Source organism: Triticum aestivum, chromosome 4B, assembly GCF_018294505.1.
Source record: "Triticum aestivum cultivar Chinese Spring chromosome 4B, IWGSC CS RefSeq v2.1, whole genome shotgun sequence".
In the NCBI taxonomy this organism is placed as follows: domain Eukaryota; kingdom Viridiplantae; phylum Streptophyta; class Magnoliopsida; order Poales; family Poaceae; genus Triticum; species Triticum aestivum.
In genome coordinates this window covers 429,897,300-429,969,388 of record NC_057804.1, presented here as the reverse complement: position 1 = coordinate 429,969,388, position 72,089 = coordinate 429,897,300, and positions in this window count along the sequence as shown.

The following is a 72,089-nucleotide window of genomic DNA, read 5'->3' as shown; positions in this document are numbered from 1 at the left end:
TGTTCCAAGAGCTCAGAACGACATTGCCGATGGCCTGTCAAAGTGCGCCGCACTTAAGTTACCTGTGGAACCAGGGATCTTTGTGCTCAAACTGACTCAACCGTCTATAACGCCATCAACTGGACAGAGCAAGAAGAGGAAGTTGATTTCTAGTGACTATTTTCCGGCAGAGCTCCCCGAAGCCGCCGCCAAGAAGGTCCCCAAGATCAACACCAAGGGTGCTGAGGAGCAGTCTGCTACGGCAAGCCCTAGGGTTTGTTCCGTTGAAGCAGACGCTCCCGACAAGTTTTGCTCCGGCAAGCTTGCCGGGGAACGTCAAGCTCCGGCTGAGCCGCAGGTTCTCGCCGTAGAAGCGAATGTTCCCACAGTAGCAGATGTGCCTTTAGTCCTTGTTGTCGAGCCGCAAGCTCCAGCATGGGCACAGCAGATTGTCCGTTTCCTTCAGACAGGAGAACTTTTCGAAGAGCAAGAAGAAGCGGAAAGAGTAGCCCGGCAGTCAAGTATGTACCAGTTTGTCGACAACACACTGTACATAAGAAGACTCAATGGTGTGAAATTGAAGTGTATTCATCGGGAAGATGGACAAAAGCTGTTGGCAGAGATACATGGAGGCATATGTGGTCACCACATTGGGGCAAGAGCGCTTGCCGGCAAAGCATTCCGGCAAGGTTTGTTTTGGCCGACAACCCTCCAGGATGCAACTGCACAAGTAACCAAGTGTGAAGCGTGCCAGTTCCATTCCGAGCAGATACACCGGCCAGCTCAAGCTCTCCAGACGATCCCTTTATCCTGGCCATTTTCGGTCTGGGGGCTCGACATCCTCAGCCCCTTTCCCCGAGCTGTCGGGGGCTTTGAGTACTTGTACGTTGCAATTGACAAGTTCACAAAGTGGCCGGAAGTGGAAGCAGTGAGGAAGGTGACAGCACAGTCAACAGTCAAGTTCTTCGGGTCGATTGTTTGCCGCTTCGGGATCCCTAAAAGGATCATCACCGACAATGGCACGCAATTCACGAGCCGCACCTTCATGCAGTACGTCCAAGATCTTGGCGCCAAGGTCTCCTTCGCTTCTGTTGCTCATCCGAGAAGCAACGGTCAAGCGGAGAGGACAAATGCTGAAGTGCTGCGCGGGCTCAAGACCAGGACTTTCGACAGGCTGCGCAAGTGCGGAAAGAACTAGATTGAGGAGCTGCCGGTAGTTCTTTGGTCGATCAGGACAACGCCAAATCGAGCCACTGGCCAGAGACCTTTCGCTCTAGTCTATTGAGCAGAGGCAGTTCTCCCCACGGAACTCGTATACGGGTCACCTCGAGTGCTCGCTTATGATGAGCTTGAGCAAGAGCAGTTGCGACAAGATGACGCGCTGCTGCTTGAGGAAGACCGTCTTCAGGCTACTGTACGAGCTGCTCGCTACCAGCAAGCTTTGCGCCGCTACCATAGCCACAAAGCTAATGCCAGAAGTCTCGAGGAAGGCGACCTTGTTCTTCGGCGCGTTCAGTCCGCCAAGAATTCCAACAAGTTGACGCCAAAGTGGGAAGGCCCTTACCGGGTGAAGCGAGTCACTAGGCCTGGCGCTGTCCACCTTGAGACCGAAGATGGCATTCCGGTGAGCAACTCCTTGAACATTGAGCATCTTCGTAAGTTTTACCCGTAAGGCGCGGTTGCCAGAACCTGTTCCGGCAACCACCTTTTGTACAAGTCTTGCCGCTGTTGCATGTAATCCTTTGTACAAAGCCGGGCGCAGACCCCGTGCATAAGTAAAGCTCATGTGCTCCGCATATCTTGTCAATTTCATGCTTTCTATTTTTTGCATGTGTTATCTGACACTTTGTGCAGCGCCTACCCCCGGTAAGCAATAACGAGCCGTGAGGCTCCATATCTTTATTTTCTCTTCTTTCTCTTTCTCAAAGAAAGGAAGGTTCCCACGCCCACAAATTTGCCGGGGAAAGGAGAAGATAATGGTGAGGAGAAGATAATGGTGTGGACCAGGCATCGTTCAAGAAAGTTTCGCCTTACCAGGACGCAAACGACAGAAAAGCTAAGTTGCCAAAGTTTGAGCAATCAGTTTTAAATTTTTTTAAGTTATCTTCCTCAAACGACCGTGCTTTGTATGGAAAACCTGTGTGCGGAGGAACCAACTCGTAACTAGTTGCGCCCTTACTTTGTTTCGAGTCCGCTCAACAACTTAAGTGAGCTGCGACTAGTTGCGAAAAGGTTTCTTGTCGGTAGCGGCACCGCCAGCAGGCTGCTGACGTCCCACACTCAGCGCTCGCAGCTAAGGCGCCTGCACCGGCAAGTTCCCTAAAAGCGTAGGGCAAAAACATACAAAGGAAGGAATCAACGACAAGAAAAGGAGGAAACGGGCGGCCTAATCTACGCGATCGCCCTCAACCCTCTTGATCCCGCTCACCTTGTCCACAATGGGTGCAACAAGGGTCTTGAGCGCTTCAAGATCAGCATCTGGCGGCAAGGTCCTAAGGACGTTGGTGAGGTTGAGGCCTGGGTTGCGGAAGGCCACCTTTACCAACACCTTTTGAAGAGCTCCCGCGCAGATCTTGCGCGACTCGTCGGCCAGCTGCTTTGGGATCCTCTCCCGGAGTCGCTGGAGGGCCGTCGCCACGCCTGTGAAGAACAAGCTGAGCTTGGCGCTGGGTTGGAGGTTCTCATCGGAGGAATACCCGAGATCCTCCATCCCCAGCTGTCGATGGATGCGGCAACATCCACGAGACCCTCCGTCCAGTGCTCCACATTCTCCCTAAAAGTGTTCTGGGCGGCAGCAGCCCTCGCCAGCAGCGCCTCGTCGGCCTTGATCTTCTCCTTCAAGGCCACCTACTGCTCCCTGGCGCCGTCCAGCGTCTTGGTCAAAGTAGTCAGCTTCAACTCAAGATCTGCGTTGGAGTCCTTGGCGGCGCTAAGCTCCTTGCCCTTCTTGACGAGACGACCTTGCAGCTCGCCAAGGGTGTAGGCGTCCTTCTCGCGCTCACGCTTGAGCGCGGCAAGCTCTTCACCGCTTGCCTTGAGGTCGGCCTCCAGCTGTGCCACCTTCGTCTCCAGCTCCTTCTTGGCGGCCTCGGCAGCTGCGGCAGCATCCTCTGCTTCCTTGAGAGCCCCGCCGAATGTTTGCTCGCGCGCAGCAAGCTCCTCCTCGTGGCTGTCAAGGTTAACCTTCCGCTGCGCCAACTCGCCCTCCCGCGCAGACAGCTTCTCGGCGGCAAGCCGCTGTTGCTCTTCAACTTCGGCCTTCTCGAGGAGGAAGGCTTTCCGCTCCTCGGCGAGTTGCTCCCGCTCCTCTGCCAGGGACCGGAGAGCTTCCTGGTTAAGACCACGGAGCTCCTCCGCGCGCTTCTCGATGTCCACTCCCGCCTTCCCGACAAGCGCTTCTCGGGATTCCAGCTAGGCCTGTCGAGCACGGTAAAGCGACACCAGCTTCCGCAGCATCCGCTCCTCCTCAGACTCGCCGCTACTGCTGCTCGGCGCATCAACCAGCGTCAGCCCAGCGGAGGCGAGCACCTCTCCATCCAAGATTTCTCCTTCGACCGGCGCCCTGGAGCTTGACGCCAAGGGGAGCTTGATGAAGACGCCATCGCCGGCCTTCAAATAGGCGCCGGGCTGGGGCTCTTCGGAGCCTGACACTGCGGCAGCGGCGGAGGGATCGGCGGTCGGCGTAGCGCATGGCGCTCATGCGGCCTTGGGGCCGTCAGTACGATCGCCAGACCCCTCGCCAGCTTTTGCGGTGGCAGCTTTGGCGGCCTCTTCGCCGGCGGGATCATCAGCGTCAACTGCTTCTTCGGTGGCAGCGGCGCCATCGGTATTGCCGCGCGCGTTCTCTTCGCCGGAGACCTCGATCTCCATCGGCTCCGTGGTAGAGGGATCTGATGGCCGGAAAATTGAGAAATGTCAAGCAAATATCCAAAAAGAAAATCAGAAGAAGAAGAACCCAAGGGTAGTTTTCAAGCAAGAGGATTACCTGTACTGGGTTCTACAGTCGTGGTCTCCGCCACCGGGGGTTCGCTGGTGCTGTCCCTTGCCGGAGAACTCTCCCTTGCCGGAGACTTCTCCCTTACCGGAAAATTCTGCCTTACCGGAGAACGCTCCCTTGACAGGGAACCCTCCCTTGGCGGTGTAGTCGAAGCAGATGGCATGCCGGGGGCGGCTTCCGAGCGCTCCTGGTGAGGCAGATCTGCTCCTACGCAAACCAATAGTCAGATGTCAGCAAAGAAAGAGCACCCATGCGCGCCTAACAGCGGGAAGTAAACCATATACTTACGCTGGGGGCTGCGCTGGGGGCTGCTTTGGGGAATAGTTGCCGGGTCCGGCAAGGCAGTCTCGGACACACCCCCGCTGTCGCGGTGGGTTCGTCCTTGATGACAATCACCGGGACCTTGGCTCTCTTCGCCGCTCTCTGGGCCAGAGTTCTGAAAAGGAATGGGTTCGGAGTAAAGCAAGTCAGATACAAGACAAAACAACAAGAATTGAAGAACTACAAGTACAGCAAAGAATCTTACTCTTCTTCTTCCTCGTCGGAGCTGAGCGCGGAGAGGTCGAAGTCTGGCTCACCTCCGGCACGACGAGGCGGAGGAGTAGTTTCCCTTAGCCGCTTGGCGGGGGCAGTGGCGGTGGTCTAAGACGGCCCAGCTCCGGCCATCGCCACGGCATGAGGAGTGGCAGGAGCAGTGGCGGTGGTCCGGGAGGACCCCGCTCCAGTTGCCGCAGCGGCGTGAGGTGCTCCCGCGGCAACAGTGCTTGCCACGGTAGAGCGTGTCGCGCGGCGCGGCGGCTGTTGACTCGTCTGCCGCCCCGCTACGTCCCCGGCCTTGCGGAGACGCCTTCTTGGTGGAGCTGGGGGCTCTGCTTGCGGCGAGCTGTCTGAAGATGAGGAGGAAGAGGAGTTGGTCTTCAACGAGCCGCTCGCACCCTCAGCAGGCTCGCTCGACTCGACTTCAGGCCCGGCAAGCTCTCCCTCGCCGGCAAGCCCCTCTCGCTCGGCAAGGCTTGCCGCCTCTGCTACCTCTGCCTCCTCCACGGTGAATCCAAACTCGCCCGCGGCAGCGGCTACCGCCGCCTCTTCCAGCCTAGTGGCGATGCGCTGCATCTCCGCATCGGTGGTGTCGCGAGTAAGGCTTTTCTGTTCATCAGAGCGGACCGGTACTTCTACCAAGCCGTCAAAGAACTCCTGCACGACGTCGCCTGTAGGCTCTTGCCAAGTTGGGACAATTCCATGTGAATCGCACAGCGGCATCATTGCACGGATGCGGTCGAGCGAGGAGTTGTTGCACAACGGAACAACACCCCTCGGCAACCTGAACACTTCGGGATGTTGAGGGTCGTGCTTGAACAGTTCCTGGAGCATCGCATCCAGTTCCAAGACAGTGAAGTTGAAGTTGAGGCCCGGGCGCAGCCTCATGATGTCCGCCGCATTCTGGAACTCCCAGGCGGGTCTCCTCCTCTCTTGCAGGGGGGCGATGCGGCGACGAACAAAATCTGCGCCAACAGCGCCTACAGTGAGCCCGGCAAGCCTGAGGCGTTGGATCCGGGTGACGGCAATCTTCAGCCTATCGTCTTCCGGGGCCACGTTGCTCCAATCGTTGCCGTGCGCTACTGGGGTTTGGCGCTGGGCGGTAAATGGCTGCGGGTTCTCCTCGACAATCCAGCACCAGTCTGCTCTCCATTCCTCCCACTTGCCGCGGAGCTCTCCCTCCAGATAAGCTTCCTTCTTGCCAGCTCTCGAGATCCAGGCGATTCCGCCGGATAAAGGCTCCCCTCTCTCAACTCGGGGCATAAAGAAGTGGCGAAAAAGAGCTACATTTGGATAGACTCGGACAAAGTTTTCGCAGAGATGTGCGAAAACTGCCATGGTCAGAACGGCATTGGGGGTGAAGTCAAGGAGGCGGAACCCGTAGGTGTTCATAATGTCGCAGAAAAACTCAGAGAAAGGCGGGCAGAGCCCGAAGTAGAAGAACAACGCGAAGAAGGGATACCCATTCAGAGCCAGCTCCAAAGTGGCGGCTGAGAGTACTTTCGTGCGCGGATGCGCTCGCGTCTCCGTCGACAAGAAGAGGTAGTAATACTCCCTCAGCTCCTTCGCGGCGAGCTTGGGGGGAAAGGTTGCCTGCTCCATTCGCAGCGCCGCGAGCCGCTGCGCCTCGGTCGACTTCACGACCTTCCCCTTGTCGGCTTTCGGAGCCATGGCGGAGGTGGTGGGGGAGATCGACGGCGTTGGTGGTGCTGGTGGCGATGGGGGGCGGATCGTTGCTCTCTTTCAGCTTTGGGAAGAAGGGGGGAGCGGCGGAGGTTTTTTGAGATTGGAATAGCAACCGGCAAGATGGGCGAACTGCGCCTGTTTCCCCTGCTTATAAAGAGGGAGGGGGCGGACGTTCCGTCTTTCTGAATAAAGAAACCACCCACGATCTCTCCCACGACGCCGCATTCGACGCATGTCGTTCGGGGAGGGCGCGGTGGATACGGAGTAAGATACGGCATAACCCAGGCCGCGCATGCCCGTGCCCTGTTTTGGGCCTGGCCCAACAGCGCTCGGCACCGTGTGTGGCCCAGGCCCTGGGGCTCCTGTCGGTGTACTAGAGTAGGGGTACCCTAGTATCCCGAACTTGTGCACGGGCCGTCGCAGCACCCCGCGGTAAGGCTTGTCGGGTGACCGCCAAGGTCCTCCGTGGTTCCTTTGGAGCCATTCAAGAACAAAGTATTCAAGCCAAGGAGACAAGGCCCCGGCAAGAGGAGCTTGCCGGGAAGGCCAACCAAGGCATCTCAAGGAACTTGCGGCGACGCGCCACGCGTCCCGGCAAGGCCCGGTGAGCGACAAGCTTCCGGACGCGACAAGACAACGACCGCGGCAAGGCGCTTGCCGCGGCAAGCTACCACTCTGTACCCGCGCTCCAGCACATCCACCAACATGTCGCCCTGGGACCTTTCCAGGCGCGCGTGGCAAGAGGCTGTGCAGCCAGTGGTCCACGGTGGCTAGCGGCGCTGACAAGATTGCCATCGTGGGAAGCGATGGCGTCCCTGACGGTCCCTTTTTGCACTATTTGGGCGACGCAGACGGGCATTTAATGCCTTTGTCCCCTGTACAAGTATGTGTACCAACCGCAACGCCTTTCCATTTTTACCCTTGTCTACGTTGCCACCTGTCGGTGACCCCTTGAGCATATAAAAGGAGGCCCATGTGCAACGTAGGGAGGGGTTCGAAGGCAGAAAAACACTCACGCTCGGTCTCGTTAGCAGCTAGTGGGTACTGTAGCACTCAGCGCTCCCGAGCAAGAACTCAATACACTCAGACATGGAGCAGTAGGAGTATTATCTCTCCGATGAGCTCCGAAGCTAGGTAAACTGCTCGTGTGCTTCGCCTCGATCTGCTCTTCGCATGATCTCCGCCCCCCGCCGAACCGAAAGGGGCTTGGTCTGCCGGTCCCATAGGTGTTCGTGGATCAGTTTCCCCGACACATGTATTGCGTGACGGTTGAAAACGTTTGAGATTATTTGAGTATGAAACAATTGCTGACTTGTCATCGGGGGTATAGAAGTTGGGAACATCTTTGTGTGAAGAAAATGAAGCATAGCCTAACTATATGATTTTGTAGGGATGAACTTTCTTTTGCCATGCTATTTTGAGAAGACATGATTGCTTTGATTAGTATGCTTGAAGTATTATTATTTTTGTGTCAATATGAACTTTTGTCTTGAATCTTTCAGATATGAATATTCATATCACAATTAAGAAGATTTATATTGAAATTATGCCAAAGTATCACTCCGCGTCAAAAATTCTTTTTTTATCATTTACCTACTCGAGGACGAGCAGGAATTAAGCTTGGGGATGCCTGATACGTCTCCAACGTATTTATAATTTTTGATTGCTCCATGCTACTTTATCTACCATTTTGGACTATATTGGGCTTTATTTTCCACTTTTATATTATTTTTGGGACTAACCTATTAACCGGAGGCCCAGCCAAGAATTGTTGTTTTTTGCGTATTTCAGTGTTTCAAAAAAACGGAATATCAAATGGAGTCCAAACGAAATGAAACCTTCGGGAACGTGATTTTCTCACCGAACATGATCCAGGAGACTTGGACCCTACTCCAAGAAGTGCCAGAGGCGGTCACGAGGGTGGAGGGAACGCCACCTACCTCATGGGCCCCCTGGTGCTCCACCGACGAACTCCTTCCTCCTATATATACCTACGTATCCCCCAAACGATCAGAACAGGAGCCAAAAACCTAATTCCACCGTCGCAACCTTCTGTATCCACGAGATCCCATCTTGGGGCCTGTTCCGGAGCTCCGCCGGAGGGGGTATCCACCACGGAGGGCTTCTACATCAACACCATAGCCCCTCCGATGAAGTGTGAGTAGTTTACTTCAGACCTTCGGGTCCATAGCTAGTAGCTAGATGGCTTCTTCTCTCTTTTTCGATCTCAATACAAAGTTCTCCCCCTCTCTTGTGGAGATCTATTCGATGTAATCTTCTTTTTGCGGTGTGTTTGTTGAGACCGATGAATTGTGGGTTTATGATCCAGTATTATCTATGGAAAATTTTTGATTCTTCCCTGAATTCGTTTATGTATGATTGAGTTATCTTTGCAAGTCTCTTCGAATTATCCTTTTTGGTTTGGCCAACTAGATTGGTAGTTCTTGCAATGGGAGAAGTGCTTAGCTTTGGGTTCAATCTTGCGGTGCTCTGACCTAGTGACAGAAAGGGTTGCAAGACACGTATTGTATTGTTGCCATCGAGGATAACAAGATGGGGTTTTTATCATATTGCATGAATTTATCCCTCTACATCATGTCATCTTGCTTAAGGCGTTACTCTGTTTTTACTTAATACTCTAGATGCATGCTGGATAGCGGTCGATGAGTGGAGTAATAGTAGTAGATGCAGAATCGTTTCGATCTACTTGTTTTGGACGTGATGCCTATATGCATGATCATTGCCTAGATATGCTCATAACTATGCTCAGTTCTGTCAATTGCTCAACAGTAATTTGTTCACCCACCGTAGAATACTTAAGCTCTTGAGAGAAGCCACTAGTGAAACCTATGGCCCCCAGGTCTATTCTCATCATATCAATCTCTAGGCTTTATTATTTGCTTTGATTTTACTTTGCCTTTTACTTTTCACTTTGCATCTATCTATAAAAAATACCAAAAATATTATTTATCATCTCTATCAGATCTCACCCACGTAAGTGACCGTGAAGGGATTGACAACCCCTAATCGCGTTGGTTGCGAGTAGGTACGAGGGACTTGTGCGTGGTCTCCTACTGGATTGATACCTTTGTTCTAAAAAACTGAGGGAAATACTTACGCTACTTTGCTGCATCATCCTCTCCTCTTCGGGGAAATCCAACGCAGTGCTCAAGAGGTAGCAATGGAAAAATGGGATTTTATTTAATTTGTGTGAAGGAAGGTTTTCTGAAAAAATGTGCATGTTGCACCAACAGGTGGAGCATGATTTATGGAGTCACTAGAAATTTGAATCATCAAATTTGGAGTTAATTTGAGTAGTTTATGGATTTTTGAAGTTCACTGGAAAAGAAAAAGAAAAATATTTGTGTTATACCTAAACTGTGCGCAGGGTGCAGTTTAGCACCGTAGCGCACTGGGTCGGCCCAGCTACACGGCCACGTGGCTAAGAAGGGCCACGCCGAAGGCGTACTAGCCAAGTACACGTCCCTGCGGGGCAAGTGGCTTCCCTGGTCCCGCCTCCACTTAACCCGACCTGCAGGGCCAGCTCGGTTGCCGCTGCCGCCGATAGGAGGGGCCGGCGTGCTGACGCAGCGTCGTCCTTAACCTCCCGCCCGACGCAGGGGAGGCGAGGCAGAGGGACATCAACGGCAACAGCCGGCGCTACCGGCCACCGTTTCCGGTGATCCGGCCACCGGCTTGCTCGGGGAGATGAGCCGCATCCGTTACCCTTGTCAGCACGTCCATGGGAGGATGGATATGAACGGGGTCATGGCCATGGCGGACGGCGGTGCCGGCGAGTCCAGGGAACACAGCACGACCACGGGGAGGAGAAGGATAAGCGTGGGAGGGGCCCGCGGTGATGGTGGAGGTGCTCTGGTGCGGTCTAGAGGGGAGGAGGAGGAGTGGTGGGCGCGAATTTAGGCGGAGTCCGGCGGCTCGGCTCCGGTCATGGGGAACGATGGAGGGCTCGGCGAGAGGGTTGGCTGGGTCGAGGATGCTTCTAGGAGGGAGAGGGGACAAATGGAGTGGAGAGGAGAGCTCGTAATGGCCTCATATGGGCGCAGCTAGGAGCACCATGGGCGGAGCTCACGGCCACAGCCCAGGGCGTCGCCAGGGGCCAAACAAGCGCTTTGGGGCGTGTCTGAGGTGCTCGTGGGCGTGATCCATGTCAAGGGAGAGAAAAGAGGGAGCGGGGACGGGTCAGAGCCATCGCGCGTGTGAGGCTGCCCATTGGAGCCCTCGGGCGGCCGGTGCGCGTGCGAGTGGAGGTAGCAGGAGGAAGAAGGAGGGGGAGAGGGGTTTAGCGTGTCTCAGACGCCGAGGCACCTCGGCGGGCGTGCTGGGGAGGCCCGAGGTGGCCGGAGGTGCTTGGCAGGGGGCGGCTACAGTGCGGGAGCGCACTGTAGCGCGCTCCGGAGCGTGCCTTTGGCTGCCATGGCATTGTTTAAGGGGCAGGGGCGTGCCCCATCATGTCTGGTAACGCTAGGGAGAAGTAAACTAGTGGGGACGGGCATTCGATGCCCTGGAGATCCACTGGAGGGGAGAGGGAGTTGAGAGAGAGTGGAAATGGTGCTGTCCAGAGAGGGAAAAAGAGCTTTTTCACCCCATCATCATGGCTCCTCGGGCAGGTAAAGATACAGGGGTTAGGGGGGACCAGATGAGGCTGTGGGAGAAAGTTTAGCTCATGGAGATTAGTGGAAATGGCAAAAACATGCATTTTTAATTTCTGCCAGAAGGTGTTTGATGAAGGTTTGGCAAGCAAATGGACTTCCCTTGTCATGAGGTTTGACAGGGTCAAATGACATGATACAATAAGAGGTTCCACCAATATTGAGTTCATTTGGGCAAAGTTGCCAATGCAACTTTTGTAAACCCTAGAGATCAAAAGAAATGGACTTTCCAAGATCTAGCCATGCAAATCTATTCTCCTTGGTGCACCACTTGGTGTAGTGTCATTATTTGAGGTTCTGAACATGTCCACAAAAGTTGAGATCAAAAGGAGAAATTTGCCAATGTAGAGTTGTTCAAATTTGGTTCTGGACAGGAAGGGTTTTCGGGCACTTTGATCAAGATAACATTCTCGCCATTTGGTCTAGATGAATAAAATAGACCATTTGAGCATGTTCACAAGGTTTTAGAATATTTGGACATGTTTGGCAATGTAAAGTTGCTCAAACTTCAAAATGGACAGAAATGGTTTTGAGGGGATTTGACGACGTTATATTGTTCTCCAAGACATGAGACTTGGCAAGATCACCAAATAGGGCATTTATGAAATGATGGAATTTTCTTGGATTTTTATGAAAAAATTTCCTGTAGAAATATTTCAAATCCTTGAAATGGGCAGAAATGGTTTTGGGAGGTTTTGTCCAATATTTTGAACATGACCATGTGATGAAACTCTTATATATGGAAAATATATGTCCACTGAGTTTCCCTAAATTTTGTGAAAATATTTTTGAAAGAGTTAAATAATTTTAACCTATTAAATACCATTTTTGTCCTTAAGAAAAAGCCTTTAAATAAAATAGGAAAATAACTTTTAAATTATATTTTTGTGGTTTATGGTAGTCTTATATGTAATAGGAGTCAAATATGTTTTTGGAAAGATTTTTTTTGACTGGGATTTTTCATAGCCCAAATCAAGTACTTGTAGTGCAAACCTCAATTCAGGGGTTTTTGGAAAACTAAATTTTGAAAATAATTTTTGGCCAAATTATTTTTGTAAGAAAATTCTATAATGTACTATACACATGGCATGATCATTGGTTCAAGAGTTTGGAGCAAGGATATGAAGTATAGGAGTTGGAGGATTTATTTGATTTTTAGAGCACTTGCAAACAACACACAAAATCCAATCAAGGCAAAGTCCAGGACACTCATAAGTTTTTGTCAAGCCACATTTTATCATGATTTATCATCTTAAGTGTTGTGCCATGAAAATCAGGGTGTGACAGACCTACCCCCCTTACAAGAATCTCGTCCCCGAGATTCCCAAACTAGGCGCGGAAAGGAGTATGGAAACTTGGATTTGGGGTAGTCTTCACGTCCTCATACTGCTTCTGCTTCCGAGTGGTGCTCCCTTGAACCGCGAGGTACTTGATGGTGTGGCTTCGTGTATGACGTTGGGCTTGATCCAAGTTTCTAAGGGGTTTCTCACGTAGGTCAGGTTGGGCTGGGGGTCGATGGCTTGGTGATCGATGTCTTTGTGGAGACCGGGCTAGTTAGGAAGTTGGAAACGTTTCCGGAGTGGTGTCGTGTGGAAAAACGTTGTGCACAGTGGGTGAGTCAGGTGGTAACTCTAGCTGGTAGCCGTCTATTCTTCATCTTGCAGTGATCTTGAAGAGGGCCGATGAATCTTGGTGTGGGTTCCCTTGTCATGAAAATGCTTGGTTCCTTAGAGAGGAGTGGTTTGTAGATACGCACGGTCTTCAACGAGGAAGTTCACTTCTTGGCGATGGTGGTTGATATAGTTCTTCCTCCTTGACATGGCGGTCCTCATATCTTTCTTAACCAGCTGAACGATTCTTCTTCCGTCTTTGGGTAGACAAGTATGTCATCAAATAACAATGACAACCAGCTTGTTTGAGTACTCCGTGAAGAGTTGCCCACGGGGTACATAGGGTATAGGTTGGGGTATCGGTGGTGGTCACGGTTGAGTATTGGTCAGGGTCTTTTTGACCTAGAGCCAAAGCCCAAGGTCAGGATCCGACCACGTTGTGGCTTGGTAGGGCGTAAGGCTTTCAAGGATTCTAGTGTGCGAGTGAATGTTTATCATCCCGTTTAGGGAGTCCTGGACTAGGGGGTGTCCGGATAGCCGAACTATCATCTTTGGTCGGACTCCAAGACTATGAAGATACAAGATTGAAGACTCCGTCCCGTGTCCGGATGGGACTTTCCTTGGCATGGAAGGCAAGCTTGGTGATACGGATATGTAGATCTCCTACCATTGTAACCGACTCTGTGTAACCCTAGCCCTCTCCGATGTCTATATAAACCGGAGGGTTTTTGTCCGTAGGACGAATAACAATCATACCATAGGATAGCTTCTAGGGTTTAGCCTCCTTGATCTTGTGGTAGATCTACTCTTGTACTACCCATATCATCAATATTAATCAAGCAAGAGTAGGGTTTTACCTCAACCGAGAGGGCCCGAACCTGGGTAAAAACATCGTGTCCCTTGTCTCCTGTTACCATCCGCCTAGACGCACAGTTCGGGACCCCCTACCTGAGATCCGCCGGTTTTGACACCGACATTGGTGCTTTCATTGAGAGTTCCTCTGTGTCCTCACCTATAGGCCCGATGGCTCTTCCGATCATCAACAACGACGCGGTCCAGGGTGAGACTTTTCTCCCCGGACAGATCTTCGTATTCGGCGGCTTTGCACTGCGGGCCAATTTACTTGGCCATCTAGAGAAGATCGAAAGCTACGCCCCTGGCCATCAGGTCATATTTGGAACTTTGAACTATACCGCTGACATCCGCGGAGACTTGATCTTCGACGGATTCGAGCCACAGCCGAGTGCGCCGCACCGTCACGATGGGCATGATTTAGCTCTGCTGCCGGACAGTGCACTGGAGGCCGCACAAGAGTCCGCTCCGACCCTTAGCTCGGAGCCGACAGCGCCAATCGAGGATGGGTGGCTGGACACCGCCTCGGGGGCTGCTACCTCTACGGCGATAGAGCCGAATACCGACCTTGTCCCTTGTGAAGCTCGTGACTCCAAGGCGCCGGACTCCTCTCCATATCCCGCACCTTCCACGCCCCTGCTAATCGAATCCAATTGGGCGCCGATCATGGAGTTCACTGCCGTGGACGTCTTTCAGCACTCGCCTTTTGGCAACATCCTGAATTCACTAAAGTCTCTCTCTTTATCAGGAGAGCCCTGGCCGGACTATGGTCAGGTAAGTTGGGATGCGGACGGCGAAGAAATTCAACGCCCACCCACCAGCCACTTTGTAGCCACTGTCGATGACTAAACCGATATGCTAGACTTCGACTTCGAAGACATCGACGGTATGGACGACGCTGCCGGAGACGACCAAGAACCAGCGCCTACACGGCACTGGAGGGCCACCTCAACTCACAATGTATATATGGTGGATACACCTAAAGGAAGCGATAACGAGGAACAACGGGACGCTGCGAAGGATAATTCCCTCGAAAAACAGTCAAAATGGCGACATAAGCGCCGCTCAAAGTCCCGCCTCGACAATGACAGCACCCATACAGACCCAGCCATAGAGTAGGATGAACCGGTGGACGATGAACATGCCCTCAAACAACCACCCGAACAGGATAACTTGGATAAATAATCCGTCCCCGGCGAAAACAACAGTCCGGACGATCTCACGCCGGACACATCGTTTGAGCAGAAGAACCTCCACAAAAGGCTCGTCGCCACTGCATGAAGTCTGAAGAAGCAGAAGCGGAAGCTCAAAACAGTGGAAGACACACTCAGAATGAGATGGAGCAAAGTACTCAACACCGCAGACAAATACGGCGATAGTCGCCAAACAAAGAGCTACCCGAAGCGCAAACTACTGATCGAATTTGACGAGGAGGCCATAGAGCCCCCACGATCGAAGAACAAAGAGGCCGCCCAGTCGGATAGATGACCACATGATAAACAAAGAGCAGCAAGCGTCACCACACACAAGCCAGCACGCGATCCGCATAAGGATCCTCACCAAAAGGATGGCCCGGTCAGGTCCATCTATGGGCCAAAAAAGCAAGCTCTAGAAAGCAATACAACACGTCGAGTATTTGAACATCACGGCACACCCAAATACAGGGGCGCCGCACAGCCCCTATGTTTCACCGACGAGGTGCTGGATCATGAATTTCCAGCGGGATTCAAGCCCGTAAACATAGAGGCATACGACGGAACAACAGACCCTGGAGTCTGGATTGAGGATTACATCCTACACGTACATATGGCTAGAGGAGATGACCTCCACGCCATAAAATACTTACCCCTCAAGCTCAAAGGGTCAGACCGGCATTGGCTCAAAGGCCTCCCAGAAAATACCATTGGAAGTTGGGAAGAGCTCGAGGATGCGTTTTGGGCAAATTTTCAGGGGACTTATGTCCGCCCTCCGGATGCAGACGATTTAAGTCACATAACTCAACAACCCGGAGAGTCAGCCCGCAAATTCTGGAACAGGTTCCTCACCAAAAAGAACCAAATAGTCGACTGTCCGGACGCCGAAGCCTTAGCAGCCTTCAAGCATAACGTTTGAGACGAATGTCTCGCCAGACACCTCGGCCAGGAAAAGCCAAGAACAATGGGCGCACTAACAAGCCTAATGACCCGCTTTTGCGCGGGAGAGGATAGCTGGCTGGCAAGATGCAGCACTAGCGACCCAAGTACATCCGAGGTCAGGGATGGAAACGGGAAACCACGACACAGCAAGGACCAGCGCCGGACTAAGGGAAACAGTCCAAAGAGCACGGCAGTCAACACCAGATTCAAAAGCTCTCGGCAGAACAACAAAAAACTGTCTCTTAAGGACAACAGCGAAGAGTTGTCCAACCTAAACAAAATCTTGGACAAGATATGCCAAATCCACAGTACCTCCGGGAAGCCTGCAAACCACACCCACAGAGATTGTTGGGTCTTCAAACAGTCCGGCCGACTTAATGCCGAACACAAGGGGCTCGACACACCAAGTGAGGACGATGGCGAACCCCACAAGCAGAGCACCGGAAAACAAAGGAATTTCCCACAAGAGGTCAAAATAGTAAACTCATTTCAAGTGACAACAAGACAAAATAGAGCGGCGCCCATTAAAGTACGCGCCGCACGGTCCACCCCAGTGGAGTCCCGACACTGGATGTCAAAAAACTTTCGACCATCAGGATTACTCCGGAAGTAGCCGGAAGGCAGTATGGACTGCTTTGATATTAGATCCTATAATCGACGGACTACAATTTACACAAGTCCTAATGGACAGCAGCAGTGATCTAAACCTGCTATATCAGGATACAATCCGCAGAATGGGATCATTTAAAGGAGTGATGCCAGACCCATATGCCCGTTGTACGGGCTCTCTACCACTAGAAGTTGTGTTCGGCTCATCCGACAACTTCCGTCGCGAAAAGTTAGTCTTCCACATCGCCCCATTATAAAGTAGCTATCAAGCACTATTGGGACGCGAAGCTTTCGCCAGCTTTAACGCAATACCGCATTATGCGTCTCTTACACTTAAAATTCCCGGTCCACGCGACATTATCTCATTAAAGGGAAACTTTGAGTGTTCCTTGAACATAGAAGAATGTGAGACTGCCTTGACAGCCACACACTAATCCGGCTTTGCTGATCAAAGCACCTAAACAGATCATTCAGATCCCGTACACGGTTAGGCGAGTCCGGCAAAAATAAACAAGGGGCTTACTAGTCGCGTACCCCCTTACAAGGGGCTGCACGCATGTACAATAAGAGACAATAAAGCTCAATTTTATTCGTTTTTTGAATTATACTCTATTTATACATTTTTCGCACGATCCTTTTTTCCCAACTAAGTTCTTCTCTTTTACAGATGAACACCATGCTACACCCGTCTAGGCTACGGCACAACAGAGACACAGGCGCAGACGTGCAGTAGGGACCCGTTGCAAGGATTCTTTTCAGATTAAGACCCTGCGTAAACCTTTCTTACTGTCTCTTGTTGATGCACATCCCCCGGTTTCTTACTATAACCGAGGAGGAGACTGGCGTTTTGGCATCGGCAGCGTCAGAAATTTTTGCGCGTACCTAGACATTAGGGGCTTAGGGCATTGTTCTGCCAGTTTTCATAAAGACGGAATACCTTAGGGAGTGTTCGGCGTCTCGAGTTAGGCCTTATATGCATCAGCTCCGAATCATGTCTTTGGTCAAATGTTGGGTTTGCCCGGCTCCTGTGTTTTGCTTCCTTATGTTCCATACTATCGACTTACGCGGCACGAGGAGAACTACTGCGATTGTGCCCCGGTTCGTCCAGGTGAGCACCTCAGTAGAGAAAGCCAAAAACTGACTGTCATGATATAGCAAGAGACTGGTCAACCACTCGATCGACCACCGGAATGTTTAGAATTCCTCTGCTTTAACGTAGGGCCGTTTCCCGGTCAGGCACACACGCGCCCCGAATTCGGAGAGCGCGGTGCCCCTAGGTGCTATATAGTAGCCCCACCATCGAACTCCTATGGCTAAGTGAAAGTGATAAAGCATTATAGTCTGGTTGCCTAGTTTTCTACGCTATCACCTCCTTCACAAGACCAAGACGTTGGATTAAGTGTGAAAATGCACCTTTCTTGCAAACACCCCCGCACTATGTGCGTGGGGGCTGAAGCCGAAGACTGCCATCTTTCAGGTTATATACACATATACATTAATGGCCGCATAGGAGGTATTTCAATACTTGAACGCACAAGTATAAAAAAGCCATTATATTATATTTGAAACATGGTTTCACAAATCATACATGTCATTTGAACATAACATTTTTCGAGCACTGCGTGTTTATTAAACGAGCGCCCTGCAGGACTTCCTCAAAATATTGCTCGGCAGGTACTCGGCTTCTGCCCGGATCCTGGGACGCAACGTCGGTGGCCTTCATCTCTGCCAAGTATGTTTTGACACGGGCAAGAGCCATCCGTGCACCCTCTATGCATGCCGACCATTTCATTGCATCGATATGCGGCACCGCATCAAGGAACTACTGCACCAAGCCAAAATAACTCTTCGGCTCAGGCCTTTTCGGCCACAAATGAGTCACCACATCCTTCATGGCAAGTCCGGACAACCTATTCAGCTCAGCCCATTCGGCAAACCGATCGGTCAATGGAAGTGGATGCTCTGGACTGTGGAACTGCAACCAAAAAAGCTCTTCCATTCCATGATCCTTTTGGCCTCGGAAGTGTGCGACCGCGTCTGCGGCACTCGCCGCCAAATCCAGATGAGCATCCTCCGCACCCCACAGCTGGCCCAACTGAGCATACTTCGGATCTGTAAACTTCCTCCGCAGCAGAAAGGGCTTTCCAGGCGCGATATCCCTGGCTTGACGTAGCTCCTCCTTTATAGCTCTCATCGCGGAGCGGGCATCCTTGGCTTCGGCAGTGGCCTTCTTCGGGTCCTCTTGCTCCGCTCGGCGTTCTTTTTCAAGAAACTCGCAGCGGTTGGTAGCATTCTTCAGCTTCACGGCCATCTCGGCCATTTCCTCCCTGCTTCGGCAGTGAGCAAGCTGTTCGGCTTTTAGCTCTTCGGCCGCCTTCAAGGCAGCCGCATTACTTTTTCTGGCTTGCTCCTTGGCTCGGGCGAGCTCCGCCCGAAGGTCCTCCATAGCAGCGGCACCATCTGCATTAAGCATACATGTTGTAAGGCACGGGCGTCAAGCTCCCTTACCAGGTGTCCACGGAGAAGCCACATACCTTGTCACTCGTCAAGTCGCTTATTGACTAGCGTGATGTCCGCATCCGCAACGTCAAGTTGCCGCTTCAGTTCGGCAAATCCATCAGTCCGTCTGGCCACCGAATGCTCCGCCACCTATATAGGAAGGGCGACATCTTACCACTGAGATTATGATCCTCGGCACGCTGTCGCCTTTGACAACGTACCGAGTCTCAGGGGCTACTATCTATATAGGGCGCATTCTATATGCAAAACTGTCAGAAGGTATATCATTTTTGCGTACCTCAAACCCCGTCAGTAAACTTCTGACGGCCTCATGCAATCCGCTCTCAGCGGATGAAATCCTTTCAATCACCGTACCCATTAACATACGATGGTCTTCTGAGATAGACGCTCGCCCGAGCAGATCCTTCAGCTCCGCCGACCGTACACTAGTTGGTGTCGAACCTTCCGGCCCCGCCGGACTCGGGGAAACCCTCCGCGACGACACCTCAGGGTCATCCGCCCCGCCTGACGGTGCAGCAGATGGAGGCATTTCGCTCTCCATCATCTCCGGACGAAGATCCCCCGAAGATGAGCTCTGCTGAGAAGGGCTAAGATCCAAACTACAAGGTAAAACTTCGTTTATCTTCAGAAATAAAAACAGGGATGTCCCTTATTACAAAACTCCCCTTTCTACTTACGGCTCGCTAGAGAGCTGATTTCCTTGGGGAAATAGTGCGGCCGGGGCTCCTCCCGGCGCAGGACCCTCTGGTGAAAATTTCTTCCCCCGCTTTGAGGCCTTGGCCTCCGGATCTTCAGAAGCGGTCCTCTTCTCCCCCTGGAGGGAGGGATTCTCGATCCCCTCTTTCTTGAGAGCCTCCTTAGCGGAGGCAGTAGCTTACCTGTTCCCCTCTTCACCCTCTTCCAAAGGCGTAGCCTCCAGCATCTTGGTTAACACAGGATCCGGCGTTGTCTCAGGGAGGGGGCTGGACACCTTATTAGCTTTGCTTTTGCTATCCATTCCTGTTCAAGGTACAACTCTTTAAAGGTCAAGTTTATGATAAATGTACGGACAGCGTGTCCGGGCACATGACTACTTACTTGAGTATCCGGGCGATTGCAGCTCAGACCTGCGTCCTCGGTCAAGTCCGGACACATCTCTTGTGATCCAAAGAACAGTTTATACATCTCCACGGGCGTCGCACCCATGAAGTGTTGGAGAGCTCGTGGTCCCTCCGGCTTGAATTCCCACAGGCGGAGGGGGCGACGTTTGCAGGGTAGAAGGCGCCGAATCAGCATGACCTGCGCCACTACAACCAGATTGATCTCCCTCTCTTGGAGGTCTCAAATACGGCCCTGCAACAGTGGTACGTCCTTGGATGGCCCCCTGTCAAGCCCTTTATTGACCCATGACGCCAGCCGTTGTGGAGGGCCCGAGCGAAAGGCAGGCAGCGCCACCCATCTGGCGCCCCTGGGAGCGGTGATGTAGAACCACTCCTGTTGCCACAAACCAAGCTCCTCTTGAAAAGAGCCCTCGGGCCAGGGAGCATCAATACTCTTGCTTATAACAACCCCTCCGCACTCTGCCTGCTACCCCTCGACCATCTTCGGCTCCACATTGAAGGTCTTGAGCCACAATCCGAAGTGAGGGGTAGTGCGGAGGGAAGCTTCGCATACAACAATGAACGATGAGATGTGGAGGATGGACTCCGGATCCAAGTCGTGGAATTCCAGCCCATAATAAAACATGAGCCCCCTCACGAAGGGGTCCGTCGGGAAGCCTAAACCCCGACGGAAGTGAGACACGAACACCATGCTCTCACCAGGCTCGGGAGTAGGAATAACTTGCCCTTGGGCAGGCAGCCTATGTGAAATTTTGCCGGTTAGATACTTGGCGTCTCTCAGCTTTAGCACGTCTTCTTCCGTGACGGAGGAAGGCATCCACCGGCCTCGCAGGTCGGAGCCGGACATTGTCGAAGTTCCGAAGCGCCTGAATTTGGAGCCTTGGGTGTTGGAGCTCGAGGCGAGGGGCGGATTCGATTGAGATTGAAAGAAAGGAGCAGAGCTTGGTCTCGTTATAAAGAGGTTGAATACCAAGAGCCCTCCCCGTGACCGTTTGGGACATGCCTTCGGTAGAGGGGGCGTGCCAACGGGCGCGGTTGGGTTACCCACGCCCGTATTAATGAGAATCCTGGAATAAGGGGACACGATCTCTGCTTTGACAACACGTGCCAAGGAAACCGCTTTGCTAAATGCGCTGAGGTGGAACAATAAAAACAAAACGAATAAAGGCTTGGCCGTGGTGTGACGGCATACCACGACATACGTCAGCAGATTGAACTTGTGTAGATATTACTCTCTCTACGGTGGTATGTGGAATTTATTTTGCAGAGCCGGACACTATCCTGGTGTTCGAAATATTCTATGAATTATTCGGAGGAGGAACCCGCCTTGCAATGCCGAAGACAATATGCGCGCCGGACTCGTCGTCATTGAAGCCTGGTTCAGGGGCTACTGAGGGAGTCCTGGACTAGGGGGTGTCCGGATAGTCGAACTATCATCTTTGGCCGGACTCCAAGACTATGAAGATACAAGATTGAAGACTCCGTCCCGTGTTCGGATGGGACTTTCCTTGGCATGGAAGGCAAGCTTGGCGATACGGATATGTAGATCTCCTACCATTGTAACCGACTCTGTGTAACCCTAGCCCTCTCCGTTGTCTATATAAAACGAAGGGTTTTAGTCCGTAGGACGAATAACAATCATACCATAGGCTAGCTTCTAGGGTTTAGCCTCCTTGATCTCGTGGTAGATCTACTCTTGTACTACCCATATCATCAATATTAATCAAGCAGGAGTAGGGTTTTACCTCCACCGAGAGGGCCCAAACCTGGGTAAAAACATCGTGTCCCTTGTCTCCTGTTACCATCCGCCTAGACGCACAGTTCGGGACCCCCTACCCGAGATCCGCTGGTTTTGACACTGACACCCGTCCTTAAGCATAGTTTCTGAGATGCCAATTGTTCTATGTGGCTTCCGCGAGGAGGTCTAACAGAATCATACATGTCAACCATCCCCAAAGTCATATCTATGTAAAACTCCATGGGAAGAATATACACGCTTCCAAGCTTGAATCAATCATGACCATCCAAGTGCTCAGCCTATCCTTCCAAGGTCTAAGATAGTGCATCTCTATCCTAAGGAAACACGTCGTATGCCACTCCAAGATCTTGTTTCCTTCCTATGAGTCAACCCCAACAACCCATTAAGTTCCATCAATCACTACACAATCCATTAATTCTACAAATCCAATGTCTATGGTGTTCCACCCGATCTTCTAATGTCCCTATAATAGCCAAATACTTGAAAGGGCTATCTCTACTATAGTAAGTCCACCAATTTCCATTTATCACTGTCAAGTAAACTCCAAGGTCAGGCTTATATAGATCCCTAAATATACTCCGACAATTGATCCAATCCCCTAGTTTATTGTCCACCGAGAAACATGGTATCATGTTCGAGATCATCAGTCGAAATCCAATTTACTACGGGGTGATGAAATATATGCTACTATATCCACATGATCCCACCAAGTTCATCTACCAATATGGAAACCTCATACTCCACCAAAGAGTGTCGGATACTTCCTTAAGGTTACTAGTATAGCTCCATCAAGGCATTTGTCCTCTATTCCCATATCTTCAAACTGGTCTTTCCTATGGCGTCGTCAATTCTTGTGCTATATTAGGATGACAATGTGCTTGCTCATTACGTCCACTAGTTCCATATTGAACCCAGTGTTGTGCAAGGTTACGGAGCCTTAACGGGTTCTCTTGCAATTCTGTGGGTTAAGCACATGGTTAAGGATTCGAGCTGGGGTATCTTGTGGAGTCTCGAAGGGTCTAGGGATGGGTTTCTAGTCTGGAGGACTAAACATAACTCAATGGGGTTGCACTTGGTCAAGGAGACTGTAGCAAAAGTCTTCAGCGCTAGTTGGTTGTCGAACTAGCATGCTTGGTGTACCTTGTCTTCTCGGTCTTCAGCTGAGGAGAGAGAGATGAGAGGGAAAAGTAGCATAGAGGAGGGGGATGCCTAAAGGGGGTTCTATAGTGCAAGTGCAAACAACAAGTGCCGAAAGGGCCAAACACAAGCATTAAGATAAGGAAGGTGATATAGTCACGTACTTGTTGCCTATGGCAAAAAGGGCGACTGATATCAAAACACAAACAAATAAAAACAAACAACACACAATCATGGTTCTATTCAAACCGTCATACGGACTCGACTGCGCATAGGGGTACACGACTCATCCTACCCTAGGGGTTCTCGGACTCAGTAGTCGTGCCTTGTGCCTCGTGCAGTCTACTGAGTTTTCCTCAAGTATTGTTACGTCTCTTGTTTGACGAAACGATCTGGGTTGAGCCTGAAGAATCTTCAGCAACTTCTCCCCTGATGAGGTGATGGGGTGAAGGTGGCTCCTCGTGGCTGGCATTGACTTGGTCTTCTCTTGTCTTCTTAATCATGACGATCACTTTTGCCTTTTTAAGCTGTTGGCGGCTCCAGGTGGCAATCCTTTATGCAATGACATTAACAAGGCATAATAGAGGTCCAATCTGTCAGACACATTGTTGACAATATCGTCACCAAGAGCGGGGGATGAAGAGAACCATTTTCCTGCTCACTATAGCGAGGCGGACCAAATGGCTAGGTTCTCATCCACCGGTGGTTGCCGACACAACAATGATAAGGACAGGGTTGCTCTACTAGCGATGTATATCATGATCTTGCATATCCCATGCCCTGATCATCATAGGCCAATATTGCATCATCCTGGGGAAAATTCAAAGGTGTAACCATCCTCTGGGTCTTCATGTCCTCATTCCTCGAGGGCGTATTTTCTGTTGGCATCGTCTTGTTGTGGTGTTGCCAAGCTTGTGTTCTGAAGATGTGGGCAATCGTCTGACAAGGTGCATTCCTTCCAGGCTATCCACAATGATTTCAAAGAATCCAGTGTCCAGGGGCATAAGGATTCTAGCGACCACTTAAAATTTGAAGGGGAAGATATTAATAAGGAAAGTATTTCTTAGCTTTTGAAAAACTGAGAATGGGAAGAGGAGTATAGATAGTTTTTGAAAATTAGTGATAGTTTTTGGAAATAGTTTTACCCTAACTAACGACCATGCTAACTAAAGCTTCCTACAGTCAGGATGGCTCTGATACCAGCTTTGTGGGGACCCCGACTCATAAGTCGTGATCATCGAATGCACGTGTACAGTGATCCTAGAGATCAATGCTCACTGAACACACAGAAGCTGAATAACAAGAGTCTTACATCCATACATACCGTCTTACAAAAATTATGACCATTATGGTCGAGTCTTGAGAATAACATCACAGCGGAATCTTCGTCGATAACTTGGACCTATGCCATCTGCCTTAACCCTACAGGCATTCTGACTGGGAAGAGTCCTAGCTCGCACGATCATCACCAAAGAACCCTTCTTCATATACCTGCTCTTTCAAGCCTGGCCAAGTAAATAGCCAGGGACAAGCCAGTGAGTACGTTTGAATGTACTCGCAAGCAACCCAAGAGTGATAACAAAATAATTATGCAAAGCTCTATTGCTTAATTGGCATTGTTGCGGAAATCTAGTTTTTCTCATGCAAGTATGATCAACATTTACCAAGGACATGAATGCGTCTGCAACAAGTATCAGGAGGTTACAAACTTCAACATCGAGAAAGAGCTATGAACAACTCATACTCAATTCATCATGACTTCCTCACGAATCATATCAACAATATTTCCAATCTGTGTTGTTTGTCAGAAACATATGGACATAGTCTAAGAAGCACCACCCAACTGTCCTTGACCGCGGACACGGCTATTCGAATAGTTTGACACTCTGCAGAGGTTGCACACTTTACCCACAAGATCCGGGGAATTTCCGCGTGATCCATGACCCGCGGTACCTTAAGTACCCGGGGTAAGCACCTGATCACAACCTTTCCCTAGATGACACTAACATGGAGTCCACTCGATTGGTAGTAACCCCCGTGCCCAACATTATCACATAAAAATTTTCGTGGAGCCACACTCCATAATCATCTCACATCACAAGCACGGGGTACCAACGGTGTGTCCGGTGCCCCATGAAAATGTTCTTGGCCACCCTACCTGGCACGATCCCGTCCCGAGAGAGAGCACCAACTCTCCCCCGTCACTAGTAATGCGGGCTCCAAGCTAGTATCGGCCTAGGTAATCAATAATGCCTTTTCCCATATAAGGGTAGAGTGGTTGCGCATGTAAGGTTGGGACAGTCAACAAATCTTAAATCTAATCCGTCTCTCGTAAACCACACTTTCATCAGGCCTCGGAACACTACCTCTCCACGAAGTAGTGATCTTGACCATCATCATCTCCCAAGGGCATTAGTGGCACCCACTGGGGCTATTTGCAAGTATGTCAAACCACATGTTCCTTACCATGCATAACTCTGACCCATTTTGCTTAGCCAACAACTATAGCATATTTCTACAATCCACCAGCACAACTCTAAACAAGGATAGAGTCATGAACAATGCAAGTATCAACGGGGTGTGCAATGAAGGCAAACCTAGTAAGGTTGCCATTCAAGATATCATGCATTCAACAATCACGGGAAGAAATTTTACTATGATAAAAAAGGGTTCATCATGGTCATAGGCTGCTTGCCTGGTTCACTAGAGTCTTGAAATCTTCTGGTCCATCTCCGAGTATTTCATCTACTTCGTCAACTAACGTCGGAAACAATCATAGTAAGCAACACAACACGACAGAAAATAAAAGTGCTCTAAAAATATTAATTTGACTTTTCTAGGACATCTCTGGTTATATGAAAAATAACCAGACTGGTTTCATTAGAATTGGGCCAGTGGATATTTCTAAACATTTTGATATGATGGGATCAAGGGGTTTATGGATTTGCAAGAAGTGTACAGAAATATATTTTGGAAAAATGAGCAAAGGCACCCATTTAACAAATCATGATTTTAGAACCATCTAGGAGTTGGTTTCACTGGATTTAGAGTTCAAATGAATTCCCTATGAATTGGCAAAGTTGACAAATATGAGGAAATGCCTCATTATTTTGTGTGGCACAGAAAGTATTAAGAAAAATGTTCATAAACTAAGTTATGAGCTTAGAAGCATCTAGGAATTTGAATCATGGCATTTGGATCAAATATGAGCTCTCTATGATTTTCTAAAGTTCATCACACAAATGGAAAAATGGGATTTTATTTAATTTGTGTGAAGGAAGGTTTTCTGGAAAAATGAGCATGTTGCACGAACAGGTAGAGCATGATTTATGGAGTCACTTGAAATTTGAATCATGAAATTTGGAGTTAATTTGAGTAGTTTATGGATTTTTGAAGTTCACTGGAAAAGAAAAAGAAAAATATTTGTGTTATACCTAAATTGTGCGCAGGGCGCAGTTTAGCACCGCAGCGCACTGGGCTGGCCCAGCTGCACGCCCACGCGGCTAAGAAGGGCCACGCCGAAGTTGTACTAGCCAAGTACGCGTCCCTACGGGGCAAGCGGCTTCCCTGGTCCCGCCTCCACTTAACCCGACCTGCGGGGCCTGCTCGGTTGCCGCTGCCGCCGACAGGCGGGGCCGGCGTGCTGACGCGGCGTCGTCCTTAGCCTCCCGCCTGAAGCAGGGGAGGCGAGGCAGAGGGACGTCGACGGCAACTATTGTCGCTACCGGCCACCATTTCCAGTGATCCTTCCACTGGTGTGCTCTGGGAGATGAGCCGCATCCGTTACCCTTGTCAGCGCGTCCATGGGAGGACGGTTATGAGCGGGGCCATGACCACGGCAGACGGCGGTGCCGGCGAGTCCAGGGAACATGACACGGCCACGGGGAGGAGAAGGATAAGCGCGGGAGGGGCCCGCGGTGATGGTGGAGGTGCTCTGGTGCGGTCTAGAGGGGAGGAGGAGGAGTGGTGGGCGCGAATTTAGGCAGAGTCCGGCGGCTCGGCTCCGGCCATGGGGAGCGACAGAGGGCTCGGTGAGAGGATTGGTTGGGTCGAGGATGCTTCTAGGAAGGAGAGGGGACAAATGGAGTGGAGAGGAGAGCTCGTAACGGCCTCATATGGGCGCGGCTAGGAGCACCGTGGGAGGAGCTCACGGCCACAGCCCAGGGCATCGCCAGGGGCTAAACGAGTGCTTTGGGGCGTGTGTGAGGTGCTCGTGGGCGTGGTCCATGTCAAGGGAGTGAAAAGAGGGAGCGGGGACGGGTCAGACCCATCGCGCGTGTGAGGCTGCCCATTGGAGCTCTCGGGCGGCCGGTGCGCGTGCGAGTGTAGGTAGCAGGAGGAATAAGGAGGAGGGGGACAGGGGTTTAGCGTGTCTCAGACGCGGAGGCACCTCGTTGGGCGCGCTGGGGAGGCCCGAGGTGGCCCGAGGTGCTTGGCAGGGGGCGGCTACAGTGCGGGAGTGCACTGTAGTGCGCTCCATAGCGCGCCTTTGGCTGCCATGGCATTGTTTAAGGGGTAGGGGCGTGCCCCCTCATGTCTAGTAACTCTAGGGAGAAGTAAACAAGTGGGGAGGGGCATTGGATGCCCTGGAGATCCACTGGAGGGGAGAGGGAGTTGAGAGAGAGTGGAAATGGTGTTGTCCAGAGAGGGAAAAGAGCTTTTGCACCCCCATCATCATGGCTCCTCGGGCAGGTAAAGATACAGGGGTTAGGGGAGGACCAGATGAGGCTGTGGGAGAAAGTTTAGCTCATGGAGATTAGTGGAAATGGCCAAAACATGCATTTTAAATTTCTGCCAGAAGGTGTTTGATGAAGGTTTGGGCAAGCAAATGGACTTCCCTTGTCATGAGGCTTGATAGGGTCAAATAGCATGATACAATAAGAGGTTCCACCAATATTGAGTTCATTTGGGCAAAGTTGCCAATGCAACTTTTGTAAACCCTAGAGATCAAAAGAAATGGACTTTCCAAGATCTAGCCATGCAAGTCGATTCTCCTTGGTGCACCACTTGGTGTAGTGTCATTATTTGAGGTTCTGAACATGTCCACAAAAGTTGAGATCAAAAGGAGAAAGTTGCCAATGTAGAGTTGTTCAAATTTGGTTCTGGACAGGAAGGGTTTTCGGGCACTTTGATCAAGATAACATTCTCTCCAACTTGTGCCATTTGGTCTAGATGAATAAATAGACCATTTGAGCATGTTCACAAGGTTTTAGAACATTTGGACATGTTTGGGAATATAAAGTTGCTCAAACTTCAAAATGGACAGAAATGGTTTTCAGGGGATTTGACGACGTTATATTGTTCTTCAAGACATGAGACTTGGCAAGATCACCTAATAGGGCATTTGTGAAATGATGGAATTTTCTTGGATTTTTATGAAAATATTACCTGTAGAAATATTTCAAATCCTTGAAATGGGCAGAAATGGTTTTGGGAGGTTTTGTCCAATATTTTGAACATGACCATGTGCTGAAACTCTTATATATGGAAAATATATGTCCACTGAGTTTCCCTAAATTTTGTGAAAATATTTTTGAAAGAGTTAAATAATTTTAACCTATTAAATACCATTTCTGGCCTTAAGAAAAAGCCAAATATGAAAATAGGAAAATAACTTTTAAAATTATATTTTTGTGGTTTATGGTAGTCTTATATATAATAGGAGTCAAATATGTTTTTGGAAATATTTTCATAGCCCAAATCAAGTACTTGTAGTGCAAACCTCAATTCAGGGGTTTTTGGAAAACTAAATTTAGAAAATACTTTTTGGCCAAATTATTTTTGTAAGAAAATTCTATAATGTACTATACACATGGCATGATCATTGGTTCAAGAGTTTGGAGCAAGGAGATGAAGTATAGGAGTTGGAGGATTTATTTGGTTTTTAGAACACTTGCAAACAACACACAAAATCCAATCAAGGCAAAGTCCAGAACACTCAAAAGTTTTTGTCAAACCACATTTTATCAGGATTTATCATCTTAAGTGTTGTGCCATGAAAATCAGGGTGTGACAAAATCCGAGATAGTAGGTTCAACATTATTAGAAGTTGAAGATTCTCCAATCTCACTTTTACCAAATTTAGCATCAAGATCTAAAGACTCCGAATTTTTGGGACGCCTTCTAGGCAAAGTTGATTCATCATCACTCCCATAATCATCAAAATTCATATTGCAAAACATAGATCTAATCGGAGACGCATCAATAACTTTAAGGTCCTCATCATTATTCTCACGGAAACTAGAAGAACACACTTTTATAAAGCTTTCTTTTTTAGCACGCAATCTAGCGGTTCTTTCCTTGCACTCGTCAATGGAAATTCTCATCACTTTGAGAGACTCATCGATATCACGCTTGAGAGAAGAAGATCCAAGTTTAAGAGAATTAACATCAAGCAAAAGTCTATCAACGTTCCTAGCCAAATCATCAACTTTGAGCAATTTTTCTTCAAGCAAAGCATTAAAATTCTTTTAAGAAATCATAAATTCTTTCACACCATTCTCAAAATCATCCATAAATTCAAACCATGAGTAGGGCAATTGCGAAGCATCAATTTAATTCTTTCCCAAGATTGGGCAACATACTCATGATCAAGTTGTTTAAAATTCATAATATCGTTCCTAAGAGTGATGATCTTAGCAGGAGGAAAATACTTAGAGATAAAATCATCTATGCACTTGTTCCAGGAATCAATACTATTTTTAGGCAAAGACGAAAACCAAACTTTAGCACGATCTCTAAGTGAAAGCGGAAATAACTTCAATTTGACAATATTGTTATCCGTATCTTTCTTCTTTTCCATATCGCACAAATCAACAAAATTGTTTAGATGAGTAGCGGCATCTTCACTAGGAAGGCCGGCAAATTGATCTTTCATAACAAGATTCAGCAAAGCAGTATTGATTTCACAAGACTCAACATCATTAAGAGGAGCAATCGGAGTACTAAGGAAATCATTATTATTGGTATTCGAGAAGTCACAGAATTTGGTATTATCTTGCGCCATGGCAACAAGTAATCCAACACACAAGCAAACAGAAAAATGGCAAGCAAAAAAGAGAGGAGGAGATTGGGAAAGACAGGGCGAATAAAACGGCAAGGAAATGAGAGGAGTACTAAGGAAATGAGAGGAATAAAACGGCAAGGAAATGAGGGCGAATAAAACAACAAAGCAGTATTGATTTCACAAGACTCAACATCATTAAGAGGAGCAATCGGAGTACTAAGGAAATCATTATTATTGGTATTCTAGAAGTCACAGAATTTGGTATTATCTTGCGCCATGGCAACAAGTAATCCAACACACAAGCAAACAGAAAAATGGCAAGCAAAAAAGAGAGGAGGAGATTGGGAAAGAGAGGGCGAATAAAACGGCAAGGGTGAAGTGGGGGAGAGGAAAATGAGAGGCAAATGGCAAATAATGTAAATGCGAGGGAGATGGGTTTGTGATGGGTACTTGGTATGTCTTGACTTGAGCGAAGACCTCCCCGGCAATGGCGCCAGAAATCCTTCTTGCTACGTCTTGAGCTTGCGTTGGTTTTCCTCGAAGAGGAGAGGGTGATGCAACAAAGTGTAGCGTAAGTATTTCCCTCAGTTTTGAGAACCAATGTATCAATCCAGTAGGAGGCTCCTCAAAAGTCCCACGCACCTACACAAACAAACTGAGGACTCACAACCAACACAATAAAGGGGTTGTCAACCCCTTCACGGCCACTTGCGAAAGTGAGGTCTAATAAAGATAGTATGATAAGATAAATATATTTTTGGTATTTTATAATATAGACACAAAAAGTAAAGATACAAATGAAGGTAGATTGAAAGCAAATATGATAAGAGATAGACCTGGGGGCCATAGGTTTCACTAGAGGCTTCTCTCGAGATAGCATAAGTATTACGGTGGGTGAACAAATTACTGTTGAGCAATTGATAGAAAAGCGCATAGTTATGAGATTATCTAGGCATGATCATGTATATAGGCATCATGTCCATAACAAGTAGACCGACTCCTGCCTGCATCTACTACTATTACTCCACACATCAACCGACTCCTGCCTGCATCTAAAGTATTAAGTTCATAAGAACAGAGTAACGCATTAAGCAAGATAACATGATGTGGAGGGATAAACACATGCAATATGATATAAACCCCATCTTATTATCCTCGATGGCAAAAATACAATACGTGCCTTGCAACCCTTTCTGTCACAGGGTAAGGACACCGCAAGATTGAACCCAAAGCTAAGCACTTCTCCCATGGCAAGAAAGACCAATCTAGTAGGCCAAACCAAACTGATAATTCGAAGAGACTTGCAAAGACAACTCAATCATACATGTCATGGAATACTCATGTCAGATGTCCTCGTGAAAGGACTTAGTTGTGGAGCCATCGAAACTAGGAAGCTTGAAGGGGTTAAATTGGGACATGGGACACGAGAGGGTTTATACTAGTTCGGCCCCTTACGGTGAAGGTAAGGCCTACGTCTAGTTGGGTTGGTATTGATGTTTAGATAACCAGGGAGCGAGATACGCTCTGCCCGGTTCTCGATGAGTTGTTTCTTGCCCTAAGTCGCCAGCAGGTCGTCCCCTTATATACACGGGTTGACGCCCTGTGGCTTACAGAGTCCCGGCCGACTTATAAACAGAGTCCGGCTCAGTGACCAGTTAAATCTACCTTACGTTACAAGTCATGCCATCATGGCGGTTTACTACAATGGGCTTAAGCCGCCCGTGGGCCTTAAGCTCTTTATTGAACCGCCATCTTCATGCCTGGTCTTGGGCTTCCTCTGATGAGTACTCTTTGCGTAACCCGGCCCCTCCTGGGCGGCTTACACAAATAGTCATATCCACAACATTAGGCCCCAGATTGATTTGAACCTGTTCATGTCAATCTAAAAAATATTTTTAAGGAATTAAATCTTCAGTCTACTGACTATATAGAGGGTTTTTGTTAACCCGCCATGATGTCATCTTTTGGATCCGTCTTAACTCGGCGTGACGTCATTTTTCCTTTAACTCATTTTTTATTCCAACGAATCCTTCAACGGATCTCTTCTTTACTGACTACTCCGAAAATCGAGGCGTAAGGGCCGCTGGATAATAATTGTTATCTCCTCATTTCCCGCGTCGTCTCAGTTATCTTTTCCCTATAAATATCCTTGACTTGGGTCCTTTCCTTTTTACCCTTTCAGTCGTCTTCTTCCTCTCCTCTCTGCCTCTCAAGCTCCGTCGCCGTCACCATCGACCCCCTCGTCTTCATCGACTCAGGCCGCTGCATCGACCTGATTGTAACCAGAGATCGACGGCGAGCCTCCGTAGTTCATCCTCATCCGTGAGTTCCTTTCTTCCCCTTCCTTAGATCTATCTTGAAGCTCTGCCAAGTTCATCGGGTTCATCAGTGCCCGATGCGAATCCTTGCTACTTTGCACTTCCACAGCCTGTTTAGATTGTAAAAACTGTGCAGAACTGCTGCGGTAGTTGTTTGTGTTAATCTTGCATAGAAATAGATCTCATTTCTCTTATTTGGAAACCTCCTTTGAATGCATGAACTTCTCTGCCCTATTTTTAGGTCTAGAAAAATTTCTCCTTTAGAGCAATAGTTTGATCCATAATAATAGCTGCTATCCATGAAACTTGTTTCTATCACCCGGAAAGCTTCTTCTGGAAAACTTACTTTTATCACCACTGTCTAGGCGTCCGGTTTAAATAAGTGACACTGAACTGTAAGCCTTGCCTTCCTCTTATGACCTTAAAAATCTTTGAATGACTATTGATCCTGATAGCGGCTTAAACTTTACTGCACAATCACCCTTATATCATTAGGCCCCTTGCTTAAGCCGCTACATTAAATAATTTTGAATATTTCTCCCGGGTTAAACTTGAACCAGAGCTTTCTTACTTTGTTGTAGGCCACTGCTGTTATGGCTCCTAAGGCGGCCAAGGCCCCTGTGACTTGCAATTGGGTTCCATCCACAGTAACCAAAAGCAAACTTGTCGAGTTTGTAAAGTCTGGCCATCTACCAAAAAAGGAGGCCATGTCCTATCGTGCTCCTCATCCGTCTGAGGAGATAACTCAACCCAAAGATGGGGAGGTAGTAGTTTTCACAGACCAGATGAACCGGGGATTTGCCCCTCCCGGCTCAAAATTCTTCAGGGAAGTTTTGGATTTCTTTGACCTGAAGCCTCAAGACATTGGACCCAATTCCGTGTCAAATCTGTGTAACTTCCAAGTCTTCTACGAGGTATACTTAGGAGAATGAACGCGCCAACGGGCCTAGTCTTGAGCTTGGCGGCATCTCAATCCAGCGGCGAAGAGATTGCCTTTTTCCTTACGCTGAGCTACCGAGTCACCCAAAAGACTGGAACCAGACGTGGTTCTATTGCCAAGACACCTCTCCGGCTAATGAGAAGCCTCTGCCCGGCTTTCATGCCCTGCGTCTTGAGTCCAACCATCACCTGGCGGACAAGTTAACTGGTGTTGAGCGCCTGCCTCTTAATCCCACCATCCGGAAGATCAAAGCCCTTTTAGGCAACGGGTTAAGTGGCATCGATTTGGTCCGGGTCTGGGTCACCTGGCGGATACTACCATTAAGCCGCCGTTCAGGCTTAATGTGTACTTACACAGGCAAAAAGGAAGACCCAATCGTCATAGCCCTGAGGACTTACCAGATGATGTGGTAGATGCTACGGTCCAATCACTATTGAAGGAGGGCACTGTAACCAGCAACACCTTTGGTTTACTTCCGTTCTGCAAGAAGAACCCGGCTCCTGCGGTACGTTACTAATCCTCACAAATACTCTTTAATATGTTACCTTCTGGTACTTATGATTCCTTATCTTTTTCCACGGGCCGATGATAATTTCTGGAAGGTCAAATATGACCATGAGGCTGCCAAATAGGCCAGGGCGGCCAAGAAGACTGAAAGAAAAGCCGCCAGGTCGGGCACGTCTAAGAAGAAGAAACCCAGCGCCTCTGACATGCTTAAATTGGACGACTCTTCTTCGGATGAGGAAGAGGTAATCTTTTTTGATTTTCGTTATCCCCTTTGCCGTTACTTTACTGATATTTGATCCTTTCAGGAGGATACTGGGAACAGTCAAGCAGCTGGCGAAGAGGTAACTATAATTTCCTCCGACTCAAAGCCTTTGCCAACACAAAGAATCCAAAGGGTGACCCGGAAAGTAAGGTTTTCACACCCTCTCGCTTACCAAGATCCTCAATTTCTTTTGAAGCAACAGAAGCTTGAGAACCGGCAACAGACTCGGGCCAACCAGGACGCAGAGCTTTCCTCCGGCTTACCCGACGTAAGCACGAAGCGTCGGACCGAGGTTATCTCCGACTTATGTTTTGTTTTACCCTTGATGGGTTTGATTCGCCAATCTCTCAATTCATTTGACTCCAACTATCAGGATACCTCCCCTTCTTCTGATGAGTCGATGCAATCGAACATGCCGGCTTTCAAAACAGCTCCCGGGTAATACAACCTTTCTTACTTTAAGTTTATCCATACTTATACTTTGATACTTATCCTTCCACTTTGATTGACAGCTTGCAAGTAAAGCACAACAAGAGGGCAAAGAAGAATAAGCCTTCCCAAGACCCGGTGGTTACTGAACCGGTGCTTGACTCATCCGTTGCTGACAGCTCCACTCCTCAGCCACCGCCTGAACCGGCTTCTGATATTCCGGTGCCAACTTCTGATCCGCCTGCAGAAGACGTTATTCACAACTCGGATGACCTAGAAACTCCTAGCCCGGCCAAGACGACTGACCTGGAGGTTGAAATTGTGAAGAGCCAATATGTTGAGCCGGGTCGGCCTACTGTCACCTGAGTATTGGTGATATAGTCTCGGGCTATCTGAACCAAGTACACAGTAGTCGTGACCTGGAAATTGACATGGTGAAGCAAATACAGCATAAATCTGAGGTAAAATTTAAGCTTTTACTCTGAATCTTTCTTACTGCACCAGCCCCCAAGTCTATTGCTTATGGATGAATATGCTGTAGACTTAACAATCTTCTTGCTATTAGTTTTATCTGGTTTAAATTGAATATGTTTAACCCGGAGATAGCATGAAACTTTGAATTTGGGTTACACATTAGCCCCCAAGTGTCAAGTACCTTTACCTGTAAAGTGCTTGAGACTTAATATGTGTGACTTGGTAAAATAGATTAAAAATTCTGTAAACATACATTAGCCCCCAAGTTCCAAGTATCTTTACTTGTAAAATGCTTGGGACTTGAATGTTATCTTACCAAGATTCTTACCATAGCCTGATGTCAATGCAGGCCACCATAAGTCAATTTGAGGCGGTGATTGTCGATCTGAAGAGCCAGTTGAAAACCCAAGAGCTCGAAGCTCAGAAAGCCAATTCCAAGTTTGAATTCAGTGTCTCTGAACAAGAGAAGCTGAAGAAAAATTTTGAATCAAAAAAGAAGACTTGGGCTGATGAGAGGGTTTCACTGGTGACTCGGGCTGAAACAGCGGAGGCATCTCTTGCCGAGGCAACAAATGAGCTGTCCGACTTAAAGCGGCAGATATCCCAAATGGTCTCAGCTATCTTTGGTAAGGCGCCCGTAAATATTGTAATCCTTCAAGAGTTATCGTAATAATTGCCTCTGGCTTACTGTTATACATGTCAATATGCAGGCCCTAGGAGTACCAATCTGATGGAAAATATGCTGGTCAAGCTTAAGGCAGTGTATACCTTGGTAGAGCAGCTGTACTCCAGGTCACAGCGTGCGTTGGCCGCTGTGGCCTTATCAAATACCTCTCCCCGGCTCCTGCAAGACGTGTTGAGACATCTTTCGGTGCTACCTCAACGCATTCAAGACTTAAGGCGGGCATCCGCGAGAGCCGGAGCCGTGGCTGCGTTGAGTCGGGCAAGAGCATGGGTGCCAGAACTTGACCTTGCAGACCTCTCTCTTGGATATCCAAGCCTTAAGGAGGACGGCACTGCTTTTGGCGAACAAGACTTCACTGCCTGTGTTAAAGTCGTACGCCCCCTGGCGACTCTCATTGGGGGGGGATACTGATCTCACTAAGTATTCGCCGGGTTATGATAGCGAGAACCGGAGAATCCCAAACGCCCCATATGACCAAGTCAGCCTGATCCCTCCAACGCATAAGCATACCTTTGCCCCTGAAGTGGACCCGGCCAGTTTAATAGATGATGAAGCTGAATTTGAAGCTTTGAGCGGCATTGACTAGGCATCGTCCACCTTCCAGGACAAAACAACCAAAGGAGAGGCGGGGAAGGATAACCCGGAGTCATCAAGCCAGCCGGAGGAATGAGCCGCCACCCGGGTTATAACTTTGCAAAGAACAATGCCTCACTTGTTTAGACTCGGGGAGTCTTGTAATAGGATAGAAAAACTCCTTGATGCCTATCATGCCTTATGGTACTTATTTCTTTTGTTAAGCCGCCATCACTAAATTCTTCTTGCTTATGGTAATCATATGTTTCCTTGATATTTTACCTTGCTCCATTTTATCCTGCATATAAAATAGGCAAGGTTTCCTGGACGGCTCACTGCGCCAGTGGGTTATAAAATATTGATAACCCGGGCATGATCAAAAAACCACATGTATAAACCGGTTCATGATTAGTTAAAACATAACCATAACAGCATACCTGCGACCCTTTTGATAACCTCTCCGGCTCATATAAATTTTTACCTAGTACTATTTTAGAACCTGAGGTAACCAATATAAAACCGGAAGAATCAAGAACCATCTCCTCAAGAAGGTTGCAATGATAGTTAAAATAGTTATACTTGCAATGTTCACAGGCTCCTGATTCGAATACAACCAGAGAACCGTTCCAAAGGGGTTAAGCTAAGATTCGGATATGATCATATAGCCCCCAGTGGCTTTGGCGATGCCGATCAAGTGGGTATCGACAGCTATGTTCTCTTTGGTTCAAATACTACCTATGTTTGAACAGGAAGCCCCCAAGTGAACATAAGAGTTGTTTAATGATGCTGATTCGAATACGATCCACGTCAGACCCAAAGGGGTTAAGCTATGATTCAAATATAACCAGGAAGCCCCCAAGTGGGTTTGGCAGTATGCCGATCAAGTGGGTATCGACAGCTATGTCCTCTTTGGTTCGAATACGACCTATGTTTGAACAGGAAGCCCCCAATTGACCATGGCTAGTTTCAGATATGATCATAAGCCGGACCAAAGGGAAAGCCAGATTCAGATATGATCCGTCCCCGGTAGGCAGTGTCCATCACCTGATAAAGAAAACATGAAACATTCTTTATGGGGAAAAAAGGATAGAGGTCCTGCTTTATTGCCTTATATAATATGTACATCTTAAAAAGGTATCTTTAAAAACTGGTAACTTAGGTATAGTAAGGCCGGAGATGAGCTATATTCCACGGCTGGCGGGTCTCTTCCTCCGACTTAAATGAGTCCTTGTGCTCTCGAATATCGATGAGATAATATGACCCGCTGTGCAGATTCTTGCTGACCACAAAGGGCCCTTCCCAAGGCGGGGATAGCTTGTGCATATCAGACTGATCCTGGATGAGCCGGAGCACCAAGTCGCCTTCCTGAAAGGTTCTGCTCCTAACCCGGCGGCTGTGATAGCGGCGCAGGTCTTGCTGGTAAATCGCCGAGCGGGCTATTGCCAAGTCTCGCTCCTCGTCCAACAAGTGAAGTGCATCTTGACGAGCCTTTTCGTTATCCGCCTCAACGTAAGCCACCACACGGGGTGAGTTGTGCCGGATGTCACTTGGCAGGACCGCCTCTGCTCCATAAACCATGAAGAAAGGTGTGTATCCCGTAGATCTGTTAGGCGTAGTGTTGATGCTCCATAACACGGAGGGTAACTCCTCCACCCAACAAACCGGAGTCCGCTGTAAGGGGACTAAGAGCCGGGGTTTGATACCTTTCAGGATCTCTTGATTATCTCTCTCTGCTTGACCATTGGATTGAGCATGAGCAACGGACGAAACATCAAGCCGGATATGTTCTCTTTGACAGAACTCTTCCATGGCACCCTTAGAGAGATTAGTGCCATTATCAGTTATGATGCTATGTGGAAAACCAAAACGAGAGATCACCTTTTTCATGAACTGAACCGTCGTGGCTGCATCACATTTACTGACCGGCTCTGCCTCAACCCACTTGGTAAACTTATCCACTGCCACCCGTAGATGTGTCTTTTTGTCTTTAGACCTTTTGAAAGGTCCAACCATGTCAAGCCCCCAGACTGCAAATGGCCAAGTAATTGGGATCATCCTTAATTCTTGAGCCGGCACATGAGCTCGTCGTGAGAACTTTTGACACCCATCACATTTACTGACCAGGTCCTCCGCATCAGCATGAGCCGTCAACCAATAGAAACCATGACGAAAAGCCTTGGCTACGAGGGATTTTGACCCGGCATGATGGCCACAATCTCCTTCATGGATCTCACGGAGTATTTCTTGGCCTTCTGTAGGTGATACGCAGCATTGAAACGCCCCCGTGACGCTGAGGTGATGTAACTCGCCGTTAACGATCGTCATGGATTTAGAGCGCTGACGATTTGTCTCGCCAATGTCTCATCCTCTGGCAATTCACCCCGGGTCATATAAGCCAAGTAAGGCACCGTCCAATCCGGGATAACATGAAGAGCCGCCACCAGCTGTGCCTCCAGGTCTGGCACTGCTAATTCTTCCTCGGTAGGCACCTTGACAGAAGGGATATGTAACACATCGAGAAAGGTATTGGGCGGCACCGGCTTACGTTGGGATCCCAACCAGCTTAAAGCATCAGCCGCCTCGTTCTTCCTTCAATCGATGTGCTCCACTTGATAACTTGTGAAGTGACCAGCCACAGCATCTACCTCACGATGATAAGCTACCATAAGGGGGTCCTTGGAATCCCATTTGCCTGACACTTGTTGAGCCACCAGATCTGAGTCGCCCAAGCATCGTACCCGGCTTAAATTCATCTCCTTAGCCATCCGGAGCCATGGAGTAACGCCTCATATTCAGCTGCATTGTTAGTACATGTAAACATAAGCCGGAGTACATAACAAAATTTGTCACCTCGAGGGGAAGTCAACACTACTCCAGCCCCCGAGCCTTCTAGCTGCCTGGACCCGTCAAAGTGAATAGTCCAGTATGTGCTATCTGGCTTCTCCTTAGGGGCCTGTAACTCTGTCCAATCATTAATGAAGTCCACCAAGGCCTGAGACTTAATAGCAGTACGTGGCCTGTACTTCAAATCATGAGGCCCAAGCTCAATGGCCCACTTGGCGACTCGTCCTGTGGCTTCCCTGTTCTAAATGATGTCTCCCAAAGGGGCAGAACTTACCACAGTTATAGGGTGGCTTTGAAAGTACTGCTTCAACTTCCGGTTTGCCATGAACACCCCGTAAACAAGCTTCTGCCAATGCGGGTACCTTTGCTTGGATTTAATGAGCACCTCACTGATGTAGTAAACCGGCCGTTGAACTGGATGCTCCTTACCGGCTTCCTTACACTCCACCACGATGGCAACGCTGACGGCTCGTGAATTGGCAGCCACATATAACAGCAAAGGCTCTTTGTCAATCGGAGCCGCGAGAACCGGTAGCTCAGACAATTGTCTCTTTTTAAGTCCTCAAAAGCAGCATCAGCGGCCTCACTCCAAACAAAAGTGTCAGTTTTCTTCATCATTTGATACAATGGGAGGGCTTTATCACCGAGCCGACTTATGAATCGACTTAAGGCGGCAACACGACCCGCCAGTCGCTGAACATCATTGATGCACGCCGGTTTAGCCAGGGAGGTAATGGCCTTAATCTTCTCCGGGTTAGCTTCGATGCCTCTGTTGGACACCAGAAAACCCAAGAGCTTGCCCGCAGGAACGCCAAACACACATTTGTCTGGGTTAAGCATCATCTTGTAAACCCGGAGATTATCAAAGGTCCCCTTTAAGTCAGATATCAAGCTCTCCTTTTCTCTGGACTTCACCACAATGTCATCCACATAGGCATGGACATTACACCCAATTTGGTCGTGCAAACAGTTCTGCACACACCGCTGATAAGTCGCCTGGGCACTCTTGAGCCCGAATGGCATAGACACATAGCAGAAGGCTCCAAACGGAGTGATGAAAGCCGTCTTCTCCTGGTCCTTAACTGCCATCTTAATCTGATGATAACCGGAGTAAGCATCCAGAAAACTCAAACGCTCACAACCCGTCGTAGCATCAATGATTTGATCAATACGGGGAAGAGCAAAAGGGTCATCTGGACAAGCCTTATTTAAGTCCGTGTAGTCCACACACATCCGCCAGGTGCCATTCTTCTTGAGGACAAGCACCGGGTTAGCCAACCACCCCGGGTGAAAAACTTCAATGATAAACCCGGCCGATAAGAGCCGGGCGACTTCTTCCCCAATAGCCTTCCGTTGTTCTTCATTAAAACGGCGAAGAAACTGCCTGACCGGCTTATACTTTGGATCAATATTGAGAGTGTGATCATCGAGTGCTCTCGGTACACCCGGCATGTCAGAGGGTTTCCATGCAAAGATGTCCCGGTTCTCACGGATGAACTCGATGAGTGGGCTTTCCTATTTGGGATCCAAGTTGCTGTTGATGCTGAACTGTTTAGAAGAGTCACCCGGGGTAAAATCAACAAGCCATGTCTCAGCTGCCAATTTAAACTTTAACGCCGGGTCTTGCTCTGTAGTTGGCTTCTTCAGGGATGTCATATCCGCCGGGTCAACATTATCTTGATAAAATTTGAGCTCCTCTGCCGCCCAGGCCGACTCAGCATAAGCCGCGTCACCTTCTTCACATTCCAATGCTACCTTACGGCTGCCATGTACAGTGATGGTGCCCTTGTAACCCGGTATCTTGAGCTATAAATAAACGTAACATGGTCGGGCCATCAACTTAGCGTAAGCCGGCCGTCCAAACAGGGAGTGGTATGGGCTCCTGATCTTGACCACTTCAAACGCCAACTTCTCAGCTCTGGAGTCATGTTCGTCTCCAAAAGCCACCTCCAGCTCAATCCTGCCAACTGGGTAAGCCGACTTACCAGGGAAAACTCCATCAAAAATAGTGTTGGATGTTCTCAGATTTTTATCAGTCAACCCCATGCGCTGAAAGGTCTCGTAGTAGAGGATGTTGATGCTACTACCCCCATCCATGAGCACTTTGGTGAACTTATATCCACCAACCTGAGGCGCCACTACCAAAGCCAACTGACACGGGTTATCGACCCGCGGAGGATGATCCTCCCTACTCCATATGATGGGCTGCTTTGACCACCTTAGATAACGAGGAATTGCCGGCTCAACGGAATTCATAGCCCTCTTATGAACCTTCTGGTCACGTTTGCACAAACTAGTGGTAAACACGTGATATTGTCCACCACTCAACTGCTTCAGATGGCTTTGGTAACCTGATTGCTGCTGCTGCTGTCCACCTTGACCAGATTGCTGCTGATTATTACCACCTGGATGCCCCTGAAAACCGGAATTTGAGCCACCGCCCGGGCCATGAAAACCGCCGGCCCCTGAGCCGCCGCCAGATCCATGACCGCCATCAAAGGTGTTGGAGTTTTTAAACACCTTCATGATTGCGCAATCCTTCCATAGATGTGTGGTGGGCCGCTCCCTAGTGCCGTGTCTTGGGCAGGGCTCATTGAGTAGCTGTTCCAAAGATGGGCCTGACCCGCCGGATAGAGGCGGTTTACCCTTACGTCTCGGATTGTTACCCCGTACATTGGCATTGGCCACAAACTCCGGGTTACCGTCCGCCTTACGCTTATTGCCGCCTTGATTCCCCGGGTTATGCTGCTGACCCTTTCCATTGCCGTTCCTTTTTCCCTTCCTTGTCTTCTCATCATCAGACGCGGGATCCTTGGTACTATCAGAATCGACATATTTGATTAAAGCCGCCATCAGCGTACCCATATCAGTGAGGTCACGTTTAAGGCGCCCCAGTTTCTACCTCAGCGGCTCAAAACGGCAATTTTTCTCCAGCATAAGAACCACAAAACCGGCATCCATCTTATCGGAGGAATGAATTATCTCCTTGACCCGGCGTACCCAATGCATGGTGGATTCACCTTCCTCTTGCTTGCAATCCGTCAAGTCTATGATTGACATAGATTGCTTACAGATGTCCTTGAAGTTCTGGATGAACCGGGCCTTTAAATCGCCCCATGAACCAATGGAATGGGGTGGTAAGCCCTTCAGCCAAGATCGGGCTGTTCCATCTAACATCATGGTGAAATACTTAGCCATTGCCGCGTCACTGACCTCTAGCAGCTCCATGGCCATCTCATAACTCTCGATCCACGCCCCGGGCTGCAAATCGGCCGTGTAATTTGGTACCTTTTGAGGTCCCTTGAAGTCCTTGGGCAGACGTACATCACGCAGAGCCGGCACCAGGCAAGGGACTCCGCCGGTTCTAGTTGCTACTCCCGCCTCAACAGATGTCATGGGATACTCCAGGTGATCATTCTCCTGACGTACTTGGTCCTGCGCCGGATTATAGCCCCCGGGCTAGTTACGTCGTTGGGCATTGCTTGACAAAGCTTCCGACTCCATGCGTCTGCTGTAACTCGGGCTCCGGTTCTGGCAAGGTGGTTCTACCCAGGGCGGGGGAGTTGAATGATTCCTGTCCCGGCTGTAAGAATAGGTCTCCTACTGAGCCAGGGCTGTCTGGAGGAGCTCTCTGACCCTCCGGGTTTCCACTGCCGTCGATCATCACCTTCCATAGGAAGAGCCGCTAAACGCGCTGAAGCTGCGATTAAATTCTCCATGGGGTTGGAGAAGTGACCCGGTGGAATCGGCACATAATGTGGCGGTGGCTTGCTCACGTGAGGCGGCACCATATCCCGAGGCTGAGCCGGTCCTTCTGTTCCGGCTGTCATAAGCCAATCGGCCTCTAGCGGGTTACTAGGTCCGGCTCTGGGTGTAGCAAAGAGAACCCGGGGGTCGTAATTCAGAGGTAAACGAGACTGCGTTTTCTAATGTCTCCTCCTCATTACCTCATTGGATGCATTTAAGCTCATCGTGAGCTGGTAAGATTCTGACTGCAAGCGTTGTGCTCGGGCGTCGAGAGCCGCCCGCTCTGTAGCTAGTCTAGTATCCTCAGCTGCCAAAGCCTCCTTGGCCCGAGCTATCTCCTCACGCACCTGTGCTACTGCTGCGTCATGCTCATCCTTGTGTGCGGGAATAACCGTGGCGGTTAACAGGGCCGTAAGCTTGTCCATGAGATCCATCAGCACCTGAGCCGGTGGGCGCACGGGGCCGGCTGCCCCGGCTGCTCCTGATTCGGACGTGATCGCTGCGGCTGCTGTAGAGTTTGAACTGGGCTGAGTTCCAGCCATGAAGATTCCGACCCATCTTGGCGGCTCATCGGGGTCTGGAATACTGATGCCATCGTAACAGCCCCCGAGCGCGCCGTCTTGTACCTGTTACAATGAATCTGTTGAGCCGGCGGATGAATCACCGTCTGAAAGGACGACCATCTCACCCCCATCTTCAGATCCGGAAAGTTCCTCTCCGTGGACGCAGCCCACGAAGGCACGCCTCATGACCGACTGAGTCCGGGTCTTCCTCGCACGCTGAGCCGTCTCGACGAGGTCGGTGCAGTTGTCCGGCTCAGGGCCTGTCTCACCGATCCGGCCGATGAAGACGTGGATTCCGCCGAAGGGGACCTAGTATCCGTACTCAATTGAGCCGACGTCGGGACCCCAGCCTTCGTCATCGATGTAGATCTTGCTGCGACGACTCTTGGTCATCCGGCCAATTACGTACCCCTTGAGCCCTTCGAAGTTGCCCTTCAAGAACTCAAATCCACCGTGCGCTGGCCCCACGGTGGGCGCCAACTGTCGTGGAATAGTCACGTCAGATGTCCTCGTGAAAGGACTTAGTTGTGGAGCCATCGCAACTAGGAAGCTTGAAGGGGTTAAATCGGGACAAGGATCACGAGAGGGTTTATACTAGTTCGGCCCCTTACGGTGAAGGTAAGGCCTACGTCTAGTTGGGTTGGTATTGATGTTTCGATAACTAGGGAGTGAGATACGCTATGCCCAGTTCTCGATGAGTTGTTTCTTGCCCTAAGTCGCCAGCAGGTCGTCCCCTTATATACACGGGTTGACGCCCTGTGGCTTACAGAGTCCCGGCCGGCTTATAAACAGTGTCCGGCTCGGTGACCAGTTAAATCTTCCTTATGTTACAAGTCATGCCATCATGGCGGTTTACTACAATGGGCTTAAGCCGCCCGTGGGCCTTAAGCTCTTTATTGAACCGCCATCTTCATGCCTGGTCTTGGGCTTCCTCTGATGAGTACTCTTTGCGTAACACGACCCCTCCTGGGCGGCTTCACAAATAGTCATATCCCCAACAATACATAAAAGAATTCAGAGAAGATTCAAATATAATTCATAGATAAACTTGATCATAAACCCACAATTCATCGGATCTCAACAAACACACCGCAAAAAGAGTTTACATCGAATAGATCTCCACAAGAGAGGGGGAGAACATTGTATTGAGATCCAAAAAGAGAGAAGAAACCATCTAGCTAATAACTATGGACCCATAGGTCTGTGGTAAACTACTCACAACTCATCGGAGGGGCAAGGATGTTGATGTAGAGGCCCTCCATGGTTGATTCCCCCTCCGCCAGAGTGCCGGCGAAGGCTCCAAGATGGGATCTCGCGGATACAGAAGGTTACGTCGGTGGAAATTGTGTTTCATGGTGCTCCTGGATGTTTTCGGGGTACGTAGGTATATATAGGAGGAAGAAGTACGTCGGTGGCCGCCCGAGGGGCCCACGAGACAGGGGGCGCACCCTACAGGGGGGTGGCCCCCCATCTCGTGGGGCCCTCGGAAGCTTCTTGACTTGCACTCCAAGCTCTCCAGATCATGTTCGTTCCAAAAATCACGCTCCCAAAGGTTTCATTCCGTTTGGACTCTGTTTGATATTCCTTTTCTTCGAAATACTGAAATAGGCAAAAAAAACAGCAATATGGGCTGGGCCTCCGGTTAGTAGGTTAGTCCCAAAAATGATATAAATGTGTAAAATAAAGACCATAAACATCCAAAAGGGGTAATATAATAGCATGGAACAATCAAAAATTATGGATACATCGGAGACGTATCACTGGCCACCACTGATCCCAAGTTCGAAACTGAGAATGCGCAGGCTCTGCACTTTCTCCGTCATCACCTGTCACCTACTCTAAAATATGAGTATATGGCTGAGCGCAGTGCTTTTGGCCTTTGGACCGCTCTTAAGCAGCAGTTTGAGCGGTTGAAGTACACTGTGAAGCCACGTGCAGAGGCAGAGTGGATCCGTCTGAGGTTTGTGGACTTCAAGACGGCTGGAGAGTACAATTCGGCTCTGCACCGGATTTGTACACTCTTCGGTTGTGTGGTACTGAGATTACCGACTCCCAGAAGATTGAGAAAACCCTATCCACTTTCCACCCCAACGCTGTCTAGTCCTCATGGAACTACCGCCAGGGGAACTACACGAGGTATTTAGAGTTGATTGACGTCCTCCAGGTGGCGGAGGCGCAGGATGAGGTTCTCAAAAAGAATTTTGTCGCGCAACCACTTGGGGGGTGTTCACGCCAGGAGGTGAACGCTCTCAAAGTCCGCAAGCCTCAACAGAAGAAGAGGGGACACAAGGGCAAGAAGAAGGGCCCTCACCCCCCACCCCGGCTAAGCAGGACAAGCCGGGCAAGGGAGGGCAGAGGCCTCAGGACTGCTTCCGTTGTGGCTCGGTGGAGCATTTCTCCCGCCAGTGCCGCGCACCATCGGAGGTCGTTGAAGCATACAAGGCTCGGAAGGCGCGTGAGACGCACCTCGCCTTGGTTCAGGAGGGAGCACCACGACCCATGGCGGCACCCGTGATGGTCGCTACGCCCCCTACTGCGCCCATAGAGGCGACCCCCGTGGTGCCCATCACGACAGCTTTGGCGGTCTCTACCGACGCCCACGTCGCCATGGAGGTTGACCGCATGGTCGCCTCGGTGGCGCCGCCACTAGACATTGATGCTGCCTCCAAGATGATTTCTAAGGAGGATAAGCTCACTAGTATGGAGATTGTGGCGGACTTGAATGGCTTCTTAACCGAGTCCACTTAGCATACCTCTTTGGTTATCATGATTCCGTGATTTGATACAATAAAATTGAATAAATTCGATTTGGTTGTAAGCTCTATGAGAGCATAAACTTATTCTTTACTTTGGCGATTGGATGACATTTATTTCATTCATTTATTCCATTATTTATACATGATAACATGTTATGTTCTGAGACGTGTGCATTTATTTTTAATGTATTTTCTTCCTCATTACACTAATTAGATGTCATATTTTAGAACGCGTGTGGCGCCGGATTGGAGGAAACGTGCCTTGCCGATAGCGCCACCACTCATACCATTTTACAAGAAACTAAGTACTTTGAGTCCATTAAAAAATCTCCGGGAAGTATTATGACAATCGCCGACTGCGGTTCTCACATAGTTGGCTCCGGACGAGCCACTATTATACTCCCTATGGGAACAACTTTGATCATTAATGATGCGTTGTTGTACCCGGAGTCGACTCGTACTCTTTTGAGCTTTAGAGACATCCGCGCTAATGGTTTCCATGCTGAGACCAATGATGAAAATGGCAAGGAGTGCCTACTCATCACAGAGCGGGATGCAGGTGGTAAACATGTTATCGAGAGGCTTCCTTTGTTTGACACAGGGCTATACTACACTAAGATAGTAGCACCAGCCGTGTACACTACCCTCAAGACCGTCTTTAGAAGCTCTGAACTCTTCTGCCTCTGGCACGATAGGTTAGGCCACCCCGGACTTAGGATGATGAGAAATATAATTAACAATTCGCATGGCCATAATGTTAACTTGAAGAACTTCCCGAATCCCGATGATTTCGTGTGCTCCGCATGCGCTAAGGGGAAGTTAGTCATTAGGCCATCGCGCCTCAAGGTGAGGGATGAAATCCCCACATTCTTGGAACGTATCCAAGGGGACATATGCGGTCCAATTCAGCCCCTCACGGGGCCATTTCGGTAATTCATGGTGCTCATTGATGCTTCCTCTAAATGGTCCAATGTTTGCCTGCTGTCAACACGGAACCATGCCTTTGCAAAATTGATCTCACAGATCATACAAATGAGGAATAATTTCCCGGATGATCATATAAAGTCTATTCGAATGGACAACGCCAGAGAATTTACTTCAAAGGCATTCGATGATTATTGCATGGCAATGGGAATCAAAGTTGAGAACTCGATACCACATGTTCATACACAAAATGGACTTGCTGAGGCATTAATTAAAAGAATTAAGTTCATTGCCCGACCGCTCCTTCAGGGTTGTAATTTACCAACTACATGTTGGGGCCACGCGGTGTTACACGCGGCTAATCTCATCAACTTCCGACCGTCGGCCTACAACATCCACTCTCCTGTTCAACTTGCGCAAGGGTCGGCACCGAAAATTTCCCACCTTCATAGGTTCGGTTGCTAGGTATATGTACCAATACCACCCCCTCAGCGATCGGCGATGGGCCCGCTCCATAAGTCGGGGGTATATGTTGGTTATGAGTCTGTGTCCATAATCAAGTATCTGGACCCCATGACATGTGACTGTCACACGGCTCGTTTTGCTGATTGCATTTTTGACGAGGACCTTTTCCCGACTTTAGGGGGTGAGAATCAACCCCTTAATGCTAAAAGTCGAGAAATCACGTGGCAAGCCACGGGGATCCATGCTCATGACCCGCGCACTGCTGAGACTGAGAGATAAGTCCAAAAGATAATAGATTTGTAGTCTTTAGCAAATCAACTGCCCGAGCACTTTAGTGACTTAAAGACTGTGACAAAATCGCATGTGCACGCGCGCAATGCACCGGAAAGGGTTGAAATACCAAAGACAAATGATGGTATACCCGCTCCCGTCCAAAGGCCTAAAAGGACGAGAAATCCGGCTTCTCAAATCCCAAGTACTCGGGGACGCCTGACGAAAAAGGATAAGAGAGATTTATTACAGCTTGTCGCTAAAGTACCCCAAATTGAAACGGGGAGCCAGTCGAGACCTGGCACAAGTACGGAAATGTCAGGACCCCGACTCAATGCCACATCGATCTAGCATGTAACACCTCATATCACTTTGCGGCCTCACGCACGGTATTCCCACGGGTGTCGCCTTACCTTAGCCCGGGACCGTTTGCGCCTTCTGGCACACGTATATGACAGTGTCGCTAGCATCCATATGATAAGGAGCCCGGGCTGACATGGCTAGTCGTAAACCCAAAGTGGCACAGACTTACAGGGACAGGCATCCATGACCCAGCATCGAACGTGTCGGTCATCAGCGAGTGAATCCAAGCTGTAGCACTGGGCTAACAGGACTCCGGTGAACCGGGCTGTAGCAGGCTAACAGGACTCCGGTATTCATCGCGTGACATTTCCCCGAAGGGACAGACACAGGAACGAAGAAGGACACATGCCGGCCAGCCTAAGTGTTCCGGAGCAGTAGCAAGCTACCATGGCTCGGTGCAACACTAGGAGACATTTCCCCATAAGAGAGGCTACTAAAGATAAACAACTAGATGGTCAGATCCCACACATACCAAGCATTTCAATAACATACACACAATATGCTCGATATGTGCAAATACAACATGGTATCACAACATGACTCTACGACTCAAGTATTTTATTCATTAGGCTCCGAGGAGCGAGATATTACAAACATGGGTCTCATGACCCAACAATCAGAGCATACAAATCAAAGCACAAGCGGAAGCTATCATGTCTGAGTACAGACATCTATAAATGAAAAAGGCTGAGAAGCCTGACTATCTATCAGATCCTGCCGAGGGCACAAGATCGTAGCTGAGGTATCAAGCTAAACGTCGAAGTCCACGCGGAACTACTAGTGAGACTGAAGTCTCTCTGCAAAGCATAAAATAGGCAAACGTGAGTACAAATGTACCCAGCAAGACTTACATCAGATCTATCTACATATGCATCATTATCAACAAAGGGATGGTGGGGTTTAACTACAGCAAGCCAGCTTTGACTCGGTGGCTATCCTGAACTACGACTGCAAGTAACTCTTTTGAGGTGGCGCACACGAGTCCACATATTCACCATATCAATACACCACTATGGATCCGCTCCCGTCTCCCTACGAGAACGCCATCCATAGCACTCACACTTATCTTGCGTATTTTAGAGTATCCACTTTCACTTGTCTATGAACTGATATAAGCAACCCAGAAGTCCTTTTAAGCGGACACGGCTATTCGAATAGATCATATTAACCCTGCAGGGGTGTACTTCTTCACACACGCTCTCACCACTTACCGCCGTTTACACGACATGTACTCGGCAACCTTCAAGCGGAAGCCCAACGTGGGTGTCGGCCACGGCCTGCCTAAACACTCGAGTCTCTAGTCCAGGTTTATCGCCTATTCGGGTTCCATCCATGAGGAGATCCGGCCGGAGTTTCGCTCACAGCCCCAAACGATGTGAACAGGGTTCCGTGACACCAAACGGGCGCCCGGTTTACCCGGCCACGTGCCTACCGCATCACAGCCCACCCCTACGGTCAGCGCTGTCCACGGCCTCCAGTAAGCTACAAACACCAGAAACTACTTGCAACTCCTGGACAGAGGACTAGGGTGAATAAGAAGTCGAGCGGGGTCATATTTCAGGGCCCAATGTATGGTAGTAGCTGAATCATGGATCACAAACACAGAACTCAGTTCCTGAGGACGGCTGCAATGAGACAACCCACCATGTACTCCTACATGGCCTCTCACTGACACCTTTTACCAAATCGTGTTCACACACTTAGCTCACACATAGTAGGACATGTTCACACACCTCTGATTCATCCTCGATGAATCAGACCTAACTCAACTCTAAGCAGTAGCAGGCATGACAAACAAACATGAATGAGTAGGCACAACAGGGCTCAAACAACTCCTACTCATGCTAGTGGGTTTCATCTATTTACTGTGGCAATGACAGGTCATGCAAAGGATAAAGGGGTTCAGCTACCGCAGCAAGTAACAGATGAATCGGTGTTGTCCTAATGCAGTAAAAGAGAGCAGGAGCGAGAGAGTAGGATTGTATCGGAATGAACAAGGGGGTTTTGCTTGCCTGGCACTTCTGAAGATAACATTGAGTCTTCATCAGTGTCAACGATCACATCATCGGTATCACGTCTATCGAGAGGGGACAAATACCGGCAACACAGAAGGGAACACAATCAATGCAATGCACAATATGATGCATGATCATGACATGGCAATATGAATATGTTTTGGGCTAATGCAACTAGCAACAGATTAAATGAAGTTGGTTTGAATCCAAGATTCAAATTCAAACTCCATATGTGGATATTTAAATGCCCTTTATATGATTTGTGCTAAACAGCAGCTATAAGTTGTTCTAACATGCATGAAAATGGTACAGATGGATTCCTTGAATTTTTCTGATAATTTTTCATATATAATTTATTTCATTTGGAGTTACGGTTAATTCTCTATGATTTTTAGAAGTTATAGGCATTTTCTGGAATTTCAGAATTAAATTAAATCCAGAAAACATTACTGCGTCAGCATGACGTTGGCATGACGTCAGCAAGTCAACAGGGGCCGGCTCGGGTCAAACCTGACCAGTGGGGCCCACTGGTCAGTGACTACGGCTAATCCTAATATAATTTAAACCTAACCTAGTTTAATTAGTCGGCCCGGGCCCGCATGTCAGTGAGTCAGTGGCTTAATTAAACTTAGTTATTAATTTAACCAAAGGTTAGCAGGGGACGGTCCCACACGTCAGTGACCCAGGGGGGTCAAATCCCTGGTCAACCCGGCTAATCCACCGGCGTCTAACCGCCGGCAACGACCAGACGCGGCGGTGGCTCGTCGGAATGGCTGCTCCGGCGCCCATTCGACGCGCGGAGGGGTTCTACAGGGAGCTCGAGCTCGTGCGCATCCAATGGAGCAAGCCAGAGGAGTTGGGGTTGGCTGTGGCGTCGGCAGCGGCGAGGGAGGCGGCGGCCGGAGTTCGGGCGAGGTCGGGGTTGGCGTTAGGGGGCACGGGAGGGGAAGCTAGTGTGTGTGTTAGGTTCCTGGTGAGGTGTGGAGCACGTTGTCGTGCTCGGTAGCTAGCTCCGGTGGCTCTGGCCTTGTCCGCGTCATCGCCAGCGGCGAGGAGCTCACGGCCCCGGTGGAAAGGGCGGCTAGCGTGCGGGAACGAGCGCGGGAGGAGGGGAAATGGAAGAGGAGCTCACATAGACCCTGTAGAGGTGGACGGCAAGCTTGAGGGAGGCCGGACGGCGACGAATTTGACGACGGCGATCCTCGGTGGCCGAGGAGGGGAAAAAGCGTCGGGGCGGTGCTTCGGGGCTCTTCCGGTCACGTGGCTCGGTGAGGGGGTTGGCGACGAGGTGCAGGAGCTCGGGAGCACGTCGGGGAGGAGAGGGGGTGGCGGTGGCCGTGAGGGAGCTCGTCGGTGGCGGCGGCTCCGTTCGGTCCGGGCGAGAGAGAGGGAGCAGAGGAGAGAGGGGATGCAGCGGGGGAGGAAGAGGAGCGAGGGGACACGAGGCCTCGTCGTGGCGTCGCTAGGGAGGCCGGGGGGGAAGCAGGAGGTGGCCGGGAAGCAGGAGGTGGCCGGGGCACGTGGCCGCGCGCGCCGGGCGCGTGCCCGTCCTCCTGGCAGGGAGGAAGACGACAGGGGAGGAAGTGGAGATGGGCTAGGCCGGCTGGGCCGCGCTGGAGGAGCTGGGCCAGGTAAGTGGGCTGAGGTGAGCGCCAGGTAGTCCTCTGCTCTGTTTTTTTTTTCTGTTCTGTTTATTTTTTATTTAATTTATTTTGCCACTGTTTTGAATTTAAAATAATTCAAACAATGCCAAAACTCCTCTGAATATTTTATATTGCTAGATGGACTTTTCCAAAAGCTTATAAAATATTTCAGGGGTATTTGAAATTAGATTCTAATTATATGAATATAATTCAAATTCATATAGCTAATGAATTAAATCCAAAGTCCCAAAAATAATTCCTTAAAAATGTTCAATATTTTGGTTGGGACCAGAACCCTTACCAAAAATTATCAAACATTTAAGAAGAGCATTTTGGAGCAATGAATGAGATTTCTAGGGTTTTTGCCCCTCTTTTATTTAAGTTTTTGAGGCTTCCAAAATTCCTCAGTTCAGGTTTCAATAATTTAAACATGATGCACACATGAAGCTAGCCTAGAGCACTACCAACAGCTAGGGATGTGACAGGAAAATTCAGTGCATGAAATTCCAGACTTAAACTTTCCCATAGGGGAAACACCCAGCGGAGATGTGAGTGCACACATTAGCGTGGGAAATCTAAAGGACCTTGCTCCCATAATGGGAAATTTGGTAGAGTAAGTGTTTGCGCCGGATGCGCTCCATGATGAAATGGCCATAAATTATATTTATGCGGGTGAGTTCCTGAACCGAGCAACGGTGATTGTCGACATCAACTTTGCTACAAAAATTGCCTCAATCATAGATCTTGACCCTGAGGCTAACACGCTTGCTGATTGCAAGAAAAGGTTGGATTGGAAAGATTGGCAGCACACAATTACTGCCGAATTATTATTTCTCAACAAAAGGAAGGTGTTCGTACCAGTTTGTCGAACTCCTCCCCACATTCGCCCTGTTGGCCATAGGTGGGTTTTTGTTCGAAAGAGAGATGAAAATAATAAGGTAGTATGGTACAAAGCAAGGCTCGTCGCTCAAGGGTTCACTCAACGACTAGGTGTCAATTTTGAGGAGACTTATTCCCCGGTCATGGATGGAGTTACCTTTAGATACTTGATCTCGATGGCAGTAAACATGGGCTTGAAAATGAAAGTAATGGATGTTGTCACTGCTTACCTATATGGTAACTTGGATTCGAACATATACATGAAGGTTCCAGAAGGTATCCCTGTTCTGAACCATGATAGAGCAAACAGGGGTCTATACAGTGTTCAACTTCAAAAGGCACTGTACAGACTCAGACAGTCTGGTAGAATGTGGTACAATCGCTTAAGCGATTTCCTTCATGAGAAGGACTACACGAGCAATAAAGATTGCCCATGTGTTTTCATACGGTGATCCCAAGATGGATTCTGTATAATCTCGGTGTACGTGGACGATTTAAACATAATCGGTACACCTGAGGATATTGAGGAAGCGAGTTCCTACCTGATGTCGGAATTCGAGATGAAGGATTTGGGTAAAACCAAGTTATGTCTAGGTCTGCAGCTTGAACATTCCCCTGATGGGATTCTAGTACACCAGTCGGCCTACACCCAGAAGGTGTTGGAAAGATTTGGATTTGATAAGGCATATCCTTCTAAGACCCCGATGGTCGGGAGGTCTTTACAACCAGACAAGGACCCATTCAGGCCAAAGGAAGAGGGGGAGGAAACTCTGGGACCAGAATTTCCTTACCTGAGTGCAGTTGGAGCACTCATGTATCTCGCAAACTGTACACGGCCAGACATTGCATTCGTCGTCAGTTTGCATGGAAGGTATAGTTCTGAACCTACCAAAAGACATTGGAAAGGTGTCAAGTACGTCTTCCGTTACCTGCAAGGGACCAAAGATCTTGGTCTGTTGTCAGGACCCCAACTCAATGCCACATCGATCTAGCATGTAACACCTCATATCACTTTGCGGCCTCACGCACGGTATCCCCACGGGTGTCGCCTCACCTTTGCCCGGGACCGTTTGCGCCTTTTGGCACACGTATATGATAGTGTTGCTAGCATCCATACGATAAGGAGCCCGGGCTGACATGGCTAGTCGTAAATTCAAAGTGGCACAAACTTACAGGGACATGCATCCATGACCCAACATCGAACGTGTCGGTCATCAGCGAGTGGATCCAGGCTGTAGCACTGGGCTAGCAGGACTCCGGTGAACCGGGCTGTAGCGGGCTAACAGGACTCCGGTATTCATCGCGTGACATTTCCCCGAAGGGACAGACACAGGAACGAAGAAGGACACATGCCGGCCAGCCTAAGTGTTCCGGAGCAGTAGCAAGCTACCATTGCTCAATGGAAGCACTAGGAGACATTTCCTGGTAAGAGAGACTACTAAGGATAAACAACTAGATAGTCGGATCCCACACATACCAAGCATTTCAATAACATACACACAATATGCTCGATATGTGCAAATACAACATGGCATCACAACATGACTCTACAACTCAAGCATTTATTCAATAGGCTCCGAGGAGCGAGATATTACAAACATGGGTCTCATGACCCAACATTCAGAGCATACAAGTCAAAGCACAAGCGGAAGCTTAACTTGTCTGAGTACAGGCAACTATAAATGAGAAAGGCTAAAAAGCCTGACTATCTACCAGATCCTGCCGAGAGCACAAGATCGTAGCTGAGGTAACAAGATAAACGTCGAAGTCCAAACGGAACTACTAATGCGACTGAAGTCGCTCTGCAAAAACAAAAAATAGGCAAACGTGAGTACAAATGTACCCAGCAAGACGTACATCAGAACTATCTACATATGCATCATTATCAACAAAGGGATGGTAGGGTTTAACTGCAGCAAGCCAGCTTTGACTCGGTGGCTATCCTGAACTACGACTGCAATGTAACTCTTTGAGGTGGCGCACACGAGTCCACATATTCACCATATCAATGCACCACTATGGATCCGCTCCCCTCTCCCTACGAGAACGCCATCCATAGCACTCACGCTTATCTTGCGTATTTTAGAGTATCCACTTTCACTTGTCTATGAACTGTACAGGCAACCCAGAAGTCCTTTTCGCCGGACACGGCTATTCGAATAGATCATATTAACCCTGCAGGGGTGTACTTCTTCACACACGCTCTCGCCACTTACCGCCATGCACACCTCGTGTATCTCGGCAACCTTCAAGCGGAAGCCTGGCGAGGGAGTCGGCCACGACCTGACTAACCACACAAGTCTCTCGTCCAGGTTTATCGCCTATTCGGGTTCCATCCGCAAGGAGATCCGGTCGGGGTGTTGCTCACGGCCCCAAACGATGTGAGCAGGGTTCCCAAGCCCACCATCCGGGTGCCACATGGTACACCGTGCCACTGTGCCTAGTCTGTTCCAAGCCCACCTGTACCGGGTGCCACTTGGTAGACTACTAACACTACCTACAAACACCAGAAACTAGTTGCAACTCCTGGACAGAGATCAGGTTGATTAATAAGCCGAGAGGGGCCGAGTTACCGGAACCCAATGTGTGGTAGTAGCTATTCATGGATCACAAACACAGAACTCAGTCCCTGAGGACGGCTTCAATGAGACAACCCACCATGTACTCCTACATGGCCTCTCACCGCTACCTTTACCAAATCGTGTTCACAAACTTAGCTCTCAACAGTAGGACATGTTTCACACACCTCCAATTCATCCCCGATGAATCAGGCCTGACACAACTCTAAGCAATAGCAGGCATGACAAACAAGCATGAATGAGTAGGCACATCAGGGCTCAAACAATTCCTACTCATGCTAGTGGGTTTCATCTATTTACTGTGGCAATCACAGGTCATGCAGAGGATAAAGGGGTTCAACTACCGCAGCAAGTAACAGTTGTATCGTTGTTGTCGTAATGCAGTAAAAGAGAGCAGGAGTGAGAGATTGGGATTGTATCGGAATGAACAAGGGGGTTTTGCTTGCCTGGCACTTCTGAAGATAGTATAGTTCTTCATCCGTGTCATCGAACTCATCGTCGGAACCACGTCTACCGAAAGGGCACAATTACCGGTAATAGAGAAGGAACACAATCAATGCAATGCACAATATGATGCATGATCATGACATGGCAATATGCTGTGGTTTGAGCTAATGCAACAGAAAGTCATTTTGATTGAAGTGGAATTCAAAGCTACATCAAATTCCAACTCCAAAACTATTATCAAATATGTCCTAATCATGTTTCATCCTAAACAGTGAGTTTATCTTGCTCAAACATGCATGAAAACAGTACAGATGGATAGATTGGATTTTTCTGATCATTTTTCATATATAAATTATTTCATTCTGAGTTACGGTTGAATTTCTATGAATTTTAGAAGTTAGCACTATTTTCTGGAATTTCCTGAATACGAATAAATCCAGAAAATAATTAACTGCGTCAGCACTACGTCACTGTGATGTGAGCAGGTCAACGGGGTGGTCCAGGTCAAACTGACCAGTGGGTCCCGCGTGTCAGTGTCTACTCTAATTAACAGAGTTTGTTAATGCTAAACTAATCCTAAACCTTGGTAATTAGCAGGGGCTGGCCCCACATGTCAATGACCCAGGGGAGGGTCAAACAGGGGTCAAATCTGGGTCAACTCGCCGGAGTTGACCCGCGGCTCGTCACCGGCGAGGCCAGAGACGGCGGAGGCATTCGGGTTTCGTCCCACGGCGACCAAATCGAAGGCCGAGGCCATCTACGGAACGAGGAGACTCGTCCACATCGAATGGTGCGAGCGGGGGGAGCTAGGGTGGAGCGAGATCGCTGGAGTCGAGCTCGTGGCGGTGCCGGCGTTCGGGTGTGACGCGAGCGAGAGCTAGGGGCACGAGAAGGCGAGCTGGGGCGTGCTACGGGCTCGCGGGGAGGCACTCAGTGCAGTTATGTGCTCTACTGCGAGCTTCAGCAGCCGTAGCCATGGCGGCGACATGGCCGGCGGCGAAGAGCTCTCGGGCTCGTTGAGAACGGCGGCTAGAGAGGAAGGTAGGGCACGGGGAGAGGGGGAAACAATGGCGGAACTCAAAGCGGGTGCAGCAGTGGCCTCGGCGAGCTCGGGGAAGCTCTGGAGGCGGCGAATCAACGGCGGCGGTCCTCGGTGGCCGAGGAGGGAAACGGCGGAGCTGGTGGCGTCCAGGGGCTTCCGGCGCCTTACATCTTGGTGAGGAGGAAGAGGGGGACAAGGCGGGGCTTCTTGGCGCGTCGACGAGGCGTGGGGTTGCCGGTGGCCGCGGTGGTGGTCGTCGGCAGCGGCGGGCGCGTTCGGTGAGAAGAACAGAGGAGGGGGAGATCGTTCGAGGGAGAGAGGGGAGAGGTGCAGAGTGTCTGGGGGGGTGCATGGCGACGTCCTGGGCGTCGAGGCAGCGGCGGGAAGTAGGAGGTGGCCAGGCGCGCGCGGCAGGCACACGCCTCTCGTCCTTCTGGCGAGAGGAAAGGGACGACTGGCATCGGCCAGCTGTGTTGGGCCGTGCTGGGCCAGGCCAGGTGAGCGCCAGGTAAGTTCTCTCTCTCTGGTTATCTATTTTAATTTCTGTTTTCTATTATTCTGTAATCTTTAGGGCTTTTCTAAAAATACCTAGACCGTTTCAAAATCACTAAACTGCGCATGCCCACTGTATAGAATATATCCAACATGGAACATTTCAGTTTAGGAGTATTTGGACATTTAAAATATTTTATAAAATTTAAATGTCCAAATTCAAATACTTATGATTTAATTCAGTGACCTTAGGATGACCTAGAAAATTGTGCACCATTTTTGTCAGAGATTTAAGACCAAGGCAAAGATGATGAACATTTTAGAAGGGCATTTCGGGTTCATTGAAAATGATTTTATGTTGAACCTATTTGATTTGATCTGGTGCTAGGGTTTGATCAGTCCCCATTTCAAGTTCATTTGAAAAGTTAAACATGATTCACACATGAAGGGCTAGCCTACTGCATACCAGGACCATGGATGTGACAACTCGCCCCCACTAAACAAGAATCTCGTCCCGAGATTCAAGCATAGGTTAGAATAAAGGGGAAATGCAACTAACACAATCTTCATGACCCAGGTTGCACTTCAAATGAACGTTGATTCAATCACCATCTTGTCTCTTTGTCTTGCTGTGAGAACTCCAGCCAACACGACAAAGAGAGGATAGGGAAAAAATCTAAAAGGATCAATCTTATTGAAGGTCGAACAACTTATGATCAACTCAGGGAATGAGACATAGCAACATCTCTCAAGCTGAGACACGAAGCACACATCTAGAGGGATGAAGTGGAACAGATGACGAGGATTCACTAGGTAGATAACAATTCCACACTTAAGAAGGTGGCGAACGGTTGTCAATGTAGAGAGGAGTTGAGTTGCCATGATGCCATAACGAGACATCTTAGATGAGGTGACTCATAGAATCATCCCTTAAATGGCAAAAAGAATTACCTTTGATTCAAAGATCATTGGAACTCTTCATACCAGCTTAAGGCAAATCACAAACGATCATTTGGAGGAGTTCGGTAGAATGACATACTCGGACTAGAATGGATGATGTGGACTACCTTGTTGAAGACAACGTAAGGGATGATTTTGCTTGCGCGTGCTCTCAGGAACTTGAGCATTTCCCTATTCATCAAGGTTTTACCAACATTCGTGTCAAGGATCCTGGCAACACATCTTACTACCATGATGACTAGTGGTGGATGATGCAGATGCAAAGGAAGATAACACCTTCTCAGATTTCACCTTAGCGAGGCCAAGGAAACAAAATCTGGATGATCGATTGAGAGACATTTAGCACTCCACTTCTAATGTTCTCCTTGATGTGCTAGCGTAACCCATTTATAGATATGGTTTGGTATCTAGGACATCAAGTTGAAGGTCGGACTTCGGGAGCACAAGAATCCATAAGGAGTAACTGCTGGAGTAAATCCTACGAAATCCTTATGGGGAGGTGGCCAACTTCCTCAATCAAGATACTACAATAATAGGTCTTCCGGCTGGGTGTGTTGGCCACGACATCCAATTTACCGGGTTACGGAGAGACCACTATTATAGTTCTTGGGAAACATTCCAACCATCATATCTGCCTGAGATTCAGATCTCGTTGGTGTCAGAATAATCCAGACTTGTCAAGTCTAGAAAGAAAATGAAAGTTTGCAACACAAATCGACGAGATGACGTTGCGAGATTCTCGGGAAATGCACTACGACAGCAAGCTCCAAAAGATGAGCTGGTTCTGCTACACACATGTGAACACGTTGTCCCAAACAAACATGACCACATGGTAGTCTTACAATAAAACACTACCGAATTCAGGTTGGGAACCATCATTGGGGATATCAAAGTCCTTACATAAGTCATATGATTAGCTCTTATGAAGAAACTTCTTCTCCTTGAACAAATCAGTCGGTGGCTTGGTGTGCTAGGGAGTACATATGGGATGAAGGTTGCAAGTCTCCAAACCACAGAATACTTCGCATATATGCTTGACTAACTTGGGATGATTCCAGAGGAGGCAACATTCACTTTCCCGAATTCACGGCGGCAACTTGCATCAAATGCACATGAATTAGAGAAGGTTACTTATTTCATCCGAGCATATGCTTCATGTACGTGACATGAAGATAATGCTTACAAAAGTTTCCAACACTATCTTGATGTTCAACATGAATCATGGAGGAGACAAAATGCTGCTGATGGGCTCAACAACAACTCATCGGAATTTCCTATAATACTGGATTTCAACCATTATGTGAACAATGTGATAGTATTGGTCAGACCAAAAGATGTAATGGTGTATGCTCGAGGGATCAACCACGAGTAAGAAAACATTACGAACATCGTTGGTTCTGACTTGATTTAAGGATAGCCCACACTCAAATCAAGGTTTGGACAAGACGATAGGTTCAACAACTGATCACGAGGACCAATCGATGAAGAAATCATCTTTCTACAACACACATACAAGATATCCTTTAAGATGAACTAAATCGGACAAGCTTCCATCTTCCAACTCTCCAAGTTGTTGTTTAGCTTGACCAACCAACTCAGGGGTATGCAACACAGATTCTTGGAGAATGGCTAGTTTACAAGAAACCAACTTGATCACGAACTCAACATAGCGGTCAGGTGACAACCTGGAGATACTTCCGAGAAGATATTCAGAAAATCACGTACCACCGATATGTTGCTAAGCTCGAGAACAATCTTGCTTTTCAGGGCAAGACGATATGACTGAATAAGCAAGGACAGACACTATCCTAACTCATTGATCGAAAAGTGCACCGGGAATAAGGACTAGGTAGCACAATCAATCTCAGGATGATGATTCATTAACCAACACGCTAAGAATGAGAATATTGTCCATTAACTACCAAGCAACAAGGTTGCTAGGAGTATTGATTTCACACATCATGATTCACTTGGCAGCATTCCGGTTACAATAACATGGGAACCAAGGGATGAATGATGATGGCAAGAAGTATCACTGTATCAAGAGTTCTTAGGATGGTGTGCAATTCCCATGATATCCTTGATATAAAGATGGTAATACTCCAAGGTAGAGTAGAACCAAAACTGAATTAGTATTTGATCTGCGGAATAGAACTACTTTGACCCAATCCCGGATATGGAAGAGGTACTGGAGTTTGTTTCTCCTAGTCATTCTAATTAGAATGGCTTGACGGACCACAGGAATAATAGGCATCGCTGATCGAATGCACGCATACTCTTGACTATCAATTGGTAGACGAGGTCATAAGACAACTTAAGGGGGACAACTCAAAACAACATATGATTTTCTGAGTTGTGGATGCATGGATTAGAATGTCGAACGAGTTCAACATATTTCTTCCGAACAATTCATGCAGAGAGGTAGAACTGGCAGAGTCACAATAGAATCGAGAACTCATCAGGAGCACTCTGATTGTGATCTGTTGATCAGCGAGGTACTTCTGCCATAAGCAGTTCATGGTATTTGGAAGAACGATATACCACGAACCTCGAGAACTATCGCAAGGTTACTAATAACCTAAAGGAACTATCAACACTATCAACATGAAGTAAGTAGGGTGAATCTCGGGTTCAAAACCCAAGGAGTAGAATATCTACTAGCTAAATTGCATCACGGGATGCTTTCGAGAATGTTGGCCAGAATGATCACACTGGGAACACAATACATGGCTAGATTAGTAGGTGATACTCTAGATATCTAGGGTCATAATAATAGCTCCAACATATACGTCGAGGCAATATAGTACCTCAACTCACCGTTTAGTGTGGTTAATCTGGCCCAAAGGAACATCGGAACGGTAAGAAGGGAGTTGCAAATGCATCAGACTTTCTAGAAACCTAGGATGACTCGGATAGCATAACGGTTATAAATGCTCAAAAGAATTTTAGACATGCTACAAAAATGGTGGCATAACCACTCAATCATCATAATATCCAAGTTCTGAGATCAACTGTGAATACACAGAGATAGTAGGAACTGAATTGAGGCTTAAGTCCAACAATCTTATAAGTCTACGGATTAGTAACACGTGATCCTGATAGAAAGAAGAGAAGGCCTAGTTCTTAACCCCGGTAGAAAAGAAGAGGCTGGCTCAGATCAGAAGGCCATAAGGTATAAGGAGTAAAAAGAGCCTTATGTTCCATCCCACAATTAATTCCCCTATATATAACTAAAGAATTTCTAGACTCAACTTCGACCAGTTTGGCTTCATAATCCTACAAGCAGTCAAGCTCTGATACCAAAGCTGTCAGGACCCCGACTCAATGCCACATCGATCTAGCATGTAACACCTCATATCACTTTGCGGCCTCACGCACGGTATCCCCACGGGTGTTGCCTCACCTTTGCCCAGGACTGTTTGCGCCTTTTGGCACACGTATATGATAGTGTCGCTAGCATCCATATGATAAGGAGCCCGGGCTGACATGGCTAGTCGTAAATCCAAAGTGGCACAAACTTACAGGGACATGCATCCATGACCCAGCATTTAACGTGTCGGTCATCAGCGAGTGGATCCAGCAGGCTGTAGCACTGGGCTAGCAGGACTCCGGTGAACCATGCTGTAGCGGCCTAACAAGACTCCGATATTCATCGCGTGGCATTTCCCCGAAGGGACATACACAGGAACGAAGAAGGACACATGCCGGCCAGCCTAAGTGTTCCAGAGCAGTAGCAAGCTACCATGGCTCAGTGGAAGCACTAGGAGACATTTCCCGGTAAGAGAGACTACTAAGGATAAACAACTAGATAGTCGGATCTCACACATACCAAGCATTTCAATAACATACACACAATATGCTCGATATGTGCAAATACAACATGGCATCACAACATGACTCTACAACTCAAGCATTTATTCAATAGGCTCTGAGGAGCGAGATATTACAAACATGGGTCTCATGACCCAACATTCAGAGCATACAAGTCAAAGCACAAGTCAAAGCACAAGCGGAAGCTTAACTTGTGTGAGTACAGACAACTATAAATGAAAAAGGCTGAAAAGCCTGACTATCTACCAGATCCTGCCGAGGGCACAAGATCGTAGATGAGGTAACAAGCTAAACGTCGAAGTCCAAACGGAACTACTAATGCGACTGAAGTCGCTCTGCAAAAACATAAAATAGGCAAACGTGAGTACAAATGTACCCAGCAAGACTTACATCAGAACTATCTACATATGCATCATTATCAACAAAGGGATGGTGGGGTTTAACTGCAGCAAGCCAGCTTTGACTCAGTGGCTATCCTGAACTACGACTGCAATGTAACTCTTTGAGGTGGCGCACATGAGTCCACATATTCACCATATCAATGCACCACTATGGATCCGCTCCCGTCTCCCTACGAGAACGCCATCCATAGCACTCACGCTTATCTTGCGTATTTTAGAGTATCCACTTTCACTTGTCTATGAACTGTACAGGAAACCCAGAAGTCCTTTTCCGCGGACACGGCTATTCGAATAGACCATATTAACCCTGCAGGGGTGTACTTCTACACACACGCTCTCGCCACTTACCGCCATGTACACCTCGTGTATGTCGGAAACCTTCAAACGGAAGCCTGGCGAGGGAGTCGGCCACGACCTGACTAACTACACAAGTCTCTCGTCCAGGTTTATCGCCTATTCAGGTTCCATCCGCACGGAGATCCGGCCGGGGTGTCGCTCACGGACCCAAACGATGTGAGCAGGGTTCCCAAGCCCACCATCCGGGTGCCATTTGGTACACCGTGCCACTGTGCCTAGTCTGTTCCAAACCCACCTGTACCGGGTGCCACTTGGTAGACTACTAACACTACCTACAGACACCAGAAACTAGTTGCAACTCCTGGATAGAGATTAGGTTGATTAATAAGCCGAGAGGGGCCGAGTTACCAGAACCCAATGTGTGGTAGTAGCTATTCATGGATCACAAACACAGAACTCAGTTCCTGAGGACGGCTTCAATGAGACAACCCACCATGTACTCCTACATGGCCTCTCACCGCTACCTTTAGCAAATCGTGTTCACACACTTAGCTCTCAACAGTAGGAAATGTTTCACACACCTCCAATTCATCCCCGATGAATCAGACCTGACACAACTCTAAGCAATAGCAGGCATGACAAACAAGCATGAATGAGTAGGCACATCACGGCTCAAACAATTCCTACTCATGCTAGTGGGTTTCATCTATTTACTGTGGCAATGACAGGTCATGCAGAGGATAAAGGGGTTCAACTACCGCAGCAAGTAACAGTTGTATCGTTGTTGTCCTAATGCAGTAAAAGAGAGCAGGAGCGAGAGAGTGGGATTGTATCGGAATGAACAAGGGGGTTTTGTTTGCCTGGCACTTCTGAAGAGAGTATAGTTCTTCATCCGTGTCATCGAACTCATCGTCGGAACCACGTCTACCGAAAGGGGACAATTATCGGCAATAGAGAAGGAACACCATCAATGCAATGCACAATATGATGCATGATCATGACATGGCAATATGCTGTGGTTTGAGCTAATGCAACAGAAAGTCATTTTGATTGAAGTGGAATTCAAAGCTACATCAAATTCCAACTCCAAAACTATTATCAAATTTGTCCAAATCATGTTTCATCCTAAACAGTGAGTTTAGCTTGCTCAAACATGCATGAAAACAGTACAGATGGATAGATTGGATTTTTCTGATCATTTTTCATATATAAATTATTTCATTCTGAGTTACGGTTGAATTTCTATGAATTTTAGAAGTTAGCACTATTTTCTGGAATTTCCTGAATAAGAATAAATCCAGAAAATAATTAATTGCGTCAGCACTACGTCACTGTGACGTCAGCGGGTCAACGGGGCGGTCCAGGTCAAACTGACCAGTGGGTCCCGCGTGTTAGTGTCTACTCTAATTAACAGAGTTTGTTAACGCTAAACTAATCCTAAACCTTGGTAATTAGCATGGGCTGGCCCCACATGTCACTGACCCAGGGGAGGGTCACACAGGGGTCAAACTAGGGTCAACTCGCTGGAGTTGACCCGCGGCTCGTCGCCGGCGAGGCCAGAGACGGCGGAGGCATTCGGGTTTCGTCCCACGGCGACCAAATCGAAGGCCGAGGCCATCTACGGAACAAGGAGACTCGTCCGCATCGAATGGTGCGAGCGGGAGGAGCTAAGGTGGAGCGAGCTCGCCGGAGTCGAGCTCGTGGCGGCGCCGGCGTTGGGTGTGACGCGAGCGAGAGCTAGGGCGCACGGGAAGGCGAGCTGGGGCGTGCTACGGGCTCGTGGGGAGGCACTCAGTGCAGTGATATGGTCTACTGCGAGCTTCAGCAGCCGTAGCCACGACGGCGACATGGCCGGCGGCGAAGAGCTCTCGGGCTCGTTGTGAACGGCGGCTAGAGAGGAAGGTAGGGCACGGGGAGAGGGGGAAACGATGGCGGAGCTCACAGCGGGTGCAGTGGTGGCCTCGGCGAGCTCGGGGAAGCTCAGGAGGCGGCGAATCAACAGCGGCGATCCTCGGTGGCCGAGGAGGGAAACGGCGGAGCTGGAGGCGTCCAGGGGCTTCCGGCGCCTTACATCTTGGTGAGGAGGAAGAGGAGGATGAGGCGGGGCTTCTTGGCGCGTCGGCGAGGCGTGGGGTTGCCGGTGGCCGCGGTGGTGGTCGTTGGCAGCGGCGGGCGCGTTCGGTGAGAAGAACAGAGGAGGGGGAGAGTGTTCGGGGGAGAGATGGGAGAGGTGCAGAGTGTCCGGGGGGTGCGTGGCGACGTCCTGGGCGTCGAGGCAGCGGCGGGAAGCACGAGGTGGCCAGGCGCGTGGGCGCGCGCGGCGGGCACACGCCTCTCGTCCTTCTGGCGAGAGGAAAGGGACGACTGGCATCGGCCAGCTGGGTTCGGCCGTGCTGGGCCAGGCCAGGTGAGCGCCAGGTAAGTTCTCTCTCTCTGGTTATCTATTTTAATTTTTTTTCTATTATTCTGTAATCTTTAGGGCTTTTCTAAAAATACCTAGACCGTTTCAAAATCACTAAACTGCGCATGCCCATTGTATAGAATATATCCAACATGGAACATTTCAGTTTAGGAGTATTTGGACATTTAAAATATTTTATAGAATTTAAATGTCCAAATTCAAATACTTATGATTTAATTCAGTGACCTTAGGATGACCTAGAAAATTGTGCACCATTTTTGTCAAAGGTTTAAGACCAAGGCAAAGATGATGAACATTTTAGAAGGGCATTTCGGGTTCATTGAAAATGGTTTTATGTTGAACCTATTTGATTTGAGCTGGTGCTAGGGTTTGATCAGTCCCCATTTCAAGTTCATTTGAAAAGTTAAACATGATGCACACATGAAGGGCTAGCCTACTGCATACCAGGACCTTGGATGTGACATCTGTTTTATAAGAGGAATCAAGACCTGTCTATTATAGGCTAGGCCGATGCTGGGTACCTATCGGACCCGCATGATTGCAAATCGCAGACTGGATATGTTTTCCTTTGTGGTGGAACTGCGTTTTCCTGGAAATTGTCCAAGCAAACACTTGTGTCGACTTCCACGAACCACTCAGAAATCATGGCACTATTCGAAGCATCAAAAGAGTGTGTATCGCTTCGGCGGATGATCGGCCACATTCAGCAGTCATGTGGGCTGAACACCGTACAAACCCCTACCATTATCTATGAAGATAATGCTGCTTGTGTTGCACAAGTCCAGATGGGTTATGTGAAGAGTAACCTCACAAAGCATATTAGTCCCAAGTTCTTCTATGCACATGAGCTGCAGCAGTTGAATGAGGTGAAAGTTTTGCATAGTAAGTCCTGTGACAATCTTGCTGATATGTTCACTAAATCATTACCGACATCAACCTTAGAGAGGTGTGTGCGTGGAATCGGTATGATGAGACTTAGAGAGATGCAAGGTTCAGGGGGAGAAACTTCACAAACTCATCGCTAAAATCTCAATCCTGACGATCGCGTACTCAACTTCATGGTTGAGTGGATTGTACTCTTTTTCCCTTGAGTGAGTTTTCCTGATGTTTCTCACACGAGGTTTTTGACGAGGCAATTCATGCAATACAACAACATATACTGTGTGCTCTTTCTCCATATTTTTTCCCACTGGTTTTTTCGGAGTTTTGAGGCATGGATTTACGGATAATTACCCAGGGGGGTGTTGGGAAACCGAGACCACCGAGGAGGTGGCGGCGGCCTCGTGCATATCGCACGGGGTAGCCCCTCCCATTTCCCCACTTTACATTAAGTGGGTACTTATCCCTTGACCCCCTAGTCCCTATATAAAGCAACAAGGAGCCATCATTGTAACACCTGATCATTGATTAATAAAGTTGGTCTCTTCATATCTCTCTGTATCTTTTACTTTCGCGTGTTTGACTACTTCCACTACAAAAAAATACACTTCGGTGATAATACGTGTTTGTCACAGTAGGTCGCGTTTTTTGTCATGCATGTACATCCATGACAAATTTATGACAGAATCAAGATAGTCATACATGTGCTGTCGTAGAAATGTTCCATGACATTACCAAAATTATCATCACGGAAGTGTCCACTTCCATGACGATAAATCGCGCGTCACAGAAGTGCTTTCGTCAAGGGTGACCGACACGTGGCATCCACCGTAGCGGAACATCGTTAAGCTATCGGGTCGCGTTTTGGATCCGATAACCCGTTAACAGCCCCGACCAATGGGGATTTTCCACGTGTAAAATCATCATTGGCTGGAGGAAACACGTGTCGGCTCACCGTTGGGACAGATGTCATCCACTCATTGGACAGAAGGCGCCTATGATATGTCGACACGTGGCACGGCCCAACAGAGGCCCATTCCTGTGAAAAGGCCGCCCGTTTGACTTGGTCAAAAGGTGGCGGGCCGGCCCATGGAATGCCAGTTAACGGCCTGTTCGCATATAGCCCATTTACAGCCCGCTAACCCAAGGCCCGTTACGCCCTATCCAAATTAGGCCCAGTAGCGTCATCTGGGCCATCCAATATGATTCCAGCCTATTTTCACTTCTGGCCCATGTATGGCCCATGATGTCTTTCGGCCCATATGAGGCCTTATGTAACTCTTGGCCTATTAACGGCCCGTGGTGAAACTGGCCCACAATGAACAGTGTATCACTTTACACCCACTAATGGCCCATAGTGAAACTGACCCGTAATGAACAATATATCACTTTATACCCATTAAGGGCCCGTTATTCAGTTGGGCCTTCCAGCAAATGTTATCTTTCGGCCTTCTCAGAGACCATTTATTCTTGGGCTCATTTCCAGCATTCGTTTACTTACGGCCCGTTACTATCATTTTCTGCTTGTGGGCCAAATTCAGCCCGTGGTTACATCGGCCCGTTTGTGGTCCGTTAATACGTTGGGCCGTTTTCATAGCGTCGTCAAATACGGCCTATTAATGATGGCCCGTTATGGTCATACGGCCCGTATAAGGCCCATTGATGATACGGCCCATAGAAGGACCATTGTTTCTACAGCCCGTAGAAGGCCCATTGTTTCTACGGCCCGTAGAAGGCCCATTGTTTCTACGGCCCGTAGAAGGCCTACTGTTTCTACGGCCCGTAGAAGGCCCACTATTTCTACGGCCCGTCGGAGGCCCAGTGTCACTACAGTAAATATTAGCCCATGGTTATTGTGGCCTAGTTTTAAAAAGAACTGCACTGACTACAAGCAAACAAATAAAGAAGACAACAAGGAAATAAATAAGCAAGCACCTGATGCTAGGCTATCACGGCTGTTACACATATTACATCCACTGGGCATCAAAGTTCGCCACCAGTGCAAATATAGGGAACAAAGCAGCATATCATATACACTGGTTGTCAAAGTTGGCGACCAGCGCAAATAAACGCCGCAGCAAAACAAATCCAGAACTGAAACCACTTCAGAAGATCTCAAGAAACAATATCCTGGGTACCCATAATGCTGGCAAGATGCTTAGCAATCTTATTAACTTTCCCTTGTTTGGCACTTAAATCCTCCAGCGCTTGCTGTTGCACCAGAAAATATGCATCTGAATTCTGCAGGGACTTCCTCAGTCCCTCAGCTTCTTGTCGCAGCACATCTGATCGATGTCTTTCAACTTGAAGTTGAGACTCAAGAAGACGAACTGATTCAGGCAGTGAGTTCGAAGGGCTTGTGCCAGCAGTAATAGCCAGTAACTCGAACACTACATCAAGAAAGGACTTTTGGGTTCCCTCACTGTCGTCAAGATAGTTTTTATCAGCTTTCTTGGAGACCAACAGGGATGTCTCACTATCTTGAACCTTATCTGCATTACTTCCTTTACCATTGGATAACGCGGTACTGTTCTCCAATATTTTGTCCGCATTCTAAAAGAGAAACAAGCAGACACATCACATGTTTACCATGTTGTATATCAAACTCATTTTGGTAAATGAGTTCAGTAGTAAATTGGACAGGATAACAACATGAAACAAACATATATCTATGTGCCATGGTCACTTTATGGTCTATATCATTCTAGTTTTTGTTGCCAACTCAAGATAGAGACACAGTTCAAATAATATTTGTTCAAGACAAAGCAGAATAGACAGAATATAAGTGTGGGTAACTATAGAGCAATAACAACACTTGTAATGTGCATGACATGAGAGCATAACTATTTATTCAATTGAAACTGAAATCAACATAGAGCATGTTACAACAGCAAACTAGTTAAAGAAACAGGTTTAAAACATACCTGTTGCGCCATTGGAGTTTCAATTCCAGCCTTCAAATTTGAAAATAGTTGGTATGAGTATGAACCATAGCTACAGAACCTGACCTGAGAACAAATCTTCTTCTCCTTTAAGCGTTGAGTTGGGATTCGGAGTGGTGGTCCTCGTGCTTTGGGCACTGCAGTTCCCTTACTAACCGCTCATGTTTGGGTGCTCTATGGTCGAGACGGTGTTGTGTCAACTGGAACTGGGTTGCTATCTGCCGGGGTTGGGGTTAGAAGGGGTGTAGCTAGTTCTCTGTCCAACTGGGTAGGGGTACAATCTGCGAGAGTCTGGGTTATGTGTGGTGGATCTGGTCCTTGGGCAAGTACAACCGTGGTTCTATCTGCATCAACTGGTAGCACTATCTTTTCTGAAGACCGTGTTGTTACTCCCTTAGATACTGCCATCACGCTCTCCAATTCAAATGGCTGATAAACAAGAAAAGTTATTGAAAGTATAGATATTGTATGATAGATAGGTGCAATGGATAGTGGGGAATAAAAGAGGGCATGAAATAAATCATATTTATGTTGTCTAACCAAATAGGATAGCATGACACAATTTCACATATATGATGGCTAACTAAACAGGATAGCATGACTCAATTTCACATTATGATGGCTAACTAAAAAAGATGGAAAGACATAGTTCAAAATATGAGACTATGTAAACAGGATGACATGACATAACTATATAATGTGTTAATTAAATAGGTTGGCAGGGCATAATTCACATACATTCATGGATAGAATGCCATAATTCTAAATATGATGACTGTAAACACTAAACATGATGAGATGATATAACTATATGATGTCTTTATTAAATGGGTTGCCATGCCATAATTCAGATAGATGATGTGTATGTACTATGTAAACATGATGGCATGATATAATTCAAATATATGATTTATACAGTAAGCAAGTAAGCAGATGGCAATCTATATATGATGTAAAAACTAAGCAATGCAAGACAACATGCATGACATGGGTAATATAACCCTGCCAAGTTTGAGCATAGACCTCAGGGGGGAAATAGGACTAGTCATCAGTCTCTGAATCCTCCTCTGAGGAGCTCTCTGTAGCCAGCAAGATGTCTGCTTCAGCAGGTAGCATTGTCTGCTCTGAATACCTTGTTTTCACTCTAGATACTTCCATCACCACTTCAAATGGCTGATGCATAGGAAGAGTAGTTGAATATACAAACGTTGTGGACAAATGGAACACGTAATACAAAAAAATGATAGCATGATATAATTCACATACATGATGATTGGCTAAACAGCATGGCATTGCATAATTCACATATATAATGCCTTTGCAACAATATAGCATTGTATAATTCACATATATAATGTCTTGCAACCAGATGGCAATGCATAATTCACATATATGGTAATTAGACATTGAACAGGTGGCATTCACACAAAGCATGTCTAAACTAATCAAATGGCATAGCAATGCAAGACACCATACGCACGATATGAGCAACATAACCCTGCCAAGTTAGAGCATACACCTCGAGGGGGGGTGGAATAGGACTGGTCAGCTGTCTCTGAATCCTCCTCTGAGGAGCTATCCGTGACTAGCAAGATATGCGCTTCGAAAAATAGCATAGTCTGCTCAGAAGACCTAGTTTTCACTCCAGAATTTGCCATCACCGTGTCAAATGGCTGATGCACACGAAGAGCAGTTGAATGTACTAACATTGTTGACTAATGTAATATGTAACAAAAAAAAGGATGGCCTGATATAATTTACATATAAGATGACTGGCTAAGCAGGATGGCATTGCAAAATTCACATATATGATGCCTGGCTAAACAAGGTGGCGTTGCATAATTCACATAAACGATGAATAAACTAAACAGATGGCATTCACACAAAGGATGTGTAAACTAAGCAGATGACATATTTGATGTATAAAGTAAGCAATGCAAGATACCATATGCATGATATAACCAACATCAGCATGCCAAGTTAGAGCGAAGACCTCAGGGGGTAATTAAATAGGAGTTATCTTCTCCTTCTGAATCCCCCTCAGAACAGATATCTTCCTCTCGATTACAATCCAAAATGCGTGGAGGGGGGCTGCCTTTGCACCTACCATGGAGCGACGTCTGCATGAAATTATATTGCCACGCAAGGCTTGTCTCTTTTTCTCTACATGTTCAGTTCCATTGTTTACAATAACTATCATGCATAGGAATAAAACATAGTGAGATTATGTAAGGAGTGCATGCAGAAATCGAGAGTGATGGTAGCAACCTGTGGATAGACCCAAAACCAATAATAGCAGGCAGATAATGGCTTTAGTTAATAAATACAGATAATGGCTTCTTTACTGTTTGTTTCCCACCCAACATGAAACTCATAGTAGACACCGGAGATTAACCAGATAGTAGATAGATACTATCGATAGTGGCCCTGATATGTACCCCACAACCATTTAAAAACTCAAGTTTGACCATTAGTTTGGAGCTGACTCAGAGTCTAATCGGTGAACATGACGATAAAGTAGCCTGTAATATTAAGCGATGCATAACGTAAGCAGACACAAAAGAGTGCGACCTCTCTTGTGGACCCGTGTAGTCCTCGAGGTCATCTGCTCGGCTGATGATGGTAATGCAGTTTTCAAGGCTGCCAGCGGCGGGGAAGAAGATCTGAGGCGGCGAAAGACAGTCTGGAGGCCGGATCCCTGCTGTGCTGGACCCTTCTATCATTGGAGCAGCTGAGCTGGGGTGGACGATGGCGCAGCAGGAGCAGGAGAAACCACGCAAGGTTTTCTCTGACAACTATCTGTAAGAGAAGTAATTCTGTAAGGGCTCATTTGAATTGGAGGATTCCAACAATGCAGGGATAGGAAATAGACAGGAATAGGATAGGAATGCACGTGCAAAACAGAGAATTTAAAAACACAGGATTTCTGCCAATCTGGGTGTTTGATTCAACAATTGGAAGATCACAGGATGCAAAGAAGCATGGTGAGATTAAGTCAAACCACAAGAAAATGTACGGTTATAATGCTATTATGCTCCTATCTCTTAGTCTTGTGCTTCATGAATAGGAATTTGAAAAGGAGGACAAGTGAAAATTAAAATTCCTATGTTTTTTCTTTCAAGGAGACACTAAAGGAACAAATCCGTGTGCTCAATGGACAATATATAACATGTAGAGTAAAAAAAGATGCAACAAGTGTATGTCACACCCTGCATTTTGTAACACTTCATTTGCATTAATAAAGCATGAAAATTTGGGCCAACAAAAACTTTTGCATTATTTGGCTTTTATTTTGGAGTTGGTTTTCTCTCTGTGATTCTTTTTAAGTGCTCTTCAAAGTCAACATAGTTTCACCCTCTATACTTCATCTCCTTGCCCCAAACTTCTGTCCAATGATCATGCCATGTGTATAGAGCAATATAGTATTTTCTTACAGAAATAATTTGGCCAAAAAGTATTTTCTAAAATTAGTTTTCCAAAAACCCTTGAATTAAGATTTGCACTGCAAGTACTTGACTTGAGGTGTGAAAAATATTTCAAAAG